Here is a 72,089-nt window from a genome sequence, read left to right as displayed (position 1 = left end):
TTAGCACCAAAATATCACGATATATTGAAAACATTGACTACAAAAATGCGTTGGATAATCCAGAACGTTGGATAAGCGAGTGTTGGATAAGTGAGACTCTACTGTATGTGAGGCTGACTTTGAAACAATTCTTGATCAGTCTGTAATGCTGTAAAAAGGTTTTTTTAAAAAATGTACTGTATATACTTGAGTATAAGCCGAACCGAATATAAGCCGAGGCACCTAATTTTACCACAAAAAAACTGGGAAAACATTGACTCCAGTATAAGCCGAGGGTGGTAAATTTCAGAAATAAAAATAGATACCAATAAAATTACATTAATTGAGGCATCAGTAGGTTAAATGTTTTTGAATATTTACATAAAGCTCAAATTTAAGATAAGACTGTCCAACTCCGATCAAATCATTATTCTCATCTTCTTCAATGTAAATGTGCTTATGTATCCTTTTAATAATAATAATAGAGTAAAATAATACATGTAATCATAATAATAAATATAGGAAAATAATAGAAGTAATAATAGAGTAAAATAATAAATGCAATAATAATAATAATATCATAGAAATAATAAATGTATTATTAACAATAATAAAAATAGAGTAAAATAAATGTAATAGTAGCAACAATAATAGAGAAAAATAATAAATGTAATAATACCAATAATAATAGAGAAAAAGAATAAATGTACCATATATTCTCGAGTATAAGCTGACCTAAATATAAGCCAACCAGGATCCTCACCTGAGTATAGACCGAGGGGGGCTTTTTCAGTCTTAAAAAAAGGGCTGAAAAACTAGGCTTATACTCGAGTATATACAGTATATAGGATCTATAGCTTAAATCATTCCCTTTTTTGTATCAATTGTATTGTCTACCTTTCCTGTTAGCAAGTGGGATTCAAGGTTATTAAAACTTTCATTTTAAACACACATTTAAATGCTTCTCTATGGCTTTAAATGTTTTGGCATTATTTTCTAGTTTTTTTCTTTAGTATAGACCATCTCAATCTCCTTAGGAAGTAAGAGTGGAATATACATAATCTTAAATAATTCAGCATATAAATAGATAAATATTGTATACTAGAACACCAAATATTTCTTTCCCTATTGTTTAGTAAATCATAATACTTCATACATCACTGCCATAGAGGAAAGTTAATTTAGAAAGTTTCCTCATACAGTCAGATAAGGAAAATTGGCTTCTCATATGGGTGAGGTGTCAATAAATTGACTCCTGGGCAGATATCCGCTTATTTACTGCTTAAGATACAGTTTACTGTTTAGTAGATTATTGAGAGTAATAGACAATAATATAATTTGAATGAAGAACTTCCTTGTTATGGAATCAAGGTTTTTTTTTTTTATTGCATCAACTGTTTCACAGCGGTGAGAATACCAGAAGAACAGTTGGCATATGAACAAAGACCTTTCTGCCCACCAAAACATTAATATTTGAGGGGAAGTCTCAGGAAAGCCAAAGGTTGCACGGGTAGCTGAAATGAATGAGGCAGACCTTTCAGAATTGATTTTCCAAATTAAGCTTGAGATTGAAAAGTATAAAAAGGCAATAGTTTGCTACAATGTAGATATGATGGAAGAGCAGTTATTTTATTTATGGGTTAAAGTTTCAATATAAATAGACAGCTGATAATGTATTTTTGATATGTTGTATTTCTCATCAGAAAATAACCAGAACAAAATCATGTATTTGTTGCAGTCATTTGGCTTGAGAAAGGAAGAAATGGCTTCAAATGGCAAATCACTGCCAGATTCAGAATACATCAGGGTCAAAGGGGACACACTGGGCATGTGCCCTATGTTTCAGAGAAAAAGCATCTATTTGGAAGCATCCTCTTATTTTTGGATGCTTTACATATAAAAGAACCTTAAGGAAGGAGACGTTGCTCATCAGTTAGGTAAATTCACAAGACTCAACATCATTATGTATGATGCAGTGTATTCCTTTTCACTTCATAGAAATCATATCGAAATGGATATTGACTATTAGTGCACCCTCTATCGTCTCATCTCAACTTACCTCTGTCTTTTCTTCTTTGTCATCTGTGTTAGTCGTTGTGCATATTCGTTTTTGGTAATCTATAATCAGTCAATTTAAAAACAGCTTTATTATATTTCTGAGATTCTCTGCAAGATGGAAGACTCAATGAACCACTTTTCTTCCCACATACAACTTCATGTGATGCATACATACAGATACCTAGTTACAAACACAGCAAATTTATCAGAGGGATGAAATGTACAACAGGGATTCTACAAATATCTTCTTGCCAGGAACAATTATTTTGTAATGCTAATGATCTTGCTCAGTAAAGATGAAGCCACTCCCCAGTGCAGTGGATTTCAAGGGGGATTGTGATAACAATATGACAATTTCTGCAAAAGTCAGTTTCTTTTTCAGCTAGTATGGGTATTGTAGATAAATTCAATGTAAGAAAGAGAATCCAAGGGATGGAGGTCATAACAACAACAACAACAACAACAACAACAACAACAACAACAAAAACAACTTTTTTGCCTCTCAAGGTGGGGTTCAACATGGTTAAAATAGACATATAATACTATTAAGATACATATATTAAAATACACATAACAAAGACCAACATTAATACTTAGAAAATGTAGGTTAAACTTCACAGTTTATGCTCCTCGACAATCAATAAATCCCGTGGCATCGATCCTATGAGTCCTGGCTCCATGACACCTTAGTGTGTGCCCTATTCCTCTACCATTCAAAGGTCTTTGTTGATCTAGTGAATGTCAGACTTACCACATTTCCTTCTATACTCCCTGTCTTGGTAACTGTGTCAGACAGTTGCTATATTGTCTGACAATTGCATCACAGTGAACTCATTGTGTACTTTTCTGAAACTACTCCCTTATTGTTTATTCAGAGGAGGTACCTTTCGAGAAGTTCCTTTCATCATTTTTCTGCAAGGGAAGGAATTCCAGAAGATTCACTTTTCCATATTCAAGGCAGATATGTTTTCAGCTTCAAAGATACAAAATATTGCCCTTTTCCTGGGAAGAAGTGAAGTTTCTATAACGATAGGGTAAGGGGAGGAAGAAAATATTTTCCTTGGAGACTTTCTTTTGTTACACACCTACCAAGACTGGGAAACTACTGCTTGTAACTGGCTTGCATGCTGAGTTTCAAAGACAGGAGCACAAGGTTCTTTGCATCAGCAACTCATTTAGCTTTTCTCTGTAACAAGCGCACACATATTTAAACATCAGACATCAGAAAGTACACCTAAATATCAGACACCCTTTGAAAATTCTAGCAGTTTCCTCTCTGAGTAAAATCAAAGCCATTGTTCAGCAGTAGTATAACAATCTATCCGATTTGTCATCAAGCCACTCCATTGGGCATCACACAAATCTACCCTTTGCCAAAATATATAATCCTCTGCTTTTCTTTTTAATTTCTGGCTGAATAGTTTAACCATTGGTTCATCTTATCAAGTACAAAGTCTGCCCAAGGGCCGCTTGTAGTCTCTTGGTTTTCAGTTTGTAAGTCAACATGTCCATTGGTTGTCTTTTGTTTATGCTATATGCTCTGCCCATCTTCTTTTTGCCTCATAGATTTCATTGACCACATCACGTATCCCAGTTCTTTGGTACAGTTCTTTATTGCTGACTTTATCTCTTATAGTCATGTCACACATTCTTCAATCCATTGTTCTCTGGGTCACCACCAGTTTTTCCTCCTCTAACTTTGTTATTGCCCATGTGTATAACATTGCTGGTAAGACTGTAGTGTTGAAGATATCTGCTTTGACTTTAATTGGCAGCTTATCATCTGTTACCACTGTTCAGGTTCGATTAAAAGCCTTCCAAGCAGCCTTGCATCTTCTTGCCCATTCACCATTAGCCAAATTATTCAACTGTACTTGTTGACCAAGCTATGCATATTTAGTCACTTCCTGAATTTAATCTCCGTTTATAATGGTGCGGTCCTGGATACACTGTTAATTTTTCATCCATTTTGTTTTCATCAAGTTCATTTTCATCACTGCTGATTTTGAGAGTTGTACTAGTTGTTGGAGATCATGTTGTAAATCTTCTGGATTTTTGGCAAAAAGGATGCAATTGTCTGTGAAGAAGAGATGAGAAAGTTGTTCATTGTCAATTGAAATCCTGCCTTTAAATTTACTTATTCGGAAGAGACTTTCCAAAGTTGCCGCAAACAGTTTTGGCATTATTGTGTCTTCTTGACACACTCTTTTGTTTATTCTGATACGACACAATTCTGTCAACAGTTTAATAGCCATTGTGCACCCTGTATTGATGCTTTATATCAGGGGTCCCCAAACTAAGGCCCGGGGGCCGGATGCGGCCCATCGAAGCCATTTATCCGGCCCCCACGGCAGAAGGGGGTTGGGCTAAATGACCCAAGGGTCTCTTTTTCTCTTAAAGCTATTATTATTATTATTATTATTATTATTATTATTATTATTATTATTATTATTATTATTAGAAACACAACAAGATGAGTCCACAGCAGACACTCTGCTGGTTGTTGTATTGGATCATACGTCAGACACTTCCCAAGTGTCTAGGACTGTGTGATGTATCGGCGAATAACACGTGCAGATCGGTGGCCTTCTGTAGCTGGCAGATGGTAATTTTGTTAGCGCCGATTGTGTTTAAGTGCAGGCCAAGGTCTTTAGGCACTGCACCCAGTGTGCCAATCACCACTGGGACCACCTTGACTGGCTTGTGCCAGAGTCTTTGTAATTCAATCTTTAAATCCTCATATCGTGTCAGCGTTTCCAGTTGTTTCTCCTCAATCCTTCTGTCACCTGGGATTGCAACATCGACAATCCATACTTTGTTTTTTAACACAATTGTGAGGTCAGGAGTATTGTGTTCCAAAACCCTGTATTATTATTAATCATCATCATCACCTTTGTAGTCCCCTTGTTTGTTAATTTCCACATCTTGAGATATTCTTTGTAGCAGGATCTTTGTGAACAGTTTATATAGTTGAGAGAGGAGTGTAGTAGGATGATAGCTGCTAAGGTTTTCTGTGTCTCCTTTCTTCATTACGATACTGTCCAATCTTTAGGTAAGATGGCACCTTGTAAGTATTGTGCAAAACGTTCTACAATTGCCTTTTGAAGATTATAACCTCCTGCCTTTAGGTCTTCTGTTCTTATCCTTTTCTGGACATTTATCTGCCTTCATTTTACATTTGGCCACATCTACCTCACTCAGTATTACTATCAGGATTTCCTCCTTCTCAGCATGTGGTTTGACTTTGACTATCTGCACTTTGGAATTGTATAAGTTGTTATAGAAGTCTTCGCATATCTGTTTCATTTCTAATCTATTTGTTACATGCATTCTGTTTTCATCATTTAGTGCAACTGGTAGTTTTTCTTCATTTGCAGCTGCTTTTCCTCTTTTAAAATACTTTTCTTGTTCTCTTCAGCCTCTCTTAATCGTGTAATCAATTATTCATTATAGTCCACCTGTAGGCTCTTTCAAATTTTGTTGCAAAGTTGTTTATACTCCTCCCCTTTTGCTTTGCCATCTGCTATTCGCTGAGCTCTGACTGCCATTAAGTGTTTTGGGCCTTGTCGGAGTCTTCTAATCTTGGTTGGAGGAATGGGTTCACTTGAAAGATCAATTGCCTTTTTAACTTTTCCAACAAACATTTCATAACAGTCTATTAATGTTAAATAAGAATATTGCACTTTCCAATTAGTTAAGCCACTTAAAGCTCTATTGATTTCAATTGAGCACTTAACATATTATTATAGTTGTCTCTTATTATACCCTATGGTGGAGAATCCAGATTGTCATGCATAAGCAGTCGGAAATCCAGTTTTCCTGCATATGTGCATTTTTGGCGAGAACTGCATATTTTACCCTAACAATGTGGATGCCACAAAACATCTATGAATGCTATGAATACTGCCAGTGACAACCAATTCTAATCTCATGGAAGGTACTCATAAAGTTGAGCTAGGACAGTGATTCTGAAACTAACAGTCTCCTGATTCATCTTTTGAGCATGAGATCAGGGCTAATGAACTAAGGAAGCTTCATGCATGCAGTGATTTCTGATCTGAATATGTTTGAAAATCAAAAGTAAATAAACAATGGTATAAAATCTCCTATTTACCTTTTTATTACCAAACAATGCTTGGGAGGAAATGCTTAGGAGGAGATCCATGCAGGTACAGTATAAACAATCCTTATCCAGAATTCCAAAATCCTAGAACAAATCCAAAACATTTCTGGTCCTAAGTATTTATGAAAAGAGATACTCAACAAATGTCAGCATTTTGGAAGAAGCAAAAACCACCAGGATTAAAATGATGATTATCTGCCATCTACTTTACTGGACTGGCCATGTTTGAATGTCCGATTACAGTCTCCCAAAGCAATTACTTTATTTTCACCTTAAGAATGGGAAACAGAATGTCAATGGACAGAAAAATAAATGTAAAGATGGGTTTAAAGTCATCCTATATAAAAGTGATACAAACACCAAGAATTCAAAAGACCTGGCACTTGTATGTTGTAAATGGAAGTCAGCTGTTCCCCATGGTGCTATGGATGTAAAAGAGGTAGGAATACAGGGCAAAAGGAAGAAACATGCCAAGAGGAAGGCATGTCAAGGAAATACATGTCATGACCATCTTGCCTCTGGAAATTATGTCCTTAATGTGAAGGCAATTATACTCAGCCACAAGTGGTTGCCCCTGACTCAACCTGTACAGGCCATTTAAAATAAACAAATAAAGCACACATTTTATGCAGTTTTGCTTCTATTAACATTTTCATGGTAACATCCCATTCAATGATTCATATTTTTTCAAGGAAGGAAGAGAGGAAGGGAGGAGAAAGAAGCTCCTAATGAAACTGAGCTGTCAATCACTTTGCTTGTCTGCATCCTGCCTGATTGTATTGTTGCTCTCTTTCTTTGACTCCCCAGGTATCAGGACAGAAACAAACAAATAAAAGATGCATGAAGCTACCTGGTGAGGGTTACATTAAAAGCACTACCACATGTTAGTCGTAACAAACTTGATTTCATACAAAAATGTTTCCAGAAATATTTCATTCTCATCATCCTATATGTCTTTTATTCTTTTTCTCATACCCAGTGTTAGAAACATAGTGACAGTAGCAATCATTTTAGCCCTCCACTTTAAAGCTTTGTTATGCTGTGGGAATGTGGGCTGAGATTTGTTATACTAATTTACAAAGTAGGATAAGTGGCTTTGCAATGAGATAAAAATCTTTTAAATTAGAACACCACAGGATGATTGTTTTTCTCAAGGAAGTATTATTTCCAAGACACAGAGGGATAGCATACGGTTTTGATTCTTAATGCCAAAACAGAGAAAATTGGGAATTTATATGAATCTGTCTATCTGGGCAATAGCTCAAATCAAGACTTGGTTGACACATGAAGGGTAAGAAGCAATTGGCAATGAGAGTTATTATGGCAAATATCAGTGTTGACAACCTCTAGTGGCAGGGTCAGCCCTATTTTTAGATAGACTGGGGTGGCTGCCTCAAGTGTCAGATTTTGGATGCCCTGAAAAAGCAAAACAAGTTTCCCTTTGTTGTCTTTGTTTTTATGGGGTATTTTAAGAAGAAGTTTTCATATTTATGTCATTCTCTTTACAACCCCCTTCAAGAAAAGGTAAGCAGTACAAGAGGTAAGCAGTAACAAAAAAACGTCATGAGCTACCCATTACGATCATCAAAATGAATAGTGCAACGAAAGTAACTAAGGATTACTTTTTAAACATTGCAATAAATAATGAAAATATTTATCCAGTAACTGCCTCATGTTGTGGATGGAAATTATTCATGATTTTCACATGGAGTACTTGAAGGACAAGATCAGATGAAGAAGAAGAATGTTGAGTTTATTAGCAAAATAATTAGTTTCTTAAGACTAATAACACAATATAGGACCGGGCTGTGGCGCAGGCTGGAAAGCAAGCCAGCGGCAACAAATCAACAAATCACTCTGACCAAGAGGTCATGAGTTCGAGGCCAGCCTGCGTCTTGTCTCTGTCTCTGTTCTATGTCATGGCATTGAATGTTTGCCTTTATGTGTGCAATGTGATCCGCCCTGAGTCCCCTTTGGGGTGAGAATGCATATAAATGCTGTAAATAAATAAATAAAATAAATTTTAAATGGACACAATATTAAAAACATCTTGACTGCTTCATAAGTGAAAGAATCTTTCCGTATGCTTTATCTGAAAACAGAATATTCTAATCCAAGGATTTAGTGAGTTCAAGGGCCATTCAACACCATAAACTTTCTCAACGCATCACAATTATGGAAACACCTGTGCTAAGTAACTTTCTGCTGCTCTGCTGTGAGAATTCACAGTGCTCAATAGCCCTCAAAATTCTCATTTCTTCCCTGTGGTGAAGTGGTTTAGTACCTCTGCACTGGACTGCAATATAAAACATTGAAGGTTAGTAGTTCAATGCCCAGAAAACCCTCCCACTTTTAACATTGCCTGCAAGGCATGCTTGTGCCTCTTTACTTATCAATGTCCGCTCCTTTGTTGCATGCTACTCCTTTGGCACATTTGAAAAACTGGCAGAAAAAGATAGGCAGTAAAGATCCTATTGATGTTCTCAGCTTATAAAAATACACAAGGCATGAAATGTCAGGGTATAACTCTGATGAAGGAATAAAACAGTGAATGTCACACATGCTCTGAGTATGAAATTACAAGATGCTGCTGAAATGCAGAGAACCATCAATTCCCTGTTCATTTGGGAGCTAAAGATACTTAGCACTGACAATCTCATGTGAGCCCCTGGCTCTCCGCAGGGCTCCAGTCCCTTAGCTGACGCATCTGCTACTTTGCAGAGTCAATATGTTTATCACAAGTCCCACGTCCTCGCACACTTCATGGCACTTCACACACTTTGGCCATAGGGACAGACATGGTGCCATCTTGAGAAAGCAGGCCTGATTTATGCTTTACCATGCGGAACACTAGTGGGACAGCCTACTGGTTCTATAAGAAATCTCCTGTTTTGTGGTTTTCTATTTTTTTCTTCTTCTGGCTGCTTGGAGATTGCAAAAAAAAGGAGAGGGGAACTTCTACTAGACTTCTGGCTGCTGAACTACTTGTGGCTCAGTGGGCTGCCGTGCAATTTCCTCCCAATTGCTCATCCTGAAACCATTTGAGCTTCAGATGGGTCTAATGACAATGGGTGGCTGCTTCAAGAGAACCTGTATATTTGGTGCATTGTTGTTATGACTGCAATATGAACAGTTTCAGTTCTGGTTGCAGAGTGGATAATCCCTTTGTCACTTTGTAGAATGTGTTTCACTGTCGGTTATTCATTTTATTTATTTATTTATTTATTTTTCAAACTTATATGCCGCCACTCCCCTAGGGCTCGGAGCGGCTTACAAGAACCGGCTAAAATCAACAATTTTAAAAAAAACACATCTTAAAAACATCTTTAAAAAACATCTTAAAAACATCCTAAAAGCACCTTTTAAGACATCAACAACAGAACTCAAAAGCCAGTCAAAACAGATGTGTCTTATATGCCCTGCGGAAGACCGACAAGTCCCGCAAGGCACGAACTTCAGGTGGCAAGGTGTTCCAGAGAGATGGCGCCACTACTGAAAAGGCTCTGCGTCTAGTTGTTGTTAGATGCAAGGTCTTAAAACTGGGGACTTCCAACAGGTCTTGGTCCTCAGAACGGAGGGATCTCTGGGGTTTGTAGGGAGTGAGGCGGTCCCTCAGGTACATCGGCCCTAGACCATGTAAGGCCTTGTAGGTAAGCACCATCACTTTGAAAGTGATCCGGTGCTCAATTGGTAACCAGTGCATTGGTTCTGCTCCTGTTTGGATGGTTGGTTCTAGAAATTATGCCGGGAGACTGTTACAAACCTCATGGAGACTCATTTTGATTCCTTCAGGGCTTGCTTTTTCAGGCTCTTTACTTGCTCGGAGATACTGCCCAAAGGAACAGACTGATATGTTATCAATATCTGCTGCTACTCAGGTCTATTTCTTTCTTTTTTTTAAGGTGAATCAGTAGCTATCCTGAATTAGTATCTCGACTCAATATTAGATTGGATAAATGTCAATAATGGGGACTCGCTCTAGACAAGATGATTAATAGATGATTCATTTGCCCAGTTCAATGCTGCCCAGCTTTTATCTGGTCCATTATCTACTCTAGGGTTAGTAGGGATGATCCATCAATGGAAAAAAGCTATTTCCAGGGGTATTTGTTTGCAGTCATGGCAACAGTCTCTGATTTGACCTTGGGTGAACAGCCAAAATAGAAATGACACTGTTCCTACAATTTGCTATTTTGGAAATGTTTTTTTTAAAGTAAACTTTGCCTTCAATCCAGTTTTTTTTCTAACTCCCAAGTTTTCTGTTATTGTCATCACACCACTACCACCATCATTATTGTCATTTCCTGCCTTTTCCCAAATAATATGGAAATGGATCTCTCAAAGAAAAATGGTAGTACAGGTATTCATAGACAGAAGGTGCATTTTCTGTATGCTTAATGGAGTTTGACACCATGAAGGTTGGGTGTCAACTGTTGTTATAATATGTGTAGTGCAGCATTCATTTCTCAGGCATTATGATTCTAGATAGTGTATAAATTATTAACCAAAGAGTCAGGGACTTCATACAGAAGAGAGCCACAATGGGTATGAGAGGATTAAACCTTAAGAATCTATGCAATAAGTATCTTACTATTACTTTATTCAGGTTGGCATTCAGGTTGTTGTGGGCTGGCTGGGGAACAACCCAGATTTTACAACCCAGTTTTAAGGTTCTCTTTGGTGCTGACTTGCTCAGGTATTTCACCAAAAGGGAACTGGCAATAAGCTCTGGGTGATACCATTGCCCTTACTTGCTCTCACTCTAGATTGCTTTTTGCATTCTCTCAAGAGTTAAATATTAAATAGGTTAATGTTAAAATAAAATGGCCCTTATCAACCCAGTCTTTGTTGCATGCTTTGTTATTTCCATGGTTGGTCATTAAGGTTGGTTAAGTCTCATTCAGCCCTCAAAGAGTTGGGTATTTAAAGTAATCTCAGAGGGTGTTGTCGGTGCAGAAAATTTTCCCCAGAAACCAGGGCTTGGAAAAACATTAGAAATCTGCATCCCTTTTCTATGGCTAGATTTCTGTGTGTGTTGTCCCCTGTGGAGCAGTAATACACAGCCATGATAAAGAACCACATAACAAAGGAATGGGACAAAAGTAAAGCAATGGGGGTGGATAGGAGGACAGCCCTGCCATTTGACTTCTGTTTTTAACATCTTGGCATTCTAATATTTAGAGAAGAGAATGGTTACTTGGAAAAGTAAGTGGGGAGACATGTATTCTGATATCTGAAGCAACATTAGCAATGCAAACTCCTTGTTAGCATGCAGCTTACCACAGAAGCATTCATGAGGAGAATAACCATTGCCCAGACGTTCTCACAAACAAGAACGGGGAAAATATTTATGAATGTGTGTGCCCAAGCAAATAAGTGGGTTGTGAACATGAGTGAGTAACAGAGCAGTTGGTGCATAGCAAATATAAAGCAAGTCAGAACACTTTCCAGGTTTAATAACTTATCGCCAGGTCTAATAAAAGTGCATGTTTTCAGAACTCTTTCTCTCCAGATTTCATATTTCTGAGGAATACTAAAATGGAAATGTAAAAACAAAAATATAACAGGGCAGATACAGATCCAAAAGCATACCATTATTTTTGGTTGGTGTGAAAACTGAAAATATTGAAGCGAAATAATATGTAAATGCTTTCTAAATAGTGGTGCATAATGGAAGCCACAGAATTATATTGGCATAGCTTAATAAAAAACCAGCTTGACATTATGGTTGGATCAGCAAGCTATTTAAGCTAGAATATTGGAACTGATGCAATTGATCATTAACAGTCCATGACCTGACATACTGCAGTGAATATAAGGAGTCTGTTTTTGTTGTTGTATCTTCAAAATGACATTTAGTGGAGGTTTTCTAGGTGGTGAAGTGTTTTTTTTATGTTGTGTTGCTTTTGGTGTGAGAGAATTGGCCGTCTGCAAGGATGTTGCTCAGGGGATGCCCGGATGTCTGATGTTTTACCGTCTTTGTGGGAGACTTCTCTCATGTCCCCACATGGGGAGCTGGAGCTGTCAGAGGGAGCTCATTCATATTCTCCCTGGATTCAAACCAGCAGCTTTCGGGTCAGCAAGCCAACCTTCAAGTCAGCAGTCCTGCGCGCAAGGGCCCGCACTTGTCCTTTAGTCCCTTGAATGAGGCATCTCTGATTTGCTGAGTTCATCACACATTGACTTTGGAGACAGCCATTTGATTCAATGTTTGAGACTTCAGAAACTCATTGAAGATACATTCATTACAAGAGCATTTCACATTCTGGCAGTTTCTAGATGTATTGGTTTACCGCTGTAACCAGCCAGCAATCATTTAATGAGAGGAGTCCACCTGGGTACAGCACTAGGAAGGTAACTTTACAATGAGCAGATAAGAAAATATGCCTTTAAAGGGCAACAGTCACACTCCTTTTTGTTGCTTTCTCTGTAAATCTTTGGGTTTTATTTGAAAATTCAAGGGTCTAAAGAACAAATAAATCAAAATAATTCAACAATTTAGCAATTTCAAGCATTGCCTTTAATAACAATGAATCAATCTAGTCAATTCTAATGTTTAGCACCAATGAAATAAATGTCCACGCTGTGCATGGGGCTATATTCCGTTAACATCTCCTTTTCATACTTCCACCAGCAACACAGAGCGATAAAAACTGAAGGGGTGGATCAGGGCTCTGTATGTAACTTTTCTACTTGTGAAGAGAAAAGAATAGTTGAATAAAGCAAGGAAGAAAATGAGATGAATACCTTTGAATGCCAGATGTCCATATATCATGGTTCTCCTTTAAAAGAGTGGCATTTGGAAATAAAACCTGAACTGGCAACCTTAAGAGAAACACTGAAAACAAATGCCTCTATAACCCTTTTGTATAAACTTGCCCATTATTGCTGTTCTGTGCCTTCAAGTGACTGTATCATAGGCAAGATTTATTCAGAGGACATTTCCTTGGCTTTGTTTAAGGCTGAGAGAGTGCAACCTGCCACAATTATCCAATGGCTTTTAATGGCTTAGACAAGTGTCCCAATTCAACAGTCAAATCCCTATAATGCTGGCTTCCAATTATCCTTAATTGTAGTCTAAATAAATTGCTTTGGAGAGTAGCTGCCAAGTTCACTGAATGTCAGGCAAAAAACAACTGTCCTCTGTTTTATTTGAGTCCCTTGGATTGTTTTAAATAGTTTTACAATTGTTTAAAGCTGTTTGTGCTGTCTGTACTCCACCCGCAATTTCCAGATATGGGGTGGGATATAAATATTTAAACAAACAAATGGAAATGGGTTCAGCATTAACTTGAAACATTTCTAGTTTTTCTGTGTTACTTCTAATGCCGCCTTTGTTCCTTTTCCTATATTCTGCTCCCACCAATCCCTTGGCTGTCATAACCATCCTTTAAAAAATAAAAAGGGGGAAAACATAAAGAGAACAAACAATGTGCATAGGAAAAACTTTTTCTCTGGGGAGAGCAAGAAACTTACAGTGCATCGGATGGTGTTGTTGTGTTTCCTGTGGGGAGAGCATTGTCTCTAGGCTCAAATTAATGCCACAAGTGGAAGATACAGCTCAGCTGTTTATAAACTAATATGCAGCAATTATGATAAAACAAAACTCATTCGGAAATTCTGCTGTAGCTATGACAACGGTGTTCAGGGTATTCTATTGAAAGCATAAAAGCAGCGACGGCCAGGGTGAGTAAATAGTATCTGTTATTGATTTATGAAGGTTCCAAACAGTGAAAATTGGTTAATATATTTTTGTCATGAAATATTTTTGGTATTTCAAAACCTTCATTTTGATGGATAAAGTTATAGCCTATTTAAATGGCATCCAGCAGACAGAAGTTGTCAAAGACAGAACGCCACAAGATTCAAAGTAACAGAGTTTATTAGATTACAGAACTCAAAAATGCCCGTAAAAACACAAGGGCCAGGCAGTTTTTGCCTTTAGTAGCAAAAAGGGACAAAAGTAAATGTTCAAAAGATAAACCGGGTTAAACCGGAGTTTAATCCGGGTAAAAACAAACTGCTTGCTTCAGCCTAGGTATTAACAGAACAAAAGCCAAGGAACAAAAGATACAAGGAATGCAACTAATTGGCAGCAGATTCCTCTCTGCTGCCAGCACTGTGCTTAGAGTAACTTGCGTCGCTCCCACACACACACAGTAGACAGGATCTCCAACACGAGCAATTCAGCCAAGGATTGCAGAAGTAGAGTAGACCAGTTCCGTTCCGTAGATCAAAGCCAGAAGCAGACGTTTGTAGTTTTTCCAAGTCCAAGAAGGGGGGAAGACAAGCCGTGGTCAGTTCAGTCCGGGTTCTCAAAGCAGGAGATGGCGTCCGTCAGAAAGACGACGGAAGGTCAAGCTAATAAGAGTAAGCACAGGTTTGCACAAACAAATGCCCACACAATCCCTCCCGCCGTCTGACCTTGGATTCCAATCAACTTACGTCTCAGCACAGGAAAGCACACAAGTCTTCAGGGAAGCGTCCCACACACACACGGATCCCAAGCGTTTGCCCAGATTACCTTGCCCGACGCAATTTGCAATTGCTCCCAAGCCCCATTTTATGCCAGTTACAAATCTTCATCACTGTCAGCTGTCCTCCTTAACCCGGGCGTTTCCTCATCACTTTCCTCGTCAGAGCTGGAACACCTCTGACTACGCCCAACAGCATCTCCAGCTGTGGATCCCGTCCCATCCCTCCAGCTAAGCCATGGGTCTAATCCTGAAGGTCCCCATCCATCTTCTGTCCCATCATGGCCAGTGGCACCCAATTCCTCCCTTACCCGAGTCCAATCCATCTCATCCTCCTCTGAGCTAACCAGCCCCTCCTCCATTCTCTCCGTAAACCCTTCGAAAGATTCTTCGTCAGATGGTGCTGCAAATATGTCTCGCAGTCTTTTTCTCTCTCGCTCCTCGAGAGTATCTGACTCCCGAGGAGTCTTACGCCCACGTCTGTCAGTAACAGAGCCATGAGGCTCAATCATAACACTATCCCCTCTCACAAAGGCCTCCTCCCCCGATGGCGGAGAAGTGGCAGTGATACCCTCCGCTATAGCACCACGACGACTAGAGGTATCAAGTTTCAACAGTGAACGATGAAAGACTGGATGGACCTTTAAACTAGACGGTAAACGCAAACGAAACGCAACGGAAGAAATCTTTTTAACGATAGGAAAGGGACCCAAATACCGAGGCGCAAACTTTCCCCCAGCCTGTTTAATATGTTTGGAAGATAACCACACCAAATCCCCTTCTTCCAACTCCTCCCCTGCCTGCCTGTGGCGGTCAGCCTGAGTCTTCTGCGTTGCCTTAGCTTCCAGCAGTAAGCGACGGGCAACATCATGCAATGCAGCCATTTCCGTAGAGCGGTACACAGGGTCCGAAGAGACCACATTGGTCGACGGCGCCACACCTCCCCGTGGGTGAAAACCATAAGTTAGCTCAAACGGCGTATGCTGACTAGATGTGTGCACCGCATTGTTGTAAGCAAATTCCGCCACCGGTAGCCACTTCACCCAAGCCGTGGGTTGGTCTAAACAAAAACAACGCAGATATTGCTCTAAGAGCCCATTAACCCGTTCCGACTGTCCATCCGTTTGCGGATGGAAAGCTGAAGAAACGTTTAACTTAGTCCCCAAACACTCATGGAAATGTTTCCAAAAGCGTGACACAAATTGCGGAGCCCTATCTGAAATAATCACCTCGGGTGCTCCGTGCAAACGATAGATGTGCTTAGTAAATAGTAAGGCCAACGTAGGGGCCGCCGGAATGGTTGAACAAGGAATAAAATGAGCCAGTTTACTAAATAAATCCACCACCACCCAAATACAAGTATAACCCCCAGACTTAGGTAAATCTGAAATGAAATCCATGGAAATGATTTGCCATGGCCTGTCCGGAACAGGTAAAGACGACAACAACCCTCTAGGGCGCCCAACAGGCGTCTTACTCTGCTGGCAAACGGCGCAGCTGTCACAAAAGCGCAGAATGTCTTGCCGCATCTTTGGCCACCAATAGCTCCTGGTAATGAGCTGCACGGTCTTGAATCTGCCAAAGTGCCCAGCCATGGGTTCGTCATGGTGGGCTCTAATCACCTCCAACCTGAGGGCCCCCACTGGTACGTAGACCTGCCCCCTGCGTACCAATACTCCGTCTTGATCTTGTAGATGCGGCAGTATGGTACGGTTACCTGCTGAGAGCAGCATCAGTTGCTCCTGTGTCCACACATCATCCCTCTGAGCCGCAAGGATCTGGTCATGTAACCCGAGCTCATTATCTACAACACACAGAGAGGCAGTAGGCAAGATGGTCTGACATACAACCTGCTCATTAGTCTTAAACTCCGGCTTGCGGGATAAAGCATCGGCCCGCAAGTTTGCCTTCCCCTCTACGAACTGCACCTTGAAGTTAAACCTGGAGAAAAACAAAGCCCATCGGATTTGACGCTGGTTTAACTTCTTTGCTGTTTGCAAGTGCTCTAAGTTCTTGTGATCAGATCTGACCACGATCTGGTGCCGTGCCCCTTCAAGCCAGTGCCGCCACACCTCAAACGCCACCTTAATCGCCAACAACTCCTTCTCCCATATGGTATAGTTCTGCTCGAAGGGTGTTAGTTGCCGCGAGTAAAATCCACAGGGACGCAAGGTCCCTGAGGAGTCCTTCTGAGACAATACAGCCCCCAACGCGTAGCTAGAAGCGTCCGCTTCTACCACGAACGGTTTGTCAACATCAGGATGGGTTAGTATGTTGTCCGATTGAAAACTAGACTTAAGTTGTAGAAACGCCTCGTGAGCTTCCCGCCCCCACACAAATGGCTGTTTCTTGCGCAGAAGCTGCGTCAAAGGTACCGTGAGCTTTGCAAAATTCGGAATAAACTCCCGGTAGTAATTAGCGAAACCTAAGAACCTTTGTACATCCTTCTTAGTCTTCAGCTCCTGCCATGAGTTGACGGCGTCAACCTTATGTGGGTCCATTTTAAGTTCCCTACCTGACACTACATGACCTAGGAACTCCACTTCAGGCACATGAAAGACGCACTTGGAAGCCTTGGCGAAAAGCCCATTAGCCCGCAGTCGGTGCAGAACCTGCTTGACATGTTGACGATGTTCTTTCTCGTCCTTAGAAAAAATCAAGATATCATCCAAATAAATCACTAAAAATTGGTCAATTAGGTCCCTGAACACATCGTTCATGAACCTCTGGAAGACCGCAGGAGCATTACAAAGCCCAAAAGGCATGACTCGGAACTCGTGGCATCCGAAACACGTGTTAAATGCCGTCTTCCATTCATCCCCTTCCCGTATACGGATTAAGTTATAGGCCCCCCGCAGGTCAAGCTTGGTAAAGACCTTAGCCCCTTGCACCCTTGATAACAGTTCCGAGATTAAAGGGAGCGGGTACCTATCCCGAATGGTGTATTTGTTTAGGATCCGATAGTCGCAGACCAACCTAAGTTCCCCAGTCTTTTTGGCTACAAAGAATACTGGTGCCGCAGTTGGAGAACTAGATGGGCGAATAAACCCCTTGGCTAAATTTTCATCTAAAAACTCCCGCAAAGCTTGCCTTTCCGGTACAGTCAAGGCATACAGCCTCCCTGCTGGCAGTTTCGCACCTTCTGCCAGCTTGATGGCGCAATCATATGGCCTGTGCGGTGGTAATTTGTCCGCTTCTCTTTTACAAAATACATCAGAGAACTCCCCATACTCAGCAGGCACTCCCTCCATATCAGCATGAGTAACGTTTAAAGTGCAACAATCCTGCCTCTTTAAGATCACTTTACGTGTTGCCCAATCCACTTGTGGGTTTACTACAGCTAGCCAATCCATCCCCAGGATCACATCATATCTAGGCAAGCTCGTAATATCCCACACAAACGTTCCCGTTACTCCCTGCACCTCCCACGTTACTGCTGAGGTTTCCTGGTTAACCACCCCAGTCTCCAGCAGTCTCCCATCTGCTCCCTCCACCCACACGTCGCATGCCTTGCGCACTCTAGGAATGCCATGCTTCTTAGCAAACTCAATATCTATATAGGAGACCGTCGCTCCTGAGTCCAGCAGTGCCAGAGTAGAAACAAGTTCCCTTCCCCCAACAGATAATGTAATGGGTACGAAAACATGCTTCCTCCCCTCAGTTGACTGCTTGAGGAGCCCTAGTGCGTTGGACTCACGTCGCACTAGGGCTGGCCTTTTCCCGAAAGCTGGGAAGGTTTCACATTACAATTTTTGGCAAAATGCCCAGCATTCCCACAGTACAAACACAAGCCCAGCTGCCTCCTACGGCTCTTTTCCTCTGTAGACAGTTTTTTAAAGACCCCAAGCTCCATGGGCTCTTCCCCCATCACCACAGGTGCCCTGGTTACATGCATGGGTGGCGCACACATTGCTTTTGAGTGTTTACGAGCCTCGAACCTTGCGTCTAAACGCAGCACCTTAGCTACTAAGGCGTCCCAGCTTTCAGCCGGCTCCAAGCGTGCTAATTCATCCTGGAGCATATCACTTAACCCGGCAGTAAATAAAAGCATGAATGCATTTTCCCCCCAATCCAGCTGGTGGCGATACAGGTTAAACTTATTTAAGTAATCCAAAACAGTCCCCTTTCCCTGTTTCAACCGATACAGAGCCCACCCAGCGTTCTCCGTGCGGAGAGGATCCCCAAAAGTATCAGTTAACAACTTTTTGAAATTATTCAAATTGTCCTTGACTGGGTCATTTCCCAAAATTAAATTAGTGGCCCATTGTCCTGCGGGACCGGTCAACAAACTCAAAATAAAAGCCACCTTACTAGTGTCAGTAGGAAAAGCATGAACACTGAGCTGTGAAAAATAAAGCTCCACTTGTGCCAAAAAGGTTGGCAACTTGCACCTGGTTCCGTCAAAGCGTTCAGGAGTCAAAACATGTCCTTTCACAGCAAAAGCTGTTTGGCTTACGGTAAAGGCCGTTTGCAATTGGTCTACTTTGGCTCTTAACTCATCCATCGTCTTCCTGACGGGTTTATTGCTGCAATAAACTTTTTATGGGCGTCGGGCAATCTGTCAAAGACAGAACGCCACAAGATTCAAAGTAACAGAGTTTATTAGATTACAGAACTCAAAAATGCCCGTAAAAACACAAGGGCCAGGCAGTTTTTGCCTTTAGTAGCAAAAAGGGACAAAAGTAAATGTTCAAAAGATAAACCGGGTTAAACCGGAGTTTAATCCGGGTAAAAACAAACTGCTTGCTTCAGCCTAGGTATTAACAGAACAAAAGCCAAGGAACAAAAGATACAAGGAATGCAACTAATTGGCAGCAGATTCCTCTCTGCTGCCAGCACTGTGCTTAGAGTAACTTGCGTCGCTCCCACACACACACAGTAGACAGGATCTCCAACACGAGCAATTCAGCCAAGGATTGCAGAAGTAGAGTAGACCAGTTCCGTTCCGTAGATCAAAGCCAGAAGCAGACGTTTGTAGTTTTTCCAAGTCCAAGAAGGGGGGAAGACAAGCCGTGGTCAGTTCAGTCCGGGTTCTCAAAGCAGGAGATGGCGTCCGTCAGAAAGACGACGGAAGGTCAAGCTAATAAGAGTAAGCACAGGTTTGCACAAACAAATGCCCACACAATCCCTCCCGCCGTCTGACCTTGGATTCCAATCAACTTACGTCTCAGCACAGGAAAGCACACAAGTCTTCAGGGAAGCGTCCCACACACACACGGATCCCAAGCGTTTGCCCAGATTACCTTGCCCGACGCAATTTGCAATTGCTCCCAAGCCCCATTTTATGCCAGTTACAAATCTTCATCACTGTCAGCTGTCCTCCTTAACCCGGGCGTTTCCTCATCACTTTCCTCGTCAGAGCTGGAACACCTCTGACTACGCCCAACAGCATCTCCAGCTGTGGATCCCGTCCCATCCCTCCAGCTAAGCCATGGGTCTAATCCTGAAGGTCCCCATCCATCTTCTGTCCCATCATGGCCAGTGGCACCCAATTCCTCCCTTACCCGAGTCCAATCCATCTCATCCTCCTCTGAGCTAACCAGCCCCTCCTCCATTCTCTCCGTAAACCCTTCGAAAGATTCTTCGTCAGATGGTGCTGCAAATATGTCTCGCAGTCTTTTTCTCTCTCGCTCCTCGAGAGTATCTGACTCCCGAGGAGTCTTACGCCCACGTCTGTCAGTAACAGAGCCATGAGGCTCAATCATAACAGAAGTGATTTCCACATTTAGTTTGCATCATTCTCTGTCTTTGTCACAGACTCCGTTTCCCCCCTAAGAGGCCTTAAAGCATTTCCTTGGTTAGCACTCTTGTTTTGACACTTAACATTTGCTGTGAAAATCTGGGTAATTGAACTGCTGCTGCAAAAATATGTTTTTTTCCTAAATGTCTATCTGCCTCTCCAGTCATTTGGATTGAAAAAGGGTGTGTCTGTGTAACATTAAGTAGGGTCCAACAAGGTCTAAGATAGGATATGTTCAAGTTAAGCTAAATAAAAGGTGCGTATTTCCACAATACTTGTTGTATCTAAACTGGAGGAACTAAGTAGAACAGTAGAGGAAATGGAGTTACTGACACAGTGTAGAAAGTTACTTCTAAAATATAATTTGTTTTGCTTATCTTTACAGTGCTTTACAAGTATATTTGTCATAGTGATGGAAACAAATAGCTCATTGCAATACTTCCTTCACAGTTCTTTATTTTACCATTGCCTTCTGTTACTTCTTGAAGAAACAAAATCTTAAGACTGATAAGAGAATGGTTTAAAACTTTCTGAAAGATTCTATAACAATACCTATAAAATGTCCTTGAAAAGATAATTTAAAAGTAACTCGAAGTAATTTTGCTTTTACTCACAGCATTAGTTTGGACTGGTTACTCCTCAAAGTAATGTTGCTTGTATAGTAGGCTTGTGTACGGATTCAGTTTGGTCAGTTCCCTTTGGCCAATCTGGCTTTTTTGGCTTGGTCAGATGGCCATAATGGTAAGGGCTCAGCTATCACGTTATTTTCATTTGTAACGGGGCCACATGGTAGCTGATCATGGATCCTCCTCCTCTATTCAGCACCATGTGGTTCACAAGGAGTTTTCCTGTGAGCCCTGCCTGTAGGACCAACCAGAATAGAAGAATGTCATGATATGTCTTTTGCACTGCTTCCTTAACCCCATTACTCAAACCCAGACTTGTTTGAAGGGAAGAAAGAAAAGGGTCCCAGGAAGGACACTTCCTTAACCTCATTCTTCAAACCAAGACTCCCTTGAAAGGAAGATAGGAAAGGGTCCCAGGAGGGGGGGTTCCTTTAATCCCGTTCTTCAAACCCTGGCTTCCTTGAAAGGAATATAAGATAGAAAAGGGTTCCAGGAAGGATGCTTCCTTAACCTCATTCTTCAAACCCAGATTCCCTTGAAAGGAAGATAGGAAAGGGTCCCAGGAGGGGGGGGGGGGTTCCTTTAATCCTGTTCTTCAAACCCTGGCTTCCTTGAAAGGAATATAAGATAGAAAAGGGTTCCAGGAAGGATGCTTCCTTAACCTCATTCTTCAAACCCAGACTCCCTTGAAAGGAAGATAGGAAAGGGTCCCAGGAGGGGGGGGGGTTTCCTTTAATCCTGTTCTTCAAACCCTGGCTTCCTTGAAAGGAATATAAGATAGAAAAGGGTTCCAGGAAGGATGCTTCCTTAACCTCATTCTTCAAACCAAGACTCCCTTGAAAGGAAGATAGGAAATGGTCCCAGGAGGGGGGGGGGGTTCCTTTAATCCCGTTCCCTTGAAAGGAATATAAGATAGAAAAGGGTTCCAGGAAGGATGCTTCCTTAACCTCATTCTTCAAACCCAGACTCCCTTGAAAGGAAGATAGGAAAGGGTCCCAGGAGGGGGGGGGGGTTCCTTTAATCCTGTTCTTCAAACCCTGGCTTCCTTGAAAGGAATATAAGATAGAAAAGGGTTCCAGGAAGGATGCTTCCTTAACCTCATTCTTCAAACCAAGACTCCCTTGAAAGGAAGATAGGGAAGGGTCCCAGGAGGGGGGGGGGGTTCCTTTAATCCCGTTCTTCAAACCCTGGCTTCCTTGAAAGGAATATAAGATAGAAAAGGGTTCCAGGAAGGATGCTTCCTTAACCTCATTCTTCAAACCCAGACTCCCTTGAAAGGAAGATAGGAAAGGGTCCCAGGAGGGGGGGGGGGGTTTCCTTTAATCCTGTTCTTCAAACCCTGGCTTCCTTGAAAGGAATATAAGATAGAAAAGGGTTCCAGGAAGGATGCTTCCTTAACCTCATTCTTCAAACCAAGACTCCCTTGAAAGGAAGATAGGAAAGGGTCCCAGGAAAGGGGGGGGGGGTCCTTTAATCCCGTTCTTCAAACCCTGGCTTCCTTGAAAGGAAGATAAGATAGAAAAGGGTTCCAGGAAGGATGTTTCCTTAACCTCATTCTTCAAACCTAGACTCCCTTGAAAGAAAGAAAGGAAAGGGTCCCAGGAGGGGTGCTTTCTTAACCCTATTCTTCAAACCAGACTCCCTTGAAAGGATAAAAGGAACGTATCCATGGGGGATAGGTTCCTGAATGTACCATGCAAATAGGAAGCCATGGACAATAGTGAACTCTATTGAAATAGACAACTTCTTTGAGAGGTTACTATAAAATTATATTGGGTGACCTAGAAAATGCATAGAGAGACATCTTTCTACAAACAAACAAAAAATCTAAAAAAGGAAGAAAGATAGAAACTGAGCAACACTGCTGTTTCCAGATACCAATAAAAACAACGGATCAGATGACCCAGCAACCTGTCCCTGTCCACTGCAGTCTCAAAGCAGGGGTCAAGCCACATATTTTAAAAACTCAGTTCTTCCCCAAAAGAGTGTAGACAACTGGAGATTTCTAAAGAAAATTACCTTATGTCCTCAGGCATTGGAAAGAAGCAAAAGGAGAGGAATGTCATTTCTGCCAGCATGACTGGGATAAAATATATAAAACAGTATCATTTCCATAATGCAAATAAACCAGGAAGGTGGCTGGCAAGAAAATTAAGAACAAAAAAAGAAACACAGTACGTAAATATAATAAGATCAAATTGAAGAAATTATACAACAGACCAAGAAATATTAAATCAGTTTAACAAATTTTATAAAAAGCTTTATTCAAAGGATCAGATAAAGAAAGAGCACAGTTTCTTGGATGACAGTTGCAAAAAATAACAGAAGAACAAAGAGAATGATTAAACAGAGAAATCACAGAACAAGAACTACAAAGAGTGATTAGAAAATTGGATACTTGTAAGGCACCATTACCAGATTGTCTGACAACAATATACTATAGGACTTTTGAAGAAGAGCTAACACTGTACCTTAAACAGCTAATGAATCAAACTATGAACCAACAAAGTATGCCAGATTCCTGGAAGAAAGCAAATATAACCATGATATACAATGAAAATTCAGACCCCATGGATGTAAAAAATTGCAGACCGATTTCCCTGTTGAATATAGAATATAATAATAATTTCATTTCTTTAATTACTTAATAGGTTTTATTAACTTTATTCTTTTTCCTAGTATGGGGCTAACTCCATTTTCAAGTTTGCGACTATTTACCTGATTATTTTCTGTACATAAAGCTTATGATAAAGACAGGGCATAGGGCAAGAACAATGTTTCCAACACTACATGCAACATGGGATATTATTGATTCTCTCTTTTATCAAAATCAAAATGTGCTTTTGATTCCATTCTTATGGTCATTTTAAAGAAAATTATTAATTCATGAACTTTAAAACAATACATTAAAATTGTAAGAATTTGGAAAAGTTTAATTATTTGAGAAGTATTGTTTGACACTACAAATGAAATGGAGTTCAGTAGGACATACTAGTAAGTAATTCAAAAAAACAAATCATTTAAATTGGACACTTATCAAGGGATAATTGAATGAGTCAATTTATTGCAAGCAGAAAATAATTTTTTCTTCCCCAACTGCTTGAAGGGTGATGGGTAGATTTCTTGTCAATGGGCAAATGAATCCACTCCAGTATGACTTTTAAACAACTTGCACCAAATTCAGCCTGAACTTTAAATACACAAATAGTTTTCACTAGAGCCATTCTCGGTCTTTGTGCTTCTACAATCCAAGTCTCTGTCTAGGGTACAGGCTTCTCTGAGTGATGAAATACAGAATGAAGCATAATCTTGAAAATCAAGCACAAATGGAAGACAACTGTTACTGGCTTCTTGTCTTTTTCACTCTGTGCTGGGAAATGAGGCAAACAAAGCAAGACAACTAATCTTTCAATGATTTTTTTTAAAAAAAGAGGTTTGGATGAAAAGTGAGTACCCTTTTGTCACAGTAAATATGTCATCTTTGTTTAAAGACATCTTCTATTCAGAAGTCTTTTTTTTCCCTGTTCTAATAATTGCAAACATCCAGCTGCTAGTGATGTTTCCTGAGTTGGTATTTAATTTAATTAAACAATTATTCTAATTGTTTGGTAAACATATCACATTCTAGTACACAAACAGCATCAACTGATGGAGGATAAAGGACAAATTGAAAAGAAGCGGTAGGATGCTTTAAAAGGATCCAGGGAGCAACCCATGCAGAGAAAAGCAATAATTAAATCCTGCTTCCAATTTATTGTTATGGTTGAATCTATTCATATTAAGTTGAAGGCTAAATGGCTTTATATCTACTAACCAGAGAATGGAATTTATTGAATAATTCTGTTGTCTGAATATTAGAACTGCTATGTTTTTAAAAGTAGTGTTTAAGAAAAATGTAATATGATGGTTTAGTAATGAAAGATTTGAATACATCTTCTGCTTTGATAAGTATACTTGTATTTGTAATAGAGGTTGGTATATTACTTTTTTGATTACAGCTCCCAGAGTTCCACAATATTTGTGGGGACGGGAAGGGGATTGGAGCCTTAGTTTTAAAGTAATATTAGAAAATTTTGAATTGCCAGGCTTAATATGATTTTTCATGTGCTTTCATGATCTCATACTACTAGTTTTAGTCACCATTTATGTTTGCAGGTTGTATATATTATCTGCACAATGTCCATGAGGTGATTCATAACAGATAAACATAAATCTTTGAAATCTTACTATTTTAATACACTAATCTTTTAAGAAACCTAACAGTTCCTAAATCTAGTCATGAAGACCACAGGCTACATGAAATAATATATTATTGAATGCTCGCTGGAACCTCAGTAGGACTGAAGCAGTCTTCGCTAATTTCATTCTTAAAGAAATTCCCCTGTAAGAAAGCCTTCATAATTTTCAAAGTCTGCTTACAATCTGTGATTGTTTTGTGCAGAAAGAAGACTTTCCTGTGAAACAGCATTTCTTTCTGCACAGAAAATGATATCTGAACTGAAATGTTAATTTATATAGAGGGGCTATTGTTCCATACATAAAAAGGCTATTTTCTGTTCACACAAACACTGATGTTAATTTCTGGACAGAATAAATCCTAACCTGCATATTCTCATATGCAGGTTGGGATTTTTTTCTCATAAATTGGCATTCTCTTAGCCAGGACTTCCTAACATTTGAGAAATATATTTTCAATCATTTTGAAAATATTTTCCAATGTGCTTTCCCCCCTTATTTATTTACAGTATTTATATTCCACCCTTCTCACCTGAAGGGGATTCAAGGTGGATCACAGAACATACATATATGGCAAACATTCAATGCCGTTTATACACTGACAAGACAGACAATTGTACATAGATAGAGATAAATAGGTGTTTCCCATCTTTGACATCTTGGAGGTTTGTGCTCAGTTCCAACCATGGAGGGGGGGGGGGTTGCTGTCACTTCAACTCCTTGTCGAAGAGCTTTTTGGTCATAAACCTCCTTCTTGATCGAATCACCGGCATTTTTCTGGCATTTTCTTATGGATGCCTAAATACCTACCAGCTTTTAAGCAGTACCTTTTTATCTCTTCACATTTTGCTTTTGATCTGCTAGGTAGGCAGAAGCTTGGCTAAAGGCCAGGAGCTCACCCTGACCCTAACTTCGAACTGTCAAATTTTGATTGACAAGATTTACTGCAGCTGGTGGTTTATCCTGCTGTGTTAAAGCCTGGCCCATAAACACAAAACTAGTCTCTCCGGGTGGTAGGGGGTTGGGAAATGGGACTTCCATTAAAGATCACAGGTTCTGGGCAAGCTTATTTGTAGATGTTTTTCCAGGTACTCTAAGTTTAAGCAATTTGGGTGGTTTTTTTTTTTTAAATGATGGCATTGCCCCCATAGGAATTCTGCCTCCCTTGTAATTATTTTCTTCTGTTCCCAAATTTATTTCACTGCAATATTTGCAAATTTAGTTGGGCATTTAGTAATACAATTTACATATCCAAAGTGAAGGGGCAAGAAAACTTACTAGGGGAATGAGAACACAGTAAAAAGTTCTAGGTATGAAATAATTTTCAATGTCTCACTTTCTGCAATGCTAGAAATTTGAAGGGTGAGTGATAATTGCATCGGAAGGAGCAGACTTCTTAACTTGAGGGCAATGCTCTCCTTTTGCCCTTACAGATAATGGACTTTTTGCATCATCACTCTTTCAGCCCTAAAGCATACTGGTTTCATCATATGTGAGAAATATATTTGACTCACATTTTCACATGTGCCTTCTATTTACAAAATAACTTCATCCAGTATGTTTCCCATGGTGACAGTTCTTACTAATTCCAAATTTATTTAAAGCAAAGTGTCATTCTCATTAATGATTAGAGGCATTTTAAAATATAGAGGAGTGTATGTATATGTGTGTATGTTTCAGGACATTGAGTTTTGTTTCTATCACCAAAAATAAATTTTGTCTCACCTGTGAAGAGTGATAATGATATTTCTTTCACTTGCATGAAAAACCTTGGTAGCTCTTGTGTCTGGGGATTTCTGAGTTATAGTTCTTTCACCTTCATGACAAGAAACATAATAATCATGCGCTATCAGTGAGATGTTCAGCAGTTTCTGAATAGCAAGATATATGGTCGTAAGCTACAAAGCATCTGGAAGTTGGGAAATATCAGGACTGTTTAAATTTCTTACATAAGTAATTCTTATAGGACAATTTGTGGTCCTCTATACATCAGTCCCATAAGCTCTTGTCAGTTTGGACACTGGTGAGGAATGTCTGGAACTGCAAGCAAACAACATCGGGAACCACGTGTTTCCTGTTCCCATTATAAGGTTACACTTAAGAAATTATGAATTTCTCCCATTTTAAACTTTGCATATATTTTTCAGTGAATTAGATTTGCATCCTCAACTCTGCACTGAGTATAGATTACTTTGTGGGTGTGTGGGTGTGTCTGGTAATAGGCAACTAGCCATAGAATAAACAATGATGTTAAATATTCTCTCAAGGTTTAACATTTAAATGTAATCTTTTGGTGCTGATGACCACACATGGGAGTATAGGACAATGGCTGATACCTCAAATCATTTTCTTACAAGGGAAAGAGGGGAATAGTGTTTTCTCTCTTTTGGGGAGGTGTCCATGCCTTCTGGGGCACTTATTATCTAGACTTGTATTCAGCAGTTCTATAAAATGTGCAAGTCTGTAAACTGTATTTAATACTATTTTGTTGGTGGACATGGAAAAGTAGTACCACTGGATCAATTGTTTGTGACTTCATTGTCAGTCAGCCTGTCTACATCTCAACAACAGGGCAATTTTATATCCTGCATCTGTAATTTACAGCTAAATATTTGGAATATTTCCTACACTATTTACTCAGAACCTATGTTGCCATTCAACAAAGAATAACAGAAGACAAAATGGAGCCAAGTTATATGACTCTTCTGCTTAATCTTACAGACAGATTTCACCAGATGGCAGTGGTGTCTGTCTATCAAGATTCAACTGTCACCTGTTCTTTATTAGATATTAAACTGGACTTTCATTCATAATAACGCACCATAATTGAATTTTAATGGCGAGGGACTTTCTGTACAGAAAACCTTCACTTGAAATGTCATCAAATGCTAAAGGACTCAGGGAATCTTTATACATACATACAGAATGCTTGTGACAGATTGGAATCACAATTTTATCTCTTCCAAATACATTTTGGGATATTGAATTTGACTTTTCTAGCCAAGAAACAAACTCAAGCTGAATGTTATGCTGGTTTTTGAGGTCTGAAAATATAAGGTTTAAAGATAGGAACAGAACATTACTTGTGCTACAGGACACAATAAGTGAGATTTCTGAATTGGTAAAATTCTCTCTTGATGGACTATCAATATTAATTATGTTCTTGCCTCTCTAAAGTGCATTTCTAAATAGAAATCTGAGATAAATCTGAGAAGAACAGGAACTGGTAATTACAAAAATAAAGGGTGGGAGGTAGAATGCCAATCTCTCTACTAGAAATAGGGGAGATGTGAATTGGCTCTACATTTTAGCTCAGATAGAGTGTGATCACACATCCCAGGCCTCTCATTAAGCTGGGACATAAATATGCATTTTAGTATGCTTCCTTCCACCAGTATGTCTATGCAGTGATTTATCCTTCTCTGCTTCCAAAGGTGGCAAATAACATTGCTATATGACAATAACTACATTTTTCTTCCTGTACAAAGTTAATGGGAAACATACTTAACATTGCATCCTTTCAATCTCATGAGTGCTTATGGCACTATTTTCTATGTACAAAGCACTGGCTGCACTTCCTACAAGAGCCATCAATTAGTAACTTTTTTTAAAGGTAAAGGAAAAAGCTAATTATGAGACAGCCTTCAGAACATCATGCTAAGTGAGCTTTTTCCTTTCAAATTTTATGTGGGTTATTTGTTTGGAAACAGGACAGATGGGTAGGTCCAACTTCAAACTGGCCATAAACAAAACTGATAATGAATTCAGAACGTTTATCCATCCCTATGTGAAGGTTGCTTTCAAAACTTCAGTCACACTTGAATATGACCTTGGGAAAAATCAGTATGAGTACATGAAGATTACAAGAAATGGCACTATAGATAGAAACATTACAGGGTTGATTTTCAATGGGTAGGGCACAAGGACTGACAACGGTTTTTCTTCTTTCTTGTGAAGGACCAATGTGACATTATGCTTTGAGTTAGAATTAGAACACAGAAGACCAAGGTTAACTCTATTTATGAAGTTCATTGAGGCAGTTACTCTATTCCTGCTTAATCTATTTTACAGGAAAATGGGGGAGTATGGAAAACAGAATGATCTTCTTGTGGAATGAATAATATGAAAAGGAGTATCTTGTTTATATGCTTCCAGATGAATGAACTGTTGTCACTTATTTTCGCAATCAGCAACAAGGTGTGTGAAAGGATATTATCATATTATCATGAGTAAAGGGAATTTGTCACTTTTTAAGCCAGATATTACTAGGGTGATTTCTAGGGAAAGAAGATTTTAGGTTGATGGTATATGGGTCCTCATGTAATATGCAGTTTCATACTGATGACTAATAGTGAGAAAGACCAAACTTTAAAGAAAAGGCTGGGGGGTGGGTGGTAGATAATTTGGGGTGCAAAAGTGTGAAATTGCTTCTTTAGCTATAAAGAAGAAAGAGTTCTACCAGCTGTTTCTTCTACAATCACTCAATCTTCTTCACATTGAAACATGTCAATGTGAAGGAGAATAGAAATATTGTGCGTGGAATCACTTTAAAAATATGAACATGGCAATTATTTGATTACAACCTTCTGTTCACCCAAGACTTCTTCTTTCCAAGAATTCTCACATATTATTGCCAGTCATTCTGAGATTACATTTGACAGTTCTTTATCTTTATTTTTTATTGCATGTTTTGTTAGCTTGTGTATAAGTGATAAAAGTTTCCTTTCCTTGTTTTCTGGACTACTTGTTCTTTGAATACTCATAGATGTAATTCATCTGACCCTGGATATTTCAATTTAAAGTAGTCAGATATGTATTCTGTGCTGCATTTCCACTACTGCATCATCTGGTTGATCAATATTTTCCTTTTGGGTGAAGACCAAGGCAAAGAAGGTGTTTAGCATTTCCTTTGCTCTGCTTCTCCTTTAGCATTTAGCTATTTTCTCCATGCAGTAGTCCTACCATTTTCTTTCCTTTTCTGTGGACATGATAAAAAGCCCTTTTATTGTTTTTAACAGCTCTAACAAGTCTGAGTTAATTATGCATTTTAGCTTTTCTGACATTGTCTCCAAATATGCTCCTATTTATTTGAATCTTCTTTGGTGATTTTTCACTTGTTCCATTTCTTGTATTTGACCCCTTTAAATCTTAGCCTATTTGTAGGTCCGGTAGACATCCAGCTCATATTTTTCTTCATCACTTGAACTATTTGCAATTGTATTTTCAATAGTTCATTTTTTTACAACTTGTTAATTAAGTAAACAGAATGAACCATGACATTTGAGTGATGTCTACTGATGACTAAGCAGGCAGCTTGACATTTGATGTAGGCCATTTAAAACACAGACAGACACAAGCTGCTCTAATAGTATGGTCAAAAGCATCTTTAGACCTAGAACTCTAGCTCACACAGATAGTAGAAAAGACTGTAAACACGTGACTACAATCTTGTCAAGTGTTTACTGAGCCTTTGTATCATGAAATGAGGCTGTTCTCTATGCAATACCATCCAGTGACTGATTTAATCAAATGTGAAAACAATTCTTTACACCAAAGATTCTGAGATGTATCTGGGGGTATATATATATATATATATATATATATATATATATATATATAGAGAGAGAGAGAGAGAGAGAGAGAGAGAGAGAGAGAGAGAGAGAGAGAGCAGAAGAGCAAGCTGGGCAGGAAACAAGGGCAGGTCTGGTAAAATATTTTATTTTTTGTTTTCCTTGATCTCAAATAAAATGGAGAAATTTTATTCCAGACATTTCAGGTCTTTTCTGAAATATCCTGATTGAACCTTCCCTTTTTGTCACATGTATTATTTTCCTTCTGTCACACATGTGTGCCCATCCCTGAACTAGAGAAACATTTTTTTTTACTTTTGTTAGGAAACATTTCTCACTTTCAACAACAACACCAAAGCTTTAGATGATACTACGTATTAGATATTTTAAGTGGAACTAAATAAATCAAGATTAATCAGTATAGGCTTACTTGAAAGCATTTACTGCTACTTGGTATGTATGTACATCTGGGCCCTTTCACATTAAACAATTATAGTGCTACAGTAGAGTCTCACTTATCCAACATAAACGGGCCGGCAGAATGTTGGATAAGCGAATATGTTGGATAATAAGGAGGGATTAAGGATAAGTCTATTAAACATCAAATTAAGTTATGATTTCACAAATTAAGGACCAAAACATCATGTTAGACAACAAATTTGGAAGAAAAAGTAGTTCAATACACAGTAATTCTATGTAGAAATTACTGGATTTATGAATTTAGCACCAAAATATCATGATATATTGAAAGCATTGACTACAAAAATGCGTTGGATAATCCAGAACGTTGGATAAGCGAGTGTTGGATAAGTGAGACTCTACTGTATTTACAAACTTGATTCAATCCTAAGGAATCCTGGACTTTCTAGTGTAGGAGATATATTTATAATTATTAGGCAGAGACCTCTACAATCTCTATATAGCCATGGTAGTTAAAGTGAAATCATAATAGTCTAATGGTGTGGTGTGAAATTGTCTCTAGTGTTTAGCTTTCTACTCTGCTGCTATATCAAGTGAAGCTGAGAGATACTTCAGTTCTGTTTGTATTTGTGTAGTTTCTAACTATAATCTTTACAACATTGCCCTTCAACTCCAGGATGGCACACACTTCTCTGACCCATTTTAAATTGGCTTCACAGCAGGATAGGGAATTGAGACTGCTATAGTTGCCTTAGTGGATAATCTCTCTCTCAACATCGATAGGGGAAAGTATGTCCCTGTTAGTGCTTCTAGACCAGGTATGGGCAATTTTTTTTTGTCTTGGGGCTGCATTGTGGGCCCGGCTTAGAGGGCTGGGTCAGGTGGGTGGGTGGCCAGGTGCGTTCTGGGTGGGATAGGCCTGAGAGGAAGAGGGCCTGGGAGGGGGCAGAGCTGGGAGGGAGTGGAGGCAGGAGGGGCAGGGAAGGGCAGGGCTCAGTTCATCCTCAAGTTGTTCTCATATTAGGACGGGGCTGCTTTTCCCATTCTTATGCTAGGAGGAAAACGAGACATGCAGCAACTGTCCTGATCCTCCTTCCCCAATCTTTGGGTTGTTCTCTCAGCATTATACTGGGAGGAGGGCAAGATAGGTGATGGCCGAGAGCACTCCGGAGGGCTCTTAGCCACTGCGTGCCTTCCCCAGGCCGTCCTCTTGGCATATGCTGGGAGGAAGGCGAGACATATGGTGGCTGAGAGCACTCCAGAGGGCTCTCATCTGCTGTTTGTCTTCCTCCTTCATCCTTTCTGTATAAGAATGTGGTGGGTCACCATGTCCTTATGCTGAGAGGACAGGGAAAATGAAAAGGGCCTTAGGTAAGCACCCAGGGGGCCACATCCGGCCCCCTCACCTTAGTTTACCCACACTTGTTCAAGCGGCTTTTGATACCATCTTTCTGTAATGTCTGGAGATGCTGGTAAAAGGAAGCATTGTGTTACAATGGTTCCTGTTGTACCTCTTAGTCAGGTTCCATTTGGTGGTGCTATGCTGCTCCTCAAAAAAGGAGCTGTTTATGTGGCATCTTAAAAGGTGCCATTCTATCCACAATGCTTTTTAATATTTACATGAAACTGCTGGGAGAGATCATCTGTAGGCATGGGGTGGAGTGTAATCATATGCTGATGACACCCAAATATATTTCTCCATGCCTTCAAAAACAGCCTCAGCTAAGGATAGTATGTCTTTTCTTAATGAATGCCTGAAGAGGTAATGGGATAGACGAGGAAACCCAAATTGAAACGGGATTGTTGTGTGTTTTCTGGGCAGTCTGGCCATGTTCCAGAAATATTCTCTCCTGACGTTTCGCCCACATTTATGGCAGGCATCCTCAGAGGTTGTGAGGTATACTTCACAACCTCTGAGGATGCCTGCCATAGATGTGGGCGAAACATCAGGAGGGAATACTTCTGGAACATGACCATACTGCCTGGAAAACACACAACAACCCTGTGATCCCGACCATGAAAGCCTTCGTCAACACATCAAGCTGAAACTGATTCCAGACAAAACAGAAGTACTTGCCATCAAGGGTCCTAATCTGGGGATGGAGGTGTGCCAACCAATTCTGGTTCCCCCTGAAAGACTGTGTAAGCACGGTCAGGAGTGCTTATTATCAGCTTTGACTGATACACCAGCTGCACTCCTTCCTAGATTTGGAGTCCTTAAATTTGGTAGTGCAAGCACTCGTGACCTCAAGGTTGGAATTCTGCAATGTGCTTTACATTAGGCTACCTTTGTACCAAGTTTGGAAACTCCAATTGGTTCAAAATATGGCAGACAGATTTGTTACAGGAACATCTAGGAGTGAACATATTGATTTTATTTCATACATTTATATTGCGTCCTTCTCACCCCTAGGAGGGGGACTCAGGGTGGCTTCACAACTGGCAACCATTCGATGCCAAATACAGTTATACATAAAACAGTGATAGTTAAAACAGATAAGTAAAAAAATCAGTTATAAAAGCATCATTTAAAATTACACAAATTCAAGTCATAATCCAGGTCTGACCATTGTCAGTCACATAAATCATTCTCATTATTATCGCTACATCTGCTTCTCGAATGCTTGGTCCCACAACCATGTTTTAATCTTTTTCCCAAAGGACAGGAGGGAGGGGGCTGCCCTGATTTCATTAGGTAGGGAGTTCCACAGATGAGGGGCCACCACTGAAAAAGCCCTGTCTCTCGTCCCCAACAATCGCGTTTGCGAGGGTGGTGAAATAGCCATATTACACTTATCCTAAAGTCACTTCACTGGCTGCCAATTCATTTCCGGCAAAATACAAGATGTTGGTTTTGACCTTTAAAGCTCTATATGGTTTGTGTCCAGGTTACCTAAAGGATCACCTTCTCCCATACAATCTGCCTTCTACTACGTCTACTTCTTAAATAAATATTTTTGCATGATTTTGCATATAGACTGCCAAGGTTCATAAATTCTAAGATCCAGCACTCAGACAAATAAACTGCTGAGCTGTTCAAAGATTAACCAGGCAATCTGAAACCTTGAAAACTTCTTGCCCTTTTATGTTATTATTAAACACCTGACATTTAAGAGCCTTGACTGATAGCACAGATGTCCTACTGCATGTATTATGTAGTGAAACATGAAATAAAACCTGCCCAATAGATTTTGACAGAACTCTGCCATTGGTTTAAAATCAAACAATTCCTTTTTTTCAAGAAAGATAATTGCTTGCAGAAATAATATGTTCAAAGAGAATAGTACATTATAGGAAACACTACAGATCTGATTTATTTCATAGTCATTAGAAATCTAAGCTGAAATTGTAATGCAGTTCTCCATGAGGATATCATACACTGGAATATTCTACCATAGAAACACCACTAAAATCAATAAGAACGGAAAACCATGCTATCTCCTTATCCAGTTCTCATTTATTTGTTGAAGCAGGCTTACAAGACCTCAATGATTGTGATGATCATTCAGCTCAGTAATACATTCAAATTTTCTTTGGATTAACGTATAGTGGAGCTGTAGAAAATGGTTAGTCAAGAGAAATTGTATATATTCTTTCTTATGAAGATGGTTGAAGACAGCATTAAAGAATCAGTGGCTAGAGCATTGAATTTAATCTCAGGTTCAAAGCCAACCCAGCCATTAAAATTAATGGGCTGCTCCCTTTCCCCCTGCCTTGCCCCTCTTTCAAGTTCATTACGGCAGGCGAAGCACTTTCTGTATATATTTCAGATTTCAATATTAATGTCAAAAATACGTAGTATAATTTTTATAGGATTTGTGCTACATTAGAACAAATATCACTTAAGTAAAAGAAAAAATAAATATTAAATATCTTGGCCTCACAAGATAAAAATGGAGAGATTATAAGACAACAAAAGAGGCAGACTACATTTTACTCTTAACATGTAAGTTGGTCTTTGATATATGATTTGGATGTGACATACGAACATTAACAATTGAGAAATCTTTGTATAATGGCATATGTGTGAATAGTCTGTTTTTATATGGCTATTTTAATTTTTAAGCCATATTGAACAGTCCTCTATTTAGAAGGATGGGACATAGTTTCCCCAAAATAATGTATGATGCATGCTGTTTTGGTTGCCAGTGTTTTCTCACCCCTTCCTCTATCAATTAAAATTTGTGACAAAGTGAAAATAGCAAACATTTCTGTGCACATATCACAAAGTCATGCTTGAGAACAAACCCTTCACTGAGGCATCTGGGGCCAATTTTTGTCAAGAAGAAAAACTGGGAATTGGATAGTTTCTGGATTTTCACATTCCCTGTGTAGTTTCCATCTGCTGTCAACAAGTGTCAGGGGCTGCATATCTTGCTTTTCTTCATAATAATATCATCTCTGCTGGGTGCAGATGTGTGATGTTGAAGGTGCCTAGACTATGACCTGTGAGGCTGACCTTTCGTCCAGCTCCATTAGCTTTTTACAACGATACCTAGCAATGAATGCAGATTTCATTATAACTGTTATTAGTAGTTCATTCAGCCTTTCAGAGTTTTGTATTCAAGCATGAAGGCAAGTTGCTCAGGAAGAATTTTAATTTCTGTCTCCTGAGCTATTTCTTAAGTAATATTTCCTGCTTTTTGTCAGAGAACGTCTCTCATACTTGATAGAATATCGATCAAAAATTCTTCAAGGCATTTAAAATGCTTTCCAAAGACCCTTTCCCTAAAGCCAAAAGGCTTCTGCCAATGCACAGAATCTCTTTGCAGGCATTTCATATAAAACAATGGATTGAAGAATAGATTGGTCATTCTGGTTCTTTTTTCTTGGGGAATTTAGGCCCCATCCACACAGGCATTGTAATCCGACTATAAAACAGATCAGGGGTTAGGGTATCTACAAAGCTTACACCCCACAATGTAAGGAGAATTAATAGGGATGGTTCCTGTCAAATCAGAATAGTTCAAGGATACATCATTTTGCTATGTGTGGGATTGCCGTCCAGAGTGTCTGGTCTCAAATCATACAAATGCGGCATCCATTCCTTGAAGTTTACCCATCTCTTTTCTATAAGGATAGCATTGTCCACTATTTGTACATCCTTGAAAAAACCGTAGTTTTGGTACAATTCTCAATTCCATTGTTGTGAGAGGAGATTTTGCATCAAAAAGTCAAAATTAGATCAGGAGTTTAAGGTCTATTCTGGAATGAATTTAAAATGAAAGCTAAAAACCCCATATGCCAGCTGTTTGTTAATTGCAGTTATGTTATCAACACAGGTCATCTCCCTTTCTTTGAAGAAAAGGCATATGTACCTTTAGCCTATGTATCTAGTAGGGCTGTGCGATCAATGAAAAAAATGTTCCAAAATTCATTACAAAATTAGGGAACACCAGCATTTTGTTTCTAAAGTGTTTAAAAGTGTTGTTAATGAAAATTTCATTGCTTTTTCATTATCATAATTGCACAAGTGGAGAAACTTTAGGGGCTCCTTTCTCCCTCATTTTTACAGCTGGAGAAGAAGAACATAAGGGAATATTGAATGCTTTAGCTTGGAAAGGAAAATAAGAGATACAAAACATCTGTCTTCAAATCCCTAATCCGCCCTTTCATGTAAAAAATGAAAAGGTTTGTTCTCTGCTATCTTGGAGAGATAGACTAGATCTAATGGTGTTGTTGTATGTTTTCTGGGCTGTATGGCCATGTTCCAGAAGTATTCTCTCCTGATGTTTCGCCCACATCTATGGCAGGCATCCTCAGAGGATGTCAGGACTGGAACATGGCCATACAACCCAGAAAACATACAACAACCCTGTGATCCCGGCCATGAAAGCCTTCAACAACACATAGCTCTAATGGGCTTCATTACACATGGGTTGATTTTACATGAACATAAGGAGAATATTTTCATGGTAAGAGAAGCTTGACAATTTTTTTTGTTTTGCTGAGTTTCCAAGCAAATGGTATAACATTGTTAGAGATGACCTACTTCTAGATTTTCTGTATCACTCAGGGAGTTGGATTAATTGTATGAAATTTCCCCTTCACTCTCAGTACACACTACTGATAAATAGCATCTCCTATGATAAAAATCAGATGGTGGTGGTATAATAGAAAAAAATAGCATCATCTTTATGCCCTCGTTCATAACCTTTTAGAAATTTGTTATTAATTATTGTTTTGGAAATAGACAAGAGGTCAAAATGGCTATGCTCTGATTAAAGTAAGGAGTTTTCATGCTCTCTGTCCCCATAGCCAACAGAAGTTTTCATTATCTCCCCAGAATTAAAATATCTAGGATTTTTGCTGTATACTGTATAAACAGCCTGAAGAGTACTGCAGTCTTGATTTGGTTATTCATATGGTGTTTATCAGGCCAGCTCCCAAAAGAAATAATAGCACAAAGAACATTTTCTAACATTTAGTTGTACAAGGTAGATAAGATAATATTTCTATTTTACATTCTAGATAAGAGATGCCTCTTTTACTTACATGCTGCATCCATTGCAACTAAACTTTTCTTTTTTAAACCCTCTTCCCTCCCTAAGTGTTTATTAACTCTTTATACTAAGAGGCACATGAATCCTCATTCATGCTCCCCAGGGATTCTTTCTTCAGTGGTTGTAATTATTTCACACTAAACACACAGTCACCTTTACTTTTTACCTTTTCCTATCATACGGATATATATATAGCATCCCTCTGTGGAATCTACCTATCCTGTTTGTCCTGGTTTTATTTTCATTGGGAATGAGCTTAGGTGATACCTGGTGATACCTGGGTTAGGTCTTTTGTAACACTCTTTATTAGAAATAGTCATTGTTCGCTTTTGTTTTTTTTATGAATGGTCCCAGTAGAAAATACATGAGAATGTAGGTGCAGTACAACTTAAGGGTCAATTCTCCCCAAACCCCACCAATATTTAAAACTAGCCATGATGAGTATATATGCCAGGTTTGGCCCATATCCATTGTTGCTGGGGTTCACATTGCTCTCTGGATTGGGTAAATTTCAACTCCAAACACTGTGAGTCAATTCCCCCCTTACCCTGCCAGTATTTAAAGTTGGGCATATTGGTTCTGTGTATCAAGTTTGGTCCAGATTCAGATAGATAGATAAATATTTTCACTTTTATTATATAGATAGGAGCTTTCCATATTAGTTTTAAAAAGTGTGGAGGTTCTTGAAAGATATCAGCTTGGATTTTGGCAGTGGTTGCCTCTGCATCTACTTGTTCCATTTTTAGAAGGAGGCTGTTTGTAGAAATTCCTTGCATCTACACTCATTTGCTTCCAAAAAGTTGTGGTTTGCTAAGATGGTGCTATTGTTTGAACACTGAATTTTCTCCCTTTTGATTTTTTAAAGAGTTACAGAATTACAGTAGAAAAGTATCATTTCATTGATCCATTGATGAATGGGAGGAGGTGATATATTGTTACAACAATTGTTAGAATTAAAGAGAAGCCTTCTCAAGGATAGGAATAAAGTGGTACAGCGGGCAATGGATCACCAGAAAATAGTCTAAGACTTCAAAAATATTGCTTGACCAGTTATCCCCCACCCCCTCAACAAAAATCCTACACCAACAAACTATCCAACCTACCAAAACACTAAGCCTTCTGGAGGAACCCTATTGTTGTTTATACAAAATGAAACAAAACCTTACATTAGTATAATATGGGAACAATAGAAAGAGTTTTATTCACTTCCCCCTCTCTTTTAAAGAATATTTTTGAAATCACAAAGGTGTGGCATTCTTAATTGTTTCACCTATGGTAAAATTCTGGAAATAAACCAGATTGAGGTTTTGCACTATTAAGTTAAATTTCCTGCTTTTTGTAAAGGCTTTTTTCTATTGTTGTTGTTGTTGTTATTATTTTATTATGACACAGCAAACAAGACAGATATGCTGGATTTCATATCACAAAATCACAAGTCGAACACTTCCCAAGTGTCTAGGACTGTGTGATGTATTTTTGGATGATGCGCACAGATCCCAGCAGGGTGGCCTTTTGCAGTTGGCAGATTGTAATTTTGTCAATGTCTGTTGTTGTTGTTGTTGTTGTTGTTGTTGTTGTTGTTGTTATTATTATTATTATTATTATTATTATTGGTTATATAAGTAAAATATAACATTGTCACAGTCACCTTTACAATTTTTTCTCATATATTCTTATAATATTCTGATAATTCCTGTTTTCCGATTCTTTAGAATTCTATACTTATCTGCTACGTATACTTATCCAATTTTTCCCCTTCCCTCATCCTCCCTCCCCCTTCCCCAGACTAGTTTTGGACACACAAAAAAGCTGTGCAGAGATTTAATATTGAGATATAAATAAATTGAAATCAAAAGTTTTAGTATTGCTTGGAAAAGCCATCTTGCCCCTCTTCTTTTTCTTTCTTTCCTTTTTTTTGGCAATCTTTATATAAGTTGACATCCTTTGGTGCTGTCAGAACTCTCTTTCTGTTTGACACTAAACAGGTGTCATTAGTTAACCTGTCATATTCATTGATCTCCCAGAGAAAATAACCTCATTAATCTAAATCTCCTGTCTGGGTTCCCACTGCAACAATAGATGACAAAAATCCACATTAAGTGTCTACCATTTCCCCCACTGCCAGTAGCTAGAGGTATTTTACAATCAATACATGCTATTATATAGATTACTAGCACTGTAGCTGCTTCCAGAATTAGAGCCTCTCATGGAGAATTGTATTAAACTACTAAAAGTGAAAATGTACAGAGAAAGCAATACTTTGGCAAGTGAAATGTTGGTGAAGGGTTTCGAGTAATTTTGATTTCTCCACTCCACCTTCTTGAAAACAAGACATTTTAGTAAAAAAAATGACCCTAAAAACTTGGGTTGCCTTATCCACAGCTCAGTGTAAGGACTGCATTTTAACATTTATCAAAAAGAGGAACCATCCCCTTCTCTCAGTACTGTAGCAAAAATCAAGAGTTTGGTCTCTTGTGGGAGAATCCAAAAGAAGCGCTGCCCCTCTCTATTTTGTCTACTGCAATGCAATTTCTGAATTTTTTGAATGGGCAGAAAAAATGGTAGCAGTGCCCAGGGGTGGCTGGTTCCCTGAAGTGGCACTGGCCCTTTCCCAGCTCCATGGAATGTCAATCAACTTATCACATCAAAAGTCATAATTTTATGAGTCACATAATTTTATGAGTCACATCAAAAGCCATAATTTTATCTCCAAAACCCTCCCTTGACAAATACATGAAGTCAATTTACACTTGAGTATATATGGTAGATTACTTTTCTTTGGTTTGAAACTCTGAAAAGTGTCAACCTCAAAGCAAATTTGAAACACAATGGTTTCAATCTGAAAGTGTCAGAATGATGTTTTATGCTGTTTGGTAGAAAATGGTTAATGGTGCACTGCACTTGTGATAACAATAAACTTCATTATAATCAGCAAGGGTTAGCTACAACTCAGTGGTAGAGAACATGCTTTGCTGGCAGATGGTTTCAGTTTCAGAAAATGGCATCTTTAGTATCAGAACTAAAAAGGCACTTGCCAATGACTTTGAAAAACCAGCTGTCAGTAGTGTAAGGGCATGGGTAGTTGTTGCAGAAGGAGACAGAGGACCGAGGGGAGAGATTATAATTGAGTTGGCAGGGAATGGTTTGCAGCAGTGGAGTTCTAACCCGATTCATCATTCCTGTAGCACTTCTATCAAGAACAATCAAAGCGTATTAGCTCATTAAATTTATTGGTCATCAATGTTAGCATGGGACAGTGGGGAGAAAAATCAGAGAAAGCATTATAAGTCAGAACTATGGCATCTTGTCTTACACATCAGTTTTTGTTTGAGCCGCAAACATTTCTTGGTGCCCAAGAATGACTGATAAGCAAAGGACAATTCTGCTGTCAGAAATATAATTTTTTAAAAAGCTAGCTCACAATTCAATATAAAACTACCTAAAATAAATTATGTATACATAGGTGAAGATTAGAGTAAGAGTTGAGAATATTTGGCAGCAGAGGAGGAGACTGTCATATTCAGCCTCTATTGCCCTGCCAAATTTGCTTGTGTAAGTGGATGAGTAAGTAAGTGGGCTTAGGAAAACAGCCTTTATCGAATCAACTCATAATGAACCAACATCAAGGAGGCATTACAATAATTTGCAGATCCAAAGTTCAAACAAATGACTGAGTATAGTGGGTTTTATTCAAAGAGCTGAATAGGTACACCCAAAGGGCTTGCAAATGCCTTGTAAATTTATGGTTTCAGTCCACTAAGCAACAGCTCCCCACTGAAGGGTTTATGATGTTACATAGGATACAGGCAATCACTGAGTTACAGACAAGATAGGTTCTGTAAGTTTATTCTTAAGTTGAATTTGAATGTAAGTCAAATTAAAGTGCAACTCCAGCCATAAATACATATATTTTTAGCTTTTTAATGGCATAAAGAAGGGTTATTTTTTTTTGCTATCTGTGCCCCTTTTCAGAAGATTTCACCTAACTTTCCTTCCCTTTGATAATTAAGTATTGATTTTTTCAGTTGTGGAAACCTAGATCGGTGGTACTCTTTTCCCATGATAATTCTTCCAGAAGTGAATTTCTCTTCCTAGGATTAGATTTCCATTGTTTCCTGTTGTCTGACCTCTGTTCTTAACCAGGAGCCATATGTAAGTTGGATGTCTGTAACTCTGGGATTGCCTGTACTGATTTGTACTTTCCGATATCTCTTGATTTGTTTCAAGGAAATGGTAGGAGGTAGGGTAGATGGTCTTTTGAATCTTGCTGTAAAAGACAAAGGACACACTGTGACATTCAGAATGATCCAACGATATTGTTGGTATATTCCCATTACTATCTATATAAGGTTGCTCTGAATCCAGACAGGACTAAGTCCAATTACTTCAACATATGACGATCTTATGCATGGGACACCTCCAAGCCACCCTGTTACCAGCAGCCCTGCTCAGGATTTCCAGACTCAGGACTGTGCTTTTTTTGATGGTGGAAAGCAGTAAGAAAAGAGGAAGACTGCAATCCATCCACCTGGAATTCAGTCTTTTTCTTTTTTTACTACTTTTCACCAAACATCATTATAGTTTCTAGTGATTCATGTCTTCTCATCATATGTTCAAAGTATGATAATCTCAGTTTAGTCATCTTGGCCTCTTAGAGGAGTTCAGACTTGTTTTGCTCTTTAGACCATTTATTTGTCTTTTTGGCTATTCATGCTATCTGAAGAACTCTCTTCTAACACCCATTTGAAAGGATTTTGTTCCTATCCGTTTTCTTCTCTGTCCACTTTTAACAACTACACAGACAAATTGGAAATATAATGGTATGGACAACTGACTTTTGTGCTCAAAGATACCACCTGAGAATACTGTCTAGTTCCTTCATAGATGCCTTTCATTAGTGAGCTGAGGTATGGAACAAATAGAACTATTTCATTGTCTCCATACCCTTTTAAAGCGATCTCAATAATTCATGGTCATTTTTTTTTTGTTTTCTTAATGTCCAACTATCGGAGCACCTGTGGCGAAGTGCGTTAAAGCACTGAGCTGGAGACCGAAAGGTCCCAGGTTCAAACCCCAGGAGCAGCGTGAGCGGCCGCTGTTAGCTCCAGCTCCTGCCAACCTAGCAGTTCGAAAACATGCCAATGTGAGTAGATCAATAGGTACCGCTCTGGCGGGAAGGTAATGGCGCTCCATTACCTTGGAGGTGTCTACGGACAATGCCGGCTCTTCGGCTTAGAAATGGAGATGAGCACCAACCCCCAGAGTCAGACATGACTGGACTTAACGTCAGGGAAAACCTTTACCTTTTACTTAATGTCCAACTACAACCTTGTTTTGGCACTTTATTCTATTATTTTCTTCAACACTTATTGCAAGTATTTGCTATTTTCGATCTGTAGTATGGCGTCATCTGTATATTTGAAATTGTTGATGTCCTTTCCATCAATTCACACACTCTGTCCTCCAAATCTAATCCACATCGTGTATATGTTGAGTGATAAAATGCAAGTTTGCCTGACTCTCTTGCCAGTTGAAACCCATCTGTTTTCATCTCCATATTCTGCCCTAACAATAGACAGTATAAACTATGCATAAGGACAAATCAAACATCATAGCACATGCATTTCAGAGTAATTCATATTTTTTCATGATCTACAAAAGGTCCTTTTCTTCTGAAATCTTTTGTTGTGATCCATTATCCACCATATAATTACAATATGTTTTCTAGTAGACTGGAGAGGGTTAACAAGCTGAAGATTAATCCAGACAAGACAGAGGTCCTCTTGGTCAGTCACGAGGCCAATCGGGATATAGGGTGGCAACCTGTGCTCAATGGGGTTATACTCCCCCTATGAACACAGGTCCCCAGTCTGATCTAAAATCCCAATGGAATGCTCTCTGATTTAAGGACTGCAAAACATGAAAGCATTCCTTTGACCTTGAGGTTTCTTCCTCTGAACCTCTTTCTCATGGAATCTTTCAGATTTCCTGCACCTGAAGTTCTCCCCCCTCAGAAGTAGCCTGGTATGTCTGTCTAAACCAGCTGCTCCCCCGAATGAGCTATCTTTCAAGTCATTATCATGGGTTGCTAAACTCTTTGTGGGTGAAAGGTCCTCTCCATGCTGTTAGATTCCAAAACAGTTCCACTTTCAAACTCTGTCTGAGAGACAGCATTTTGCTCCAAACACACCTCCTTTTCCTCATCTACAGAACCATCTACCACTCTCCCAGGCCTTGAAACCCCAACCCCCTCATCTTCATCTGGCTGGACCACAATACAGATGAACTAAAGGATGGATGCCAAATTATCAAAAGCAGAGTACTACTCCTGACTGTCATGCATCATGGGTTTTATAGCTGCAACCATACCTCGAGAAGTCTGACTTGGCCACGGTGGTCCATGCCTTAGTTACATCCAGATTGGATTAGTGCAATGCTCTCTACGTGGGGCTGCCCCTGAAGACGGCCTGGAAACTCCAACTGGTTAAAAGATCGGCAGCCAGATTTCTAACGGGAGCCGGCTATAGGGAGCACACAATGCTCCTATTAAAGCAGCTCCACTGGCTGCCGATAAACTGCCGGGCCCAATTCAAGGTGCAGGTTTTGACCTATAAAGCCCTACACAGCTCGGGCCCTACCTATCTCCGTGATCGCATCTCCTCCTATGAGCCAGTGCAGACCTTGAGATCTTCCGGGGAGGCTCTTCTCGCACTCCCACCACCGTCTCAAGTGCGGCTGGTGGGGACGAGGGAACGAGCCTTCTCGGCAGTGGCCCCCCGGCTCTGGAATGCATTGCCAAAAGAGATCAGGCAATCCCCTACATTATCCAATTTCCGTAAGGAACTGAAGACCTGGTGGTGTTGGCAGGCTTTTGAGTAATTACATTGGACTACCACCGATTTCTGGACCTGAATATATTGCACAAGATTTCCCTAGCCTAAAATGATACATTTTAATATATTGGTTTTATGGTTCCCGTTCCCTTGATCTGGTCATGTAAGTGATTTATTGGTATAATTGTATTGTTTTACTTTTTTTAATAATGTGTATTATGTTGTTATGTAATGTTTGTGTTTGCTTTTATGACTGTAAACCGCCCTGAGTCCCATAGGGCGGTATAAAGTTTATTATTATTATTATTATTATTATTATTATTATTATTATTATTATTATTATTGTCACAGATGGGTACAAGCATGCACACAAAATCAAACTTTCTTTTCCCTCTCTTTGATCTTTCCTGTAATTTCCCCTCTCATCTTATCCTTCAACTCAGCATTTCTGTCTCTCTCTCTCTCTTCCTTCTGTTCCGTAAATAATCCTGTGTTCTGAAAATAATCTTGTTTTGAAAAAAAACCAAACCTTTTTCCTGCGCATTTTCCACTTCTCCCATCGCTGTCGGGTCAATCTGATACCCACTTCACCTCTCACTCAAATCAGTTCTCCTGGTGGTAGGCAACACTTATCTCTCCCAAATTCCCTCACTCTTCACTCTCTCACTCCCTCCTCTCCTCTCCTTAACCCATCCTTAAACTTCTTCCTTGTGAAATTCACCTTACACTTTCTGGTCACAACACTAGTGGATCTTCTTTTTCCTAACCCAGCTTGGACACCTGGTATTTCTCATTTCATCTTTGTTATTTAATTTAAGAACAATATCTTTGCATGGCAATTAATGCAATGGTACAGTGTTTGCTGCACCCCTGTCCTCTTTTTTGGGAATTGGAATGTATATTATTTATAACCTCTGGACCATTGTTTTGTTTATCATGTTTAATTTCCTACTACCAACAACATTTTCTGTCATTATTATGTTCAATTGAATCAGGATTTATGTACAAGCCCCAACTAGGGCAGACCAATTGAATCAGTGGCAATTATATACATCTTTTAAGCCATTCCACAAATGATTCAATTGATCTATTCTGATTAAGATTAACAATTGGATTTCGGCCTGTGGGGCATATGTTGATAATTCAGTGTCAGAAGATAAGCATTGTACATAAAAGGTTGTTGATTTGATTAATCATATCAGCTGTTGAAAAAGGAACATTATGAGCTGGATCAGATCTTGTAGAAGTCCTTGCTGTCATCATTTCTTTTGACTGAAATTTCTCATTGAACTGAAAATTCTAAGCATCAACCCAAGGAAGCTAATTGAAAAAGTCAAACCAAATGAATAAAGTTCTTTATATGACTCTATTTTCAAACAAATGGCATACATATATTCTTTTGAAAAATTGAGTGACAATTTTTCTAACATGCTTACTTTGAAATTTAACTATCTAGTCAAACACTTACAGAGATTTAGAAAGCTAAAAGACAAAATAGCTTGAGAGTGCAACTATCATGTTAAGATTCATTAGGGTTCACATTTATTGCTTTGGTGCCCTTCAGAAACTTATGAACTAAACCCAAAAGGTAAACAAAAACATTTATCTGTACATTGTAGTTTAAGACAGACAGCCTATCATTCTTGAAGTCATTGTCCTATATAGAGTTCTTGCAAAGACAGGCATAACTCTTCTTTCGCTTATAATGTAATGAAGAACCATCTTCCATAATGTTCACATTGACCCCCCTCTTGATAAGGTTCCCTACTTTTGTCAGATAAAGCAGGTTGCAATCCTCATATAGACTTATTATCACACCAGCACTACTGCTTTGCAGCAAGCGCTTAGGTTTTACAGTCCATCCAGAAGACAACAATATATATGAGACATAGAATTCTTCACCAAGTTTCTTCTTGAATGAAGCCATGAGTAATTTTAGCAATATTTCTTACCACTGTGGGAGTCTGCACAATTTTTGAAGGCTTTTAACAATTCTTGACATATTGTATGCAACATTTGCATGTGGTTGTTTTGCACCAAAATTGCATTTTCTGCACAGGCAACTATATTTTTCTGTACACTATTTTCTGTGCTGAAAATGTTTCATGTGAAGAACATGTTGATTTCTCTCAAAAGGGACTATATACAAAATTTTCAAATATATGTAAACAATATTTGCATTTTAGTATATATCTTTCTACAGCAGCCACTCTGGCACTTAAGCAAAAGTCACTAACGCACATATATAGTTCGCAAAAAGAAAATGGAATGAAAGTGACAGCATTCATCCCAAGAGATTTGACCCAATCTTCAAAGTGATGCAGATTCCTAAAACAAATATTTAAATCTAGTTATGATCAAGAGACGGGGTGATTCTACCTCCTGGGGAGAAAGACAGGGCAAGTGTTTGGCCAATAAGAGTTGCACTGTCTCAGAAGCAGGAGTGTGGGCATATGAGGCGGCATTGCTCAGTGAGCCTGGTGTTTCTATTTGGGATATGGCAGAGACTAGTAATATGGCACTATTTTAGTTAGAGGAAAGAAATAAGGTCTCAGCAGGATTGCTGCATGGGAAGAGAAAGCAAGGACTTCTCAGCCTTCAGGGAAAGGCAGAAAATACCTTTTATTTAAGTCTTCTGAATAGAAATATTCTTATGATATAAAAATCCGACATCAATTTTTTTTAAAAAAATGACTTAACAGTATGAAACAAACAAGGGCTGGGCTGTGGCACAGTTGGCTAGTAACCAGCTGCAATAAATCACTACTGACCGAGAGGTCATGAGTTCAAAGCCCGGGTCGGGTTAAGCCTCCGACAATTAATAGCCCTGGTTTGCTGCTGACCTATGCAGCCCCGAAAGACAGTTGCATCTGTCAAGTAGAGAAATTTAGTGGGAGGCTAATTTTTGCGGGAGGCTAATTTAACTAATTTACAACATCATAAAAAAACTGCCAGCAAAACACGAGGAAAGGAATGAGGAAGTACAGCCACTAGTGGACAGTGAAGCAACAGCTCCCCCTGTGGCCGGAATCGTGAAGCTGGAAAAAAATGTTAAATGCCTCTGTGTCTGTCTATATATGTTGTTTGTCTGTTGGCATTGAATGTTTGCCATATATGTGTTCATTGTAATCCGCGCTGAGTCCCCTTCGGGGTGAGAAGGGCGGAATATAAATACTGCAAATAAATAAATAAATAAGTCAGATGCAGTCCTTTTGTTTTCCTCTTATCTCTTTGCAGTTTTAGTTTCTAGCATGCAAACACAGAATGGCATTCATATTAAGTAACTTGAAATTTCTCTCTAATCATATGTCTTAGTAGTCTGGCTTCTTTTTCAAAAAATGCAGCCATTGCAATCAATGTATTTTGTGGATGCTATTATTTGAGAGGAATTTCTAGCACAAGCTGGATTTCATAAGGCAGTTATGAATTCATAATGGTCTTACATACTATCCCAATGTATTTTCTAGTTTAGGTGATATTGTCAGAACCCAGGCTGCAGAGCACCAATAACCATACACAGAGGCCAGAATCTATCTAATATCTTTATTGAAGGAATATATAAAGTTAATAAAAACAAGTGTAGAAAATAGTCCAGAAGTAGACCTTTCAGGAAAGGGCAAAATTAGTCCAAAGAAGCAATGTCCAATATGAAATATTAAGGTCCAAAGTTGTAATCCAATAACCGAAACACTCACTTTGCCAAGCAAAGTGAGGGGAGATGACAAGGTCCTTTAGTCCATGAAACTAGAGCGAGGCTAGGAAGCAACTTGGTTCTTGGAAAAACAAGGCTTGGTTCAAGGCAACAAGAAAACGAGGAACAAGAACAAGATCCGTGGTAATTACTTGGCAAGGTCCGGGAAACAAGGCAAGGCTGAGTCCTGGAAAGCAAGGCAAGATCCGTGGGGCAAACAAGGCTGAAAACGAAGGCTTGGAATCAGGAACAAAGGCTTGGAAGCGGGAGTAGCTGTCCACACACGCTACTCCGGTAGCTGACGAATTGACTCCGCAAGATCCCTTTGTGGGTAAAACACCTAAATAGGGTCCCGTTTTCCCGCCAAAGAGCAGTTCTCTGGAGAACCAGAAACGAAAGCTATTCTCTGAGTCCAGATGCATGACTCCTTAAAGTTTCCCATGGAAAGCAGGCTTAATCAGCTGAATGCTTAGCAGCTATCCTAGCACTCCTGCGAGACGCCTGTTCGACTCCCCTCTGTTGTTTACAAAAATCATGGCGAGAAAATGGGGGAGATTTTGGCTCAGGGCTTGTTTGACAGACTTCTGGAATACAAACCTCCTGCAGGTGCAAAGGCACCATTTCTGGCTGAGATAGTTCCTTTTCTGGCTGAAGTGGTGGAAAATCCAAGTTTTCCTCTTCATCTGTCACAACAGCACTAGGAACAGGACTACATGGCCCATGAACCATCACACTATCCCCCTCCTCAAGCCCCCTCTCAAACTGGGACTCTCTCCCCGAGGCGCGAGGCCGCGGCTTGGCGGGATAGGTCTGATGGAAGCGGTGGGTTAATTCGGGGGCATGGACTGTGGAAGCGTCTTCCCAAGAACGTTCCTCGGGGCCAAAACCCACCCAGTCAATGAGATATTGAAGGCGGCGGCGGTGAAAACGAGAATCCAAAATGTCCTGAACCTCAAACTCCTCCTCCCCATCCATCAAAACAGGAGTGGGAGCCGGCCGGTCTGCATCAGGGCGCACACCATCCGCCGGAAGGAGCAGGGAGCGATGAAACACTGGATGAATGCGCATAGAGCGCGGGAGTTGGAGTTTGAAAGTCACGGGGTTAAGTTGCGCCACCACTGGATAGGGGCCAATGAAACGGGCATCTAATTTCCGGCAAGGGCGATGGGAGGGCAAAAAGCGAGTGGACAGAAGAACCCGGTCTCCTACCTTGATTTCGGGCCCTGGCTGGCGATGTTTGTCAGCGTGGCGTTTATAGTCCTCTTTGGCTTGGTCCAGTTGCTGGAGCAAAAGTTGTTGCACCGCTGTGAGTTCCTGCAGCCAGTCCTCTGCTGCGGGAACTTCTGAGGTTTCAATGACAGGAGGAAAGAAACGTGGATGGAAGCCGTAGTTTGCAAAGAACGGGGTTTCTTTAGTAGAAGCCTGGACCCCATTGTTGTAGGCAAACTCTGACAGCGATAACAGGGAAGCCCAATTGTCCTGCTGGTAGTTCACATAACAGCGAAGGTATTGTTCCAAAGTGGCATTGGTGCGCTCAGTTTGCCCATCTGTTTGGGGATGATGAGCCGAAGATAAACGAGAGTCTATGCCCAATAGTTTTTGTAGTGCTTTCCAGAAACGAGAGGTGAATTGGGACCCACGGTCTGTGACCAAACTCTTGGGCAATCCATGCAATCTGAAAACATGTTGGAGGAATAGATCTGCAGTCTCTTTGGCCATGGGAAGACCATCACAGGGAATGAAATGGGCTAACTTGGTGAAAAGGTCCACCACCACTAGGATCGTGGTGAATCCACAGGAAGGTAGTAGATCAGTGATGAAATCCGCAGAGATTATTTCCCAAGGGTGGGATGGGGTAGGGAGGGGGTGCAGAAGCCCTGAGGGCTTTTCCCTTCTTGTCTTGGAGCGCTGGCATACTGGGCAGGTGTTGACATATTTTTCCACATCTTTGCGGATCTTGGGCCACCAGAAATCTCTTAGGATCAAATGCATGGTTTTGAATAGTCCGAAATGCCCTGCTGGCTTGCAGTCATGACACAGACGAAGTGCTTTTTCCCTGCCCGGTCCTGGGGGGATGTAAACATGATTTCTATAGCAAAGTAGCCCATCCTTAAGCGAAAAGGGAAAATGTAGTCCTTGGCGAAGTTGGTCCTGTGCCCAGGCATCTGCTTGCTGACTAGCCCTGATTTCCTGAGCACAAAGGGGCCCTGGAGTAGAGGGAGTTGATTCAATGGGAGTGGATTTGGTGTTTCCCACTGTGAGCGTGGCAAAGTTCTCGGGCTGTAGCAGCTGGGACTCAAAGGTCTCCTTGCGCCCTGCAGCGTATTCCGGTTTCCGTGACAGAGCATCTGCTTTCTTGGTCTGGGCTGGGGTTACATAATGAATTTGGAAGTTAAAACGTTCAAAGAATAAAGCCCAGCGTTGTTGCCTCTGATTTAGCTTGCGGGCAGTTCTTAGATGCTCTAGATTCCGATGATCAGTATGGACTTCAATGGGAAATTTGGCCCCTTCTAACCAATGTCTCCAAGTTTCAAAGGCTGCCTTTATGGCCAAAAGTTCCTTTTCCCAAATGGTGTAATTCCTCTCTGGTGCGGTCAATTGACGGGAATAAAAGGCACAAGGATGGAGATGATCTCCCACTGGTTGTAGGAGTACAGCCCCAATTGCCACATCGGAGGCGTCCGCCTGCACGACAAAAGGGGTTTCAGGATCTGGATGCTGAAGGATTGGCTGGGACGTGAATAATTTCTTTAGTTGCTGGAACCCTTTCTCTGCTTGATCTGTCCAGCGGAAAGGCTGTTTCTCACGGATGCAGCTGGTGATTGGGTCAGACCAGCGGGCAAAGTCTGGAATGAACTTGCGGTAGTAGTTCGCGAACCCCAAGAATCGTTGCACCTCTTTCTTGTTGGTTGGCGCCCGCCATTCCAATACTGCTGAAACCTTTGCCGGGTCCATGGAGAGCCCTAGTGGCGAGACGCGGTACCCCAGGAGATCTACCTCTTGTAGATCAAAAGCGCATTTTTCCAGCTTGGTATAAAGTCCATGATCCCGCAATCGTTGTAACACCATTCTGACGTGGTTCTCATGTTCTGATTGTGATCTAGAAAACACCAAAAAATCGTCCAGGTAGATGATCAAGAACCGATCTAGATAATCCTGAAAGATGTCATTGACAAAATGCTGGAACGTTGCGGGAGCTCCACATAAACCATAATTCATAACTCGGGACTCGAATAATCCGAATTTAGTCTGGAAGGCGGTCTTCCACTTGTCCCCTTCTCTGATGCGAACTAGATTATAAGCCCCCCGAAGATCCAGCTTGGTGTAGACCTTGGCTCCTCGAAGTCGGTCTAGTAGGTCCGAGATTAAGGGCAGGGGATAGCTGTTCTGCTTAGTGATATTGTTCAATGCTCTATAGTCCACCACCAAGCGTAAGTCCCCTGACTTCTTTTTCACAAACATCACTGGGGAAGCGGCTGGGGATTGAGAGGGTCTGATGAATCCCTTGCGAAGGTTTGACTCTATGAACTCCCTGAGAGCTTCTTGCTCCGGTTCAGTCAGGGAGTAGAGATGTCCTCGCGGGATCGGGGCCCCCTCCACCAAGTCAATGGCACAGTCATAAGGTCTATGTGGGGGTAATCTCTCGGCTTCTTTTTCATTGAATACATCCCAATATTCTGAGTACTTCTTGGGCAAGGTGATAATGGGTTCAGTGTCTGTGGCATGGCAGACCTTGGCTACAAGGCAATGGTTTTGGCAATATTTTGAAGCAAACTGCAGTTCTCTGTTGGACGAGGAGATGCTTGGGTCGTGGAGTGTCAGCCATGGAATTCCCAAAATCACAGGGAAATGGGGAACCTCGGTAACAAAGAAGGAAATCTCTTCCATATGTTCCCTTATCCACATTCTGGTGGGTTCCGACCACTGGCTTACTGGACCCGTCTTGAGGGGGCGGCCATCGATGGCTTGCACCACACGGGCGTTCTTGAAATCGTGATATTGTAATCCCAGAGAGTCAGCATACTCTCTATCAATGAAGTTGTTTGTGGCTCCTGAGTCTATCATGGCATGGACCATGACGGGCCCTTTTTTTGCTGACCACAAGGTGACCACTAGAAGAAATAGGACCCCGGTTGGCGGCTCTTGAGTGGGTTTTTTGACCGGGTTGGCGAGCCTCTCTACGCCCGGTCGCTGGCTTCCCCCGCCGGCTGTGCGCCCGCCGCCTCAGACGTCTTCGTCTCCGTGGAGGACGCCGCCGCCAGTCGTGCGGCGGGCTTCCCCTTGGCTGGACACTCTCTGGCGAAGTGGCCCCCGTTTCCGCAGTACCAACAGAGATTTAGGCGTTGGCGGCGGGCCTTCTCGGCGGCATCTAATCTGGGACGCACATTGCCCAACTGCATCGGCACCTCCTCGCTCCCTCTGGGGTATGGGGCTGGTGGCGGGGGTCTCCATACTGGACGCGGCTGGACGCCGGTGGGAGCGGGAGGTTTCGCCCCAGCTCTACCGCTCTGGCCTCGGACCCATTGTTTTCTGTTGGCAAGCATGACTTCAGCTCGTAAACATTGATCAATGAGTGCTTCAAGAGAGTGGGGGGGATCCACCTTGGAAATTTCCTCCAACATCTCGATGTTGAGACCCTCCCGAAATTGACCTCTGAGGGCTATGTCGTTCCATCCGGTGCTGTGGGCCAGCACTCGGAACTCGGCTATGTACTGGGACAATGGTCTGTCCCCCTGAGAGAGGCGCCGGAGTTTATGGCCGGCTGCCTCCAAATTGTCTTTGATCCCCCAAGTCGCCTTAATGTGATCCAAGAAGTGTTGCGCTGATCTTAGATGTGGGGAAACTTGGTCGAACAGTGCCGTCGCCCAGTTGGCCGCTGGCCCGTCTAAAAGGCTGTAGATCCACGCCACTTTGATGTCTTCTTGGGGAAACTCGGCATTGCGGGCCTCTAGATAAGCCTGGCATTGGCGACGGAAAACATGAACCTTAGAAGCTTCTCCAGAAAACTTGGTTGGCAACGCCAGGGCCGGGAGACGGATTCCGCGTTCCTTCAAACCCTTTATTTCTCCCTCTTGCGCATTGAGCTTATCACGGATGCGGTCCACTTCCTCCTTGTCGATGGTGTAGCTGAGTGGCTGGCCTCCCGGTCCGGCTCCGGTAGACATTCTGGCCTAGGTTAATTGGTGCTTAGGGTGGCGGAGTCAAACTGTCAGAACCCAGGCTGCAGAGCACCAATAACCATACACAGAGGCCAGAATCTATCTAATATCTTTATTGAAGGAATATATAAAGTTAATAAAAACAAGTGTAGAAAATAGTCCAGAAGTAGACCTTTCAGGAAAGGGCAAAATTAGTCCAAAGAAGCAATGTCCAATATGAAATATTAAGGTCCAAAGTTGTAATCCAATAACCGAAACACTCACTTTGCCAAGCAAAGTGAGGGGAGATGACAAGGTCCTTTAGTCCATGAAACTAGAGCGAGGCTAGGAAGCAACTTGGTTCTTGGAAAAACAAGGCTTGGTTCAAGGCAACAAGAAAACGAGGAACAAGAACAAGATCCGTGGTAATTACTTGGCAAGGTCCGGGAAACAAGGCAAGGCTGAGTCCTGGAAAGCAAGGCAAGATCCGTGGGGCAAACAAGGCTGAAAACGAAGGCTTGGAATCAGGAACAAAGGCTTGGAAGCGGGAGTAGCTGTCCACACACGCTACTCCGGTAGCTGACGAATTGACTCCGCAAGATCCCTTTGTGGGTAAAACACCTAAATAGGGTCCCGTTTTCCCGCCAAAGAGCAGTTCTCTGGAGAACCAGAAACGAAAGCTATTCTCTGAGTCCAGATGCATGACTCCTTAAAGTTTCCCATGGAAAGCAGGCTTAATCAGCTGAATGCTTAGCAGCTATCCTAGCACTCCTGCGAGACGCCTGTTCGACTCCCCTCTGTTGTTTACAAAAATCATGGCGAGAAAACGGGGGAGATTTTGGCTCAGGGCTTGTTTGACAGACTTCTGGAATACAAACCTCCTGCAGGTGCAAAGGCTCCATTTCTGGCTGAGATAGTTCCTTTTCTGGCTGAAGTGGTGGAAAATCCAAGTTTTCCTCTTCATCTGTCACAACAGCACTAGGAACAGGACTACATGGCCCATGAACCATCACAGATATGTAGGGACTGTGGAAGTTCCCCCAGTCCCCCTGGTGATTGAGAAGTACGCACAGGTGTACGCGCCCACTCCTTAGGGTAAAGGTAAAGGTTTCCCCTGACATTAAGTCCAGTTGTGACCGACTCTGGGGGTTGGTGCTCATCTCTATTTCTAAACCAAAGAGCCGGCATTGTCCATAGACACCTCCAAGGTCATGTGGCCGGCATGACTGCATGGAGCGCCGTTACCTTCCTGCTGGAGCAGTACCTATTGATCTACTCACATTGGCTTGTTTTCGAACTGCTAGGTTGGCAGGCGCTGGGGCTAACACCGGGCGCTCATTCTGCTCCCAGGATTTGAACCTGGGACCTTTTGGTCTGCAAGTTCAGCAGCTCAGTGCTTTAACACACTGTGCCACCAGGGGCCTTATGTAAGCAATTATTTGAGGAGGAATTGAATCAAAGATTCTGCTTCTGAATGTTGTACCAGAGATGTCTCATGGGATGGGTGGGAACATCAGGAAACGGTTTCCTAATCAACAGACACAACTGGGCTGTTGCCCAATAAGTGGATTGCAGAGTAGGTATCAGTCCAGAAATTACTCCATAGGAAACTATTACAATTATACACTAATAATTACCCTAGTGAATTCCAGCACAATTCTTATTTTCTTTTTATCTAAAACAAATGTAGTCTAGGTATGGTTGGAATCATGTCACCTTTTAGATGTTGCTTGGCTGTAATTCCCAGCATTCCTCACCACTGGTTATGACAACTAGGCCTGATAGGTCTTGCACTCAAATTACATCTGGAGGGCTGCATGATTCAAATGCTTGATTTAGGTTATGAGCAGCATAAATGGTATATTCTTTGCATTCTTTGCCTATCTTCGTGACCGCATCGTCCCCTATGAACCCACCCGATTGCTAAGATCCTCCGGGGAGGCCCTCCTCTCACTTCCACCCTCCTCACAACTGCGTTTGGTAGGGACGAGAGAGAGGGCCTTCTCGGCCGTGGCTCCCCGACTCTGGATCTCCCTCCCCAGGGAGATTAGGTTGGCTCCCTCTCTACCTTCCTTCAGGAAGCAACTGAAGACTTGGATGTTTCAGCAGGCCTTTGGAGATAGTCATTAATTAATCAGCCCCAGTGGGTTTTTAATAATTTATCCTGTTTTTATTATGGTCTTACCATTTATGTGTTTTAAATGAAAATTTTATGCTCTATTGTTGTTTATATTGATATATTGTATTATTGTTTTATCTTTTTATATTGTGATTGTATTGTGTTGCTTATATTTTGTTCTTATGTTGTTTGGGCCACTGCCCCATGTAAGCCTCCTTGAGTCCCTGTGGGGAGATGGTGGTGGGATATAAATAAAGTTTTATTATGATTATTATTATTAATCAAACATTCTAAAGGTAACATTCTGCATGCTATTTTTTTCGTAAGATAGCAAAATTCAGAATACTTTTGGATATGAAAATGATAACTGTGTTTTGTTTTATACCTTGATTCAAGACATGTGAATTAGGGAACTTTGTATAAAAATGTGAACTAAACAAATATTCCCCTCAGTGCTACTTAGGCATAGCAATTGAAAAATAGCAAAAGTGATTGCAATAGTTGTTTTTCACAAACTTGAGCAGTTATGTATGCCTTGAGCATGCTGTGGGTCTTCAGATTTCCTGCTCTGAAATGAGAAACTGCAACTCTTTTAAATTCACTAGGGTCCTGTTCTACACCACTCAAAAAACCCAGCTGTAATTCAGATTACTCAGCTCCAGAGCTACCCCAAATTCAGCCCATTAGCACCAAACTATGTTTAATATACCACGCTGGAATCTTATTGCTGTCCAACCCCCTCTGATTCAAATCAACATCAGTTTTAATAACTTGCTCATAATTATTTATTTATTATTTATTACAATATTTATATCCCGCCCTTCTCACCCAATAGGGGACTCAGGGCGGCTTACAATAAAACACATATATAAAATTGTACAGTACATTGTGAATCAATTAAAAAGTTATTAAATTACATCAGACATTCATAAAAAACACTTATAAAATACAGATGGGTATGTAAGTAAGCATTTGCTTGCAAATAAATGGTTCACTTTTCCTACTTTGTTTAGGCCGACTTCTTGTTCTGGGGTGCAATGTAGATCAAAAGGCTCTGTCTGTATAATCCTGCTTTATAGACCAAATATTATCTTTCTTATCTACAGAGTTAAGGTTATGGGTGGAAAATTAGCAGGGGACAGCATTTGGCAACTCTCCCATCCCCCATAGTTTGAATAATGAGCAAATAATTAGCATGATATGCACATGAGACTGATTGGATTTGGAGAACTAGAATCTTGCAACAATATGGTATTATACATAATAGCACAGATGACTTGAAGTTATTAGCCTATCTAAAAAAAGAACAGGAAAAATAGATATGTCCCTTTAGTTCAGGAACACAGAAATAAATTTGAGTTTTGCCCTATGATGAAGGCAAACACTTCCCTCCATTTTCATATACTACTTTGAAGATAATCTCTCCATCAGTGCTATCTCTCTTTTCAGATAACTGTTTCATGTAGAATGGCTTCATAGCTTGTTTTCAGACAAGATTTAGAAAACGGAGAATGTCAGAAGGGTGTAAACATAACCGGAGTAGGAATCATAGAATCATAGAGTTGGAAGAGACATCATGGGCCATCCACTCCAACCCCCTACCACGAAGCAGGAAATGAATGAATGGCAGTCTACCTTTGAATTCAAATCTGGCTGTGCCCCCCTTTTATTTAATGAATCATTGACAGTAGTACAGGATGTGATGTTTCAGGGCATGAAAGACGTGAGAAAAAGAGATGGGGAAAGTTTTGACACAGCATGTTGATTGCACTGTTGTTTAAATGTTGACATGAGTAGCTGTCCTTGTCTTACAAAAGTTGTGCCAGATAACTCTGGTTTAACATTGAGATGAAGGCGCCTGTGAATGATCCCAAGGCCAGGGAGGGAGCATTATGCAAAGAGACAATGCCACATAGTATAGTACTCTGAAAGGTTACAAGTGTGTTTTTTAGTTGGGATAGAAACAAATATAAATCCCCCAACAGAGGACAGACATTCCCACCAGCTGCTGTGTTTTGGATAAATTCGGGCTATGTAGACATTTATTGGGAGATGCCACTATTGACAACAATTCTACTGAGGCTCTTGATTCATCCATTGCCATTACATGCCGGACCCTCTCCCAGTTGGTACTAATCTGTTAGTATATCTGCCTAACAAATCCCATCACAAATGAATTAACTGGGATTAGCTTTCCTTCTTGAACTTGTGCTGCCTTGACTCTATGGAACTGACCTTCTGGTTGGCCTGGCATTCCTGTTTTTAACCCTTCCATCCATGCCACACATTGCTGTCTTGGATGCTTGGTACATGATTGAATCTGCTTGGTACATGATTGAATCTGCTTCTGGGCTCATTCTTGTGGTTAACTGTCTGCATTTCTGTTCAGCTATAACAGGAACATACCAGACTACAGTGTTTTCCACTAGTAAGTGAATGACTGCTTTACTTTGATTTCATGCTGTGTAATGGAATAACCTTTATCCTCATCCTTTTGATATAGGTCTCTGTTTAAAAATTTAATTTGGCAAGGATTAAATGTTGGTAGCTGGTGTACTGTAAGTGAAACTGCTGAGACACAAATTAACATTTCATTGCTAAGAGTCATCCATTTGTTATTTGTAGTTCTGGCCAAATTTGGGTGTTTGAACTTTAAAGGCTTTGTTTGCATGGTCTACAGCACATCAGGAAATGACAAAAACAGCTAAATCCTTTTTAAATAACATGGGCTTGAAATTGCCAGCCTACTCCTCAGCTAATTTGAAGCTTTAGTAGTGAGGGTGGGCTAAAGTCTTCAACTATCCGCTCTGCTAATTTCCACAGAAGTAAATTTGCAAATGTCTGTAAGGAAAGAAAGAAGAAACGATATGGATATCTTTTTAATAAAAGAAATCGCACACAGTGTCATTTCAACATAAGCAATGCAAAGGCGGTTGATTTGAGAGGTTTTCCTTTTCCCACCCATAAAAATGCTAAATTGGTTTGCCTTTCATTTCTTAGCAATTTTTTAGCAAAATCCATAGGTTACTGCAAAACCAACAAAGGTAACGAAAAAAACATTGGTATGAAGAAGGTGAGAAAAAGGTTAGATTCACTCTCTGGGTGGATACAATCATACAATCCAGTTTCTGAATCCAGATTATCTGCTTTGAAATGGATTATATCAGTGTACTCTACCATATCATCCAGTTTAAAACACTGGATTCAGACACTGGATTATATGGCAGTGTAGATGGGGCCTCTGTGTGTGTCTGACTCTGTCAGCAGTATTCCACTTTATGAGATTTTAGGATCAGAAACCTGAGAAGAGGGCTTTAGGTTATCATAGGGATAGGGCAGACAAAGGCTGGCAGATAGATATAACTGATTTTGGGGCCAACTAATTATGAAATGTAAATTGATTTACAATATGGGCAAAACAAGGCAAACCAGTTTACATGTCAACTTACAGCCAAGATGATAGAAAGTATCTGACTTGGCCACGGTGGTATTTGCTTTGGTTACATCCCGTGTGGACTACTGCAATGTTCTCTATGTGGGACTGCCCTTGAAAAGTGTCTGGAAATTACAATTTATCCAGAGAATGGCAGCCAGGCTCCTTTCTGGAGTGGACTCCAGGGACCATACTACTCCTCTGTTGAGACAGCTCTTTTGGCTGTTGATTTACTTCTGGGCCCAATTCAAGGTACTGGTGTTAACCTTTAAAGTCCTATATGGCTTTGGTCCAGGTTACTTGAAACAATGGGTCTGGCACTATAGACAGGCAGATCACTTAGATCCAGTCGGGAGACTCTCCTTTCCAATCAGCCAAGGGACAACCTATGTCTAAAAATCTCTAGAGATGGTACATTCTCCTGAGGCAGCTCCTGAATTATGAAATGAGCTGCTAGAAGAAATTAGAGCAGCCCCCTTCTTGATGTCCTTCAGAAAAGGAGTGAAGACCTTCCTGCTTAACAAAACTTTTAATTGATTTTATTGAGTCCTGCTATTATGATTATCTGGGAATTTTAGAGGTATTCTATTGAATCCACTTTTACTATATTGATAGTTCTACAATTTTAAGGCTTTTCTCCTTTTCTGTCTTATTTATATATGATTGATGTTACTTTTATGTCTATTTATATGATTGATGTTAGGATGTGGTTTGAATGATTTTGTAAGCTGGCTTCGGTCCATTGGAGAATGGTGGGGTAGAAATGTCCTAAATAAATAAATACATTTTCAGTGGCTGAGTAGGAGGAGGAAAATTATGCCCAATAGCTAGAATGGTCGCTACCATTTCTTCTAGAATGCATTTCCCATGTGGTCTTCTTTATAACACAAATAATACATGGAGAGGTTTTCTAGGCCATCTACTGCTCCTCACAAAGCTCAGAATGGGGATCACAGTCTCCTGCTCCGAGGCCCTACATAGCTTCTTTGCAAAATAGAAAGGCTTATCTGTCAAGATGTTGGATTGTCATCTCCCAACCAAATAACATTAAATGCCCATTACACTCAAGAGCAATAAACCATCATTTCTTTTTCCAATCATTTGTTGGCATTTGGTACACCCCCACTGCATGAGTGTGACATACAAATAAAGAAACACTAGTATATTGAACCAACAATCCTCAGTTCCAGATGGGAATGAGTGTAGAAGTGAATGCTTAAAATTTAAAGCCAGTTTACATATAAAAATCAAACTATTTTTCCCTCCAAGGTAGCTTGTCCTGAGATTTGATTTTCTGCCTGGGGATCCAGTGAACCACAGCAATTCTGTGAGACTTCTGCTGTTCCTGAGACCTGGAAAAACTAGTTGCTTTTTTAGACCACAAATCCCACAGTCTTCCAGGCAGCATGACTGCTATCCATAATTACTGGGGAAAACTCTGAATTCTACTTCAACAAAGTAACTTTTCTAAGGTCTAGTTGTTAGCACTTCCTGCCTAATTTCCCCACTCCTAGCCTTACCTTTTTATATTCATGTTAACGAAAATATAAAGCACACTGAATTTCATTTTACAGCATTGCTGCAAGTCTTGAATCTGATGAGGCATAATTCTCTACTCGAGGTATATCAGATGCTGATCTGATGACATGCAAAATGTTTTCATTTTGCTAAGACCATGTTTATTTTTGGATTAGATGCTCCATGGCAAGGTACATCATCCACATTATTACAGCTGAAAAATAAATGCAGTGATTCCTCATGTCTTGAAACATCACTTAATTCCCTCTGACTGACAAACACAAACAGGTAATGTGTAATCGCATTATGCAGACACAACAGTTTTACCACACAATCAACTTTCAGAGGACAGATTTATATGTAATACAATATAAATATAGCTATCTGAGTGCAGATCACCAGTCAGTTATTAGGTGAAGTTCTTATTTTGTGTGCATGTATCTGTATGAGAGATAACTTTGGCCATCATTAATGGCCTCTACCTCTTCCCTCTGCCTCCCAGGATGGATATTGTACAGCTCTCCAGATGATGGACTGCAACTGTCTCCCAGTATTCATCAGCACTGGATATTCTGGATACGTCTGTTCAGATCTACAGTCTACACAACTGAATTCAACTGTGATCAGCACAACTAAGTGGACAGACTGGCATCAAGTCCTTTTTCTGTGAATGATTTAGTATGTCTAGACCTTGGACAACATTTTGAATAATGGTATCCAAGTAACAGTCAAACTCTACTTACCATAATTTTTCTATGAGCCATTTCTGAGCTGCAATAAGATGTTCAAGTTTATCAAAATCTTATTGGATGAAGTTAATCCCAGCAGCGTTCTGCAAAGCATATTAATTTGGGATTGGCCTTGGAGATTACTTATCCTTCTGTAACTTTTCTGTCCCATTTGCCCATTTTGAAATTCAACTGTGATTATTATATAGGTTTCCAATTTTTGGTTAACTGTGTTGCATGATTTCAAATATAGAACACGTGTGTAAAACCCACACTACATTAATTCTTAATTGTTATTCCCCTTGTTTTTCTGCTCTAAAGAAATTCATTTATATTTGATGGCATAAGACAGGATTTCTTTATTATAATTGTATTTTTTATTGTATAATTTCAATTTGAAGGGTTTCTTGTTGCTGAAAATGGCATATACATGACACAGTTCAAGTGGCTCAATGATATTTCTGCTTCCACATGAAACACCTGACAAAATTTGAAAGTCTCCTTTTATGAAATGAAATGAAAACAAATAAAGAGAATTTTACCATTTATAACATGGCAGAGGATTCTAATTCTTATTCAGGAGAAACCAGCATCTCTGTTCTGTACTCCTACCTTTGACACTGCATTTTGGGTTTCTACATGAAATGATAAAACATTTCCTTCTTGTCTTGAATCCTAGCTATGTGATACAAGATGTCCTATTTAAAAAACAGAGCAGAGGCTATATCAAGAGAAAGATGAGATTGACAGCACTACTGCCTGTCACCCCTCCAGGCAAACATCATGCTCCTTTTTTATTAATGCATGTCATGGACATGCTAAAAGGCATTGCCAGACCCAGGATCAGAGTATTTAAGAGTACCTACGGGGCTGGAAAGTCTTCTTGCACAGAAATTGGCTGCTTAGATGCACACTGTCTATCTTTCCCAACTCCCTCTTGCCTCTTCCATGTCTTATGTATTCTGAGCATAACCGATACTTTGTTAGTAGCATTTAATGCACATTTCTTTAGTATTTGTTCTGTCTTGGGTCTTGCTCTCAATGTTTTATGCTAAATGCGTAATGTCATTATTTCAATTAGTGTCTCATGTGATACTGCTGAACTCTGATGTTTTTCTAGAATCTTTTCTTCCCATACAGGTTAAATATCCAGAAGTCTTAAGTGCTCCAAATTCCAAAACCTCCAAAGCTATACCATGTACCCATGAAAGACATGTGCATCTGGAGAGAGATTTGAGGATCTCTGGCAGGAATCCATGCCTTTCACAGTATCAGAGATACTTGTGTCTCTCTTCTCTGAAATCTTCTGGGGAGACCCTCCTCTCGCTTCCGCCTTCCTCACAGTTACGTTTGGTGGGGACGAGAGAGAGGGCCTTCTCGGCCGTGGCCCCCCGGCTCTGGAACTCCCTTCCGAGGGAGATTAGGTTGGCGCCTTCCCTACCATCCTTTAAGAAACAATTGAAAACCTGGATGTTTGGGCTGGCCTTTGGAGAGACAGCCATTGGATGACCAGCCTCATTATAATTATAATTCTATTCTGAATGTTATTAGGTTCCTTTCACTGGGATATTTTAATCTAATGATTTTATCTTATATTGCTACTATAGTCCCCCCACCTTTGAAGTTGACTGAATTGCATTGTTGGTTGTTTGATATTATTACTATTGATATTATTACTGTTGTTTAAATCTTTGTTTTAACTTGTTTTATCATCTTCTTGTGTTTTAAACTGTGTGTATTGTTAATGTATTTGCGCTGTTACTTTTGTAACATTGTGAGTCGCCCCGAGTCCCCATGGGGAGATGGTGGCGGGGTATAAATAAAGTATTATTATTATTATTCAGCTGAATGAATGAGCAGGAGTACTGGAGCTCCCACAGGAGTGTTGGGTGGCCCACAGCCCAGTTAACACCACTGTCACTATTGGGGTTTGCTGTGATTAACAGGTTTCTATCAGCAAAAAGGTATTGACTATGTTTAGTTCCTTGACTATATCGATGGTTTGATCATATATAATCTGGAACCCACTTTTTCAGAAATGTCATTTTTTTTGAAGTTTTGAACATTATGGAAAAATTGTTTAAAATTGCACAACAAAGGGACTGAGGTTATATAGCTGTAATATCATGCATCTTCATTAGAAGGAAAACTACTTCTTCTTGGTGCAAGTCGCTCCTGACATGAAAAAAAATTGAAGGAAAACTGGATTAATGGAAAATAACTACCGTGTTTCCCCGAAAATAAGACAGTGTCTTATATTAGTTTTTGCTCCCAAAGATGCACTAGGTCTTATTTTCAGGGGATGTCTTTTTTCTCCATGAAGAAGAATTCACATTTATTAGTGAACAAAAACTGAACATTTTATATATACTGTACAGTAGTTGTCATCACAAACCAGCATGACCAGACAAACTGTGAATCCTATCAAGAATTTCTTGTTACTACCAATATTTCCATGTACAACACTCTATGGTACGTACATTTACTGATCCTGCATGCTCTGGTGTTCTGTTCGTTGGGCATGCTTCCAAACAAAAACTTTGCTAGGTCTTACTTTTGGGGGAGGCCTTATATTTAGCAATTCAGCAAAACCTCTACTAGGTCTTATTTTCTGGGGATGTCTTATTTTAGGGGAAACAGGGTAGTTACTTCAAAGTTCTGCCTCTGAAGTTCCAGACACCATATTTTTTTCAGCTTCTTTAGCTCCCTATATGTGTTTATGTGAACGATTTTCTGGCACTCACAAGGCCAATTATGCTGCTAAGGTACTCAGTTACTCTCCAACCACTGTCAGAGTAACATTTTATCAAGGACAGGATCTCATAGGTCATATAGAATTGATTTCTATATGATGATATCTGATCTGTGTTGTTCTGATAGTGTTCATGCACCCTGTGGATTCTCAGTCATGCCATTCCCATTAATGAGTGGAAAGATCTGATTTCTCCTTACAGATCATCTTCCCAAGGGGAGGGTCTATCACAGTCCTGTCCAGAATACATGAGGTCAGAAGGAGGGGGAAGACCACAATGCAATCGCTTTATAAGGCAAATCACTTGAAGGCACATATACGCCCATCATCAACATTATTATGTGTGTATAAAAATGCTTAGATAGTCTATATGTGCCTGCAAATCACCTGTCAACTTATGAGTGAGCTCATGAATGACATAGGGTTTTCATAGGAAATATATTCAGAAATAGTTTTGCCAGTTCATTCCTCTGAAATATAAGCTACAGCACCTGGTATTATCCACGGACAGTCTCTCATACAAGTACCATAGCTGACCCTGCTGAACTTCCAGGATCATATGGGACTTGGTCCTTTAGGAGATTGAGGTTACATGTCCATAAATCAATGACTGAAAAACTCGGAGGATGTTGTGGACTTCATAACTGTAGCTGAGGCATTGATTTTTAAAATATCTTTCAGAATACTCCCAGAGCTTAGAAGAACCATGCTGACTGGTGATTCTAATAGCAGTGCTACAAAAAAGTAATTTTTCCAAGCTACGAGGTACATGTGATATATGTTACTACTCTCACCTTATGTTAAAATATTCTCACTTTCATCATTTCTTCCAAAATTTGATTTTTCTCTGAATGCTTTTGGAAGACGAATGCCCCGAATAATTTGTGTATCATGGTAATGAAAGCTACCGTAAAGGGTTTTTTTTACTTATTCTAGTGCAGAGGGAAACCAAGTACTCTGAAAACAAACTCCCCCCTTCTACTTTAACAGTGTTATTGAAATACAGCAAAGTAACATTTTACAAACTGCCTTCAAAGTACATCCCAGTATGGTTGGATGTTGTAAGCACTAGGCTCATATACTGAGCAATAAGCTCCATGCCCAATTTCTAGGGGAAAAATGAAAGGATATTATAATTGATATTTGAGGACACATTTTTTCCCTATTGATAAAATAAATAACAAGAAGAAAAGGTGGTGTATTCAGCCCTGTCATTAGATAGCTAAATAAGAAATTAGCCTGATTCATCTACAGATAAACTTCAGTCATCCTCCTTCCTGATATTACATATACAGAAGAGAATTTGCTTTCTTCATTTCACTTAGCACTATATTTCATATGGAGGAGTATTTTAAAATTGTAGACTTTGTTTAGATGTAATCATTACTTCCTTCAGATTGATGAATTTTGTTCTGTTTTAGTTTTTAGACATTTTCATATTGAGGTGGATAACTGAGGCCCTACATTTCTTTATATGATGTCCCATTCACAAATGGAAGGCAGTAGGATCATTATCCACAATTGAAGTGCTACAGCAGAGCCACAAACTCCTTAGTGGAATTTGCAAAAGCTGCAGAAAAGTCTACTACAAACACATGAAAGAACCTTCAGAAGCTACCTGAAGAAGTGATTTTGATCCAGAAACAAGGGTTACAAAATACCCGGGAATCCCTGTTGTTCTACATTCCTTTATGTTTTACATTCCTTTTGTGCATCTCCAAAATATTAACTTACATGGGACTATGATGAATTTATCTAAAGTGTGAATCACAATATACAGTTGTTTATTCCTTTGACCATGCATTTCTAAGACTTTTATCTACGTGGGACAATACTGGAATTTAAAGTGTTGTACTCAGTTATTGAACATACTTATCTGTTACTGAAAAAACATACAAACATGAATATAATGTTTGATGTAATGCTGTAAACAGTTTGTATTTGTGCATTACTCATGCGCCTGTAAGGATTATAATTTGTCTGTTACCATTGTTCTATTCTGTATATTAGTTAGTAATAGAATTTCTAAATAAAACATATATGGAGGATCAGAGTTGTCCACTCCTACTTTAGACAGAGTATGGGCACATCTACGTTTACCAAAGGTTGGTGTGAGGTACAATCAGTCCTGTGGTGGCTAAATGGTACATGGGGACTGATCTGAATTAACCTAGGAGTAAAAACTCAATATATCTTTCTCCTGGATGAAATTAACTCAAGGGAGAAACTTGAATCCAGAGATAGGATTTGGGTTGTCCCTGAGTTAGGGACTAGGCAAAGGAACCGGCTGTGTTGACAGTCATCCCACACTTGAGTGCAGGTGACCCAGGGACATGGGATGTCTGTCCTTCTCCAGTCCTCTCATTAGAAGGCTGCCAGACTTCTGACTATAAGTTAGGTGGCCATTTCATGGCTGGGGACAACTGTGACATATGCTTGGTGCAACTGAGCAGGGGTTTTCTCTGCTGCCTTGGAGGCAGTTTAGGTAGTCCCCATTAGCCTGCATTCTTGGTCCATGTAGAAGAGCCCTATGATTGCATGGAATCAGCCTGAGGGAGATCACAGCCTTTCTCCTTCAAAGACAACCCAGAACATAAAGGGTTCAGCTGTTCCTAAATAAAATAAAGAACCAGACTACATAGGATACAATCACTTCGCGAAGTATCTGAGACTATTCACTGGCCTTTAAACTCTCAGAGACACACTTGCATACCTAGTCTGCCTAGTTTGCTATGTAGATGCTCAGTTAGTTTGGATCCATACAGGAGCATCCTGAAACAGAAGTCTTCCTATTGGATGATGACTCAAATCTGTTTGTTCCATGCCTTGACCAGTTTCTCATGGGTTCTTGGGCAGTTTCCGGTATTTCAAGTTGATACACTGAAGCAGCATTATGATTAAGCAGTTGCCAATATTAGTACAGTAGAGTCTCACTTATCCAAGCTAAAGGGGCCGGCAGAAGCTTGGATAAGCGAATATCTTGGATAATAAGGAGGGATTAAGGAAAAGCCTAGTAAACATCAAATTAAGTTATGATTTTACAAATTAAGCACCACAACATCATGTTATACAACAAATTTGACAGAAAAGGTATTTCAATACGCAGTAATGTTATGTTGTAATTACTGTATTTATTAATTTAGCACCAAAGTATCATGACATATTGAAAACATTGACTACAAAAAATGGCTTGGATAATCCAGAAACTTGGATAAGCGAAGCTTGGATAAGTGAGACTCTACTGTACCATTAATATATAACAATACTGAATATTTTGGAATCTTCCAGAGCTCACAAAGAAGCAACAATGGGATAATGCCTAAAATCACCCCATGGCTATCATCACATCAGTACAAAACCAATTGTGCAAGACTGAGGATTTAACATTGCATTTGCATTTTCTACTCTCTCTCTCTCTCTCTCTCTTTTTTTTTTACTAAAGAAAAATAACATTTCTGCTAGCATCACCGCATTTATTTCAATTTCCTTCTACACAGCCATCCTTTTTATTACAAGCTGCTTATGAAGCACAAGGGAATGCCAGGAAGCCTTTATTTGCATTTGAATATCATGTTGTCTTGACATGATGTGTAAATGCAAAATGTGTAAAGCATTAGAAATATCAAGCCAAATACTTCTTGCCTCCTGGGAACTCAGAAGGCAGCAAGACCCCTTCGATGAGTCTGTGCCCACATTTCCCTGGTTTAACATAATATTGGCTCTCTGAAGCTACATTGTCATGTGAGATGGAATAGAAAGCCTACAAATTCACATTTTCTCCACAGTAAGAAGAAATTAACTTGCCAGAGATGTGTTGTTATAACCCCAAGTGTGAGTGGAGAACAATATGGATTGAAGAAACCCCATTCTGAAATTTTAAAGGTTAACATGTAATTGATTACCACCACAGTAGCTTGGACTTGCATGATGTATTGACTTGGGCTTGATCCAGGCATTGTTTGAGCCTTCCTCAAGTCAATGAAAGTCTAACACCACCAGTTGGTGGTAAACTATGGGAGAAGTATTCCAGTCCTTTGGCTGATGGGGTCTAGCACCCACCTCACAGTCAGTGAATTAGATCCCCAAATAAATTCTATCCAGGCTATTCCAAATAAGTAATCTATTTCCCCATCGTTGGCTATTTGGATCCTTTGACTGGTGCACACTTGACTGGGAAATCAAAGCCAATGGAAGCCAGACTCCCAATGGTTATATAGTGAAGAAGCCAACAAAAATCCAAAAGCATATCCAGACTGTGGACCAGTGTGGCATATAATCATATGTGGCACAGGCTGAATTCATATTCCTTGGTTTGCCTTGAGACCGATTAGGAGCACCTCTGACTTGTGATTAACTTTCATTTTGTTCATTTTCATGCAGTCCCTTGAGATAATTGACGTGGGTGGGGGCAGTTATTTTGTGGATGCTTCAGTCTTTCTCAATGCCTTGGCATATGACCTGATTTACATATTTGACCCCCCTCCACACATAAATATCCTACACTTCTTTGAAGGCTGTGATGTAGTTTTTAATAATGCAAACATGTCAAAGTAATTCTTTAAAATTTATGTTTTTCAATTTGCTTAAACATCCTGAAGACATTAGAGCCCATCTAATCTTACAAGAAAAGTCAATCCTCATTAGTACTTGGAAGTGGGGACACCGAGGTATATCAGGAGGTTTAGGCCACATTTCATAAGAAGGCAATTTCAAAGCATCTCTGATTCTTTGCCCAGGAAAACTGCATGAAATCCACATAATTTTCATAAGGGTTTCAAGGATAACTTAAAGGCATAAACTTTATATTTAAGAACTCAAATATTTATATAAATGTTGAAATTTTATATAAAAAATAAATATCCATAACCAATCAGAAATGTAATGTTATGGAACTAGATAGGTAAAAGCATGTGAAATTGTCATTGTCGTCGTCGTCGTCGTCTCACTCGTTCAGTCGTTTTCGACTCTTCGTGACCTCATGGACCAGTCCGCGCCAGAGCTCCCTGTCGGCTGTCACCGTCCTCAGTTTCTTCAAGGTCGAGCCAGTCACTTCAAGGATACCGTCCATCCATCTCGCCCTTGGTCATCCTCTCTTCCTTTTTCCTTCCATTTTCCCCAGCATCGTGAACTTTTCCAAGCTTTCCAGCCTTCTCATGATGTGGCCAAAATACTTCAACTTTGCCTCTAATATCCTTCCCTCCAGTGAGCAGCTGGGCATTATTTCCTGGAGGATGGACTAGTTGGATCTTCTTGCGGTCCAAGGCATTCTCAGGATTTTCCTCCAGCACCAAAGTTCAAAAGCGTCTATCTTCTTTCACTCAGCCTTCCTTATGGTCCAGCTCTCGCATCCATAGGTTACTATGGGGAATACCATTGCTTTCACTATGTGGACCTTCGTTGCCAGTGTGATGTCTCTGCTTTTCAGTATTTTATCGAGGTTGGCCATTACTCTCCTCCCAAGAAGTAGATGTCTTCTGATTTCCTGGCTGCAGTCTGCATCTGCAAGTGAAATTGTCATAGAGTAGAAAAAGACAGACCCCTACCAAATGCCATAGTTGGGTCTCCATTCCCTGGACAACTGCTATTTTGAAACAGTCGAAGAGAACTAGGCGTATAAAATGCATTTGTTTATTTGAAAGCATGTGTAGTTTTATCCTCTGTATAAGGGGAGCCAGTGGGTCTGTTGCTGAAGGGACAGCAAATGCATTGCTCTTTCTGTGGCTTTCCCACTGTTGTATGAGAGCTATCCAGCTTCTGAACCTTATCTCCAACAGAGAGACAGCTGCCGGAGAGCTCCCATCCTATCTGGATCATTTGCAATTAGATTCTGCATTCCTGGATTCATTGAGTGTCCCATTTCAATAAACCTAGATATAAAATTAGGTGACTTCAGCTTAGTATTCCTTGTTTGATCAGCATTCCTTTTAACTGAAAATTGAGAAATCAAATCCAGTGATTTCTAAGTGAAGGAAGAAGAAAATTATCTTAGTATTTATTGCTATTTTAAGCCAGTTATTTTCTCGGTGTGTGTTCCCAGCCTTCTGGAGGCATTACTGAAATCTCTTTCTGAGGCTAGGATATTTCCTCATTATCCATGCTACCTATTCATACATCAGAAATATAAACAAAAAATTAAAGAGGAACTTCAGCCAATGCATTTGGGAATATCCACAAAGTACTCTTATCTACAATTCACCATTCATTTTAGTAACCCCAGACACCTGAAGGTACTCAAACAGAAATGTAGTAGATAATTAAGACCATGTGGTGCATGAGAAAATTGAGACATTTTACTTGAGAAGAGGTTACTAAAGGATATAATTGCTTGAAATAGGTTAGAAAGGGATATAATTGCAGTTACAGAAAATAAGCCAGGAAGTTGTAGGGTTTGTGTGTGTTTTGCTTTTCCAGTAAATCTGTTGAAAAACGATTTTAATTCAAGCTGCAGTGAAATTGTGAAGCAGTTTACATTCTCCTCATGATCATGGTGTTTTGTGGAGACAGTAGGGTTGTTTGTGGTAGAACTCAGAAAACTTTCTTAGAATTGCAATTACAATGCAACTTTGACACTGATGTTAAAGCCAAGTTTGGCTCTGGAATTAATGAATGGAAAATGCAGAGGAGGCTATTCTCTGAACTGCAGTTAATCTTTGACTCTGCTTTGAAGCCTTCCCTGGTTATGGAACTTTTAGCTTTCAAATGAACAACTTTGGAAACTGAGGGAGAACGATAGCACACAGGTGACACCAGGAAATGTTTTTACTCATGGAAAAGCACACAACCAGAAAATGAACATATTTGTGGAAAGGTGTTGCCAAAGGCCTGCAGATTTAAAAGGAAAAGTAACTTAATGTAGCTTGATTGTCCTCATCAGGAGAATATGGAGGGCTTAAAATCAAGCTACAGTTTTGTAAAGCAAAAGAACAACAATAGCTCTCTGATTTCCACACTTACAAAAGCTACATATTGATGGAAGAAAGTTCTAGAACTGCAGATGAAGAAACAGCTTATTCCAGAGACTGTGTCAATGGGAAAAGTTCTTAAAGTTGTTCTTATTGTACTGGTTATGAACAAAAAGAAGTTAACCTTTGAATTAGGGGGAAAAAACAAAATGCTTGTGAAGAAGAATCACTGTTACAGCACTTTATAGTTAAATTATGGACTTATACAGGAGTGGACTTTAAAGCTATTAGGTGCCACTATGGTGACTGTTTCAGGTCAAGTGATTTCCAGTTATAAAATAAATAAATAAATATTTTATAACCCGCCCTATAAGGCAGTTTCCAAACAAAAGTAGCAAATATTCAATGCCATAAAAATGAAGCGAACAAGACAAAGCAAACATTGATTCACCAAGAAAATATATAAGTCAATTCAATACCCTGTCTTGTGTTGCTGCGTCTATGTGGATTGAATGGTAAGAAATGAAAAAGAGGTTTTTGACAAAAATATCTTTTATTGCAAAGCTAGTGGATTGAATACATTTCTGGTTTGTCTTTTTTCTGCATAAACAGTAAGATCAGATAGTTTACCGACTCTGGATCATACGATGTATGAGAGAAGCAATTGCTTTCTAATTTCACATCACACACTTGCAAAGATTGCCCCTGAGCTTTATTGATAGTCATTGCAATCACAAGGCGTATTGGAAGTTGAAGGTGTGTGAACTCAGTCGGAATGAGTGGGATTCCCAAGGCAATCACCCCCAACTCCTGTGTGTATGTAGAGTTGGCCATGTTGGGTCTGTGTACCATATTTGGTCCAGATCTGTTGTCAGCTGGGTTTAGTGCACTCTGGATAAAGGTGAACTACAGTTCCCATAATCAAGGTTAATGCTCACAAACTACAGCAGTATGTTTAGTTGGTCATGGGGGTTCTCTGTGTCAAATTTGGTCCCGATCCATTGTGGGTGAGGGTCACAGTTCATCTGGATGCAGGTGAACTATAGGTCAATATAGCCCAAACTTTTCCAGTATTTTCTGTTGGTCATGGGGAGTCTGTGTGCCAAGTTTTGTCCTGGTCTGTCATTTCTGTGGGTCTCAGTGGTCTGTTGAAGTTGGAGCTGAATCAGGTGAAGGTACTGCAAATCCCATCATTTGTGATTCATCCTCCTCCTATCAGCACCAGGACGTGAAGTGGGTAATGGGA

The 72,089-nt window shown here is 40.1% G+C and overlaps 1 long non-coding RNA gene across 1 annotated transcript; it reads left to right on the top strand.

The window, feature by feature from the left end:
* The first annotated feature begins 13,605 nt into the window (after positions 1 to 13,605).
* LOC134297615 (uncharacterized) lies at positions 13,606 to 66,047 on the top strand. The gene is made up of 3 exons (XR_010004415.1): positions 13,606 to 13,846; positions 60,964 to 64,706; positions 65,363 to 66,047. It is a non-coding gene; the product is annotated as an uncharacterized LOC134297615 (long non-coding RNA).
* Positions 66,048 to 72,089: the final 6,042 nt, after the last annotated feature.

Source organism: Anolis carolinensis, chromosome 3 (assembly GCF_035594765.1).
Source record: "Anolis carolinensis isolate JA03-04 chromosome 3, rAnoCar3.1.pri, whole genome shotgun sequence".
Lineage (NCBI taxonomy): Eukaryota > Metazoa > Chordata > Lepidosauria > Squamata > Dactyloidae > Anolis > Anolis carolinensis.
Note: the sequence above shows the minus strand (reverse complement) of the source record. Positions and strands in the feature narration are given on the sequence as shown.